The following is a 72089-nucleotide window of genomic DNA, read 5'->3' on the forward strand; positions in this document are numbered from 1 at the left end:
AAAGGACAAAACATATCGATGTGAGACATCATTTTCTGAGAGACAATATGGAGAAAGGGCTGATATGTATGAAGTTCTGGAGGACAGAAGATCAAATTGCAGACATTTTCACCAAGGCGCTAAGTAGGGAATAGTTTGAAAGAAACATAGTGAAGCTGGGGCTTTTAAAGCCCAATTGAGAACCTGATTCCTCTTTAGCTGGCTTTTACCTTCAAGAAATAATTGGCTCAAAGTGTTTTCTGGCCATGTCTAACTCACTTCAATACCATTGCAGGTAAACACTCATAATGAGTATAAAAGCGGTAGATACAGTGCATGAATAATAAAAGAGGATTGATTCTTTCAAATAAAAAGATCAAGAACCTCGTTCTTGTACCAAAGGTTAATAGTTATGTGCATCCTTTAATACACGTCTTAAAAAGGGTACAAAACACAACTGCCATGTCCTCAACTTTTCAGATCCTGCTGTCATATCTCTTCATTTCAAATCTTTCCATCTCCCTCTGAAACATTGCAATTCTCTACGCCCAACCGTCATTTCAGAACCGGTGCCTATTCCTCTCTCTTCATAATTATCCCCTCCTTTAAAAAAACCCTTTTTTTGCTCTTCCTAACTATAAGTCTTACACTAGAATTTCCCAAAAGGATTGTCATACCACTTCTCTCAATGGCTGAGACAACTTTCGATCTCCTTGCCTCAGTTGTACCTACCATTGATCAATCTATGGAGCATTCCGCTCTCACTGAGCCTTTTTCACCCTCTATTACTCCTGCCGCCGCAGTTACACCTCACCCAGTTTCCCAGTCTCTTCCTAATTCAGAAACCCTTAAAACTATTGCTCCGTTCTCCCCATCATCTGAGGCTCCCACTAGTCAAAAACTAAGTGGAGAACAAGGTCAAAATTCTGAGGTTACAAAGAGTTCTGCCATCGTTGCTACCGATTCCATAATGGTGGTAGCACCATTTGAGGAAGAGAAAAATGTTGTAACCGTGTTTTGGGTGTCTGCTGATGGTGTACTGCATGAGATTACATCTCAGAAAAATGAGGCACAAAGTATAGAGGAAGAAGGGGCCATTGTAACTATTGAAGGGGATGCAGTAGCATATACTACTGGGGCATCACATGAGGAACCTAATCCCTCTTCAGAGGACCCAGGTCAAGGCTCTCATTCCCAGGACAGTGTTATTCCTGTATTCGATGTTGTGCCCCTGAAAATTCAAGCACCTGAAATGAGATCCAGTGATGAAGAAGACCTAGATAATGTGGCTCTTGATGCATTCATAAGTAAGCGGAGGGTTGTGTCTACCCCTGAGTCTGAAACCAAACGACCTACCACCAGACTTCAAGTTAAGGTGGGCTATGATTCTGCTCTTCAAAAGAGCAAGAAGAGTAGTAAGAAGAAAAGGAGAAAGTTGGTGAAAGACGGTGTACCTGTCAGTGATGAGGCGATCCCTGTAATTGAGGTGGAAGAGGAAACCCTAGATGAACCTAGTTCACTTGTTAGACGATCTTCGAAAAAGACGAAGTCTGCTTCAGTAGAGAAGGGGTCAACATCTAGGTCCAAGATAAAGGAGGTGGTAAGTGAGTTTTCAATGTCTGATGAGGATGTGCTAGTTAAATCCAAGGGAAAAAATAAAATTCAGTGGAGAGAAGTCCTGCAAACGCAAGTCTGAAACCTTTGAAAAACCTGGTTCTGTGAAGAGAATGAGAAGTGAAGTCAGCCTTGGCTCTGAACGCCTGAGGCATCAAAAAGTTCTACTGGGTCGTACGTTTGACCCAGCAATCTCTGAGATGGCTGGAATGCGCCAAATTTTGGAAATGGTCGAGTTTCAACGCTGGGTGCATCTATTTCAAATTGATGCACCCAAGGTATATGAGGATGAAGTACAAAGCTTCTTTGCTAGCCTCTTTCCATTTGAGACTGACCACATTTGTGCCTTGGTCAATGGGGTGGACATCGTGTTCGATGTAAAGTTGCTTGGAGAGATCCTAAAAGTTCCTACAGCGGGTGTGTCAAGTGTAAAAGATGTGTGTCAGTTTAACTTCAGAAATGTCATGGTAAAAACCAATGCAAACCAGAAGGGGACCAGATCCATAAGAAAGCACCGCTCCCTATCTATCAGCTGTTGTTCAAATTGTTTAACAAAGTTCTATTGCCTCGAGCTGAGAGAAGGACAGTGACTTCTAAGTCTGACCTATTCTTGATGGAGCAACTAGACAGTTTTACTCTTGTGAGTCTGCCTGCTATTATGATTGAGCACATGCAAAAGGTTGCCACCTTCAAAGATGGTAATCATGCCCTTCCCTATGGGTTCCTGCTTACACAAGTGTTCAAATTCTTTGAAGTCCCAATGGGGACAGGCAAGGTGGGAACTAGGAAGCAGACTTTCTCACAAACAACTTTGGAAGAGTGAGAGTGCGTGGAAAAGAATGGGGGGGTAGGAAGTACATCAACCTTCTTACATCTTATTAATGCTCAGAACAATGTAGCTGAGGCAATTAGTCAGTTGAAGGCCAGGAATGCCATCTTGGAAGGTCAGCAAGCCTAAGGGGTTCAAGTGTCAAATGATGAAGTGGCTCATTTGACAAAGGAGAATGTTGATCTCAGGGCGCAAGTAGAGAACCTGAAAGCAAAACTACTCAATGAGCAAAAGTCAGAAAATGCCCGAATAGATCTCGTTCTCCAAACACTTGCTGCAGCTTCCAAGCCTTTTACTCCTTGATTGGTTCTTCGATATCTTAACCATATGCTTATTATGTTTTGATGATCTAACAAACTTGTCATGAAGAAACCAGATGGAGAACCTTGTCCCAAAGGATACACATATCATTTGAACTAGTCGAAGTCTGAAAATTAGCAAATGGATGAACGATCACAAAGAGGAACACAATGGGGACTCGATGCCCTGGTCCTATAGGGTTCTCTGACAAAATCACTAGCCAGTGACTGTACGCAATCAATATAAAGAGAAACACAACAGGGACTTGCTCCCTTAGGGTTCTCTAATAGAAGTACAAGTCAAGTGCATAGCTGGAACGTAGCAGAAGAAAGTGACCATCTGGAAACTGTTACAGAACAGGAACACAACTAGGAAATGGTCCGTTGGTGTGTCCTGACAAAAGTACAAAGTCCACTATCCAGCTGGAATGCAACTGCTCAGAAGTGGCTGTGCAGACGGTGCAGCAGTCACTTCTCACTGGGAAGAAGTACACCAAGAGTTGACATCACTATCCATTGTGATATCTTTTGTGATAAAACAACCTGGTGCAAGACATACCATCACTTGTGCATTCATTGATATTCTCTCAAGAAGCAAAAGCATTCATTCGGCATTGAAGTCACTGGTGTGTCAAGAACAAGAAGACAACTCTACTAAGGATCAATTTCTAAACGATTTTTATGTACATCCATAGTTGAGTTGTAATCTTGTTATTTGTTCGTCATTGTAATTCCTAGTTTTTGCTTTCTTAGAAGCGCTATCTTAGGAACAAACCAAATTCGTAAACTTTAGAGTTTATGTTGTGACTAGGGATAGTCATAAGTTAAATCCTTTGTAACTAGGAGAGTTATAGAGTGGCTTGTGATGGTTGCATCACAAGTTAGTTTGAAGTCTTTGCAATAAGGTGTTTGCAAAGTGGCTTGTAATAGGTAGATTACAAGTTAGTAGAGTTAAAATCCTACAAGAGTAGGTCATGGTTTTTTGATCCCCTTGTGTGTGATTTTTCTACGTAGAAAATCTCTTTCCTTCTTTACATTCAGTCTTTACTGCATTCTACGTATCAGTCTCATAGAGGACCATGTACTCTATAGTTTGGTGGACTCATATAAACTAACAATTGGTATCAGAGCGGGTTTCTCTTATCAGGCTAACACCTAGGAAGGATCTGCAATGGCTGCTCCACCAAACTTTGAAGAAGGACAATCAACCTATAGACCTCCCAGATTCAATGGTCAATACTATGGCTGGTGGAAGACCCGAATGCATGATTTCATGATGGCAGAAGATTCAGAGTTGTGGGACATCATTTGTGATGGTCCACATGTTCCCATGAAGAAACTTGAAGAAACTGGACCATTGGTGCCCTAAGCGAGAAGAGAGTACAGCGACAATGACAGAAAAGCTGTAGAAAAGAACTATCGTGCCAAGAAAATCTTGATGTGTGGCATAGGACCTGATGAGTACAACAGATTATCAGCTTGTGATACTGCCAAAAAAATATAGGAAGCTCTACAAACCGAACATGAAGGAACTACTCAGGTCAAACAATCCAAGATCGACATGCTCACCACTGAATATGAGCTCTTCAGGATGAAGGACGAGGAGTCTATACAAGATATGCACACCAGATTCACCTCCATCATAAATGAGCTTCACTCACTTGGAGATGTCATTCCCAGAAACAAGCTTGTAAGGAAAATTCTCAGTGTTCTACTTGGGTCTTGGGAAAATAAGGTAAATGTCATTACTGAAGCTAAAGATCTACAGACTCTGACCATGGATGAATTGATTGGTAATCTGAAAACATACGAGATGAAAAGAAAGAAAGACAGTGAAAGAAGAGAGCCTAAGAAGGAAAAGAACCTGGTGCTTAAGGCTTCAGCGATTCAAGTGATAAAGATAGTGAAATGGCCTATCTTACTAAGAGATTTCAAAAGATGGTTCGAAGAAATAGTGGCATACCAAAGTGGGGCAGTTCAAGTAAAACAAGGAACAACGATTTCTGTCACAGGTATGGAAAGTCGGGGCATTTCATTAAGGACTGCCCACTTGCGAAATAGGAGCAATACAAGCAAAATCCTGACAAAGTAGGAAAAAGGAACCTGGTTCCAGACAAACGATTCAATCGAAAAAGTACTGCAGACAATATCGTTAAGTAGGCTCTTGCTACTTGGGGTAACTCCTCAAGTGAATCCGAAAGGGAATCAGATGCAGAAAACAGTTCCATGATGGCAGTAGAAACTAAAGCAACAAAGTACGATTCACAGTTCGCATTGATAGCACAGTCAGATGATGATGATGAAGAAGATGAAGACGATGAGGTAAACTTCAGGGATGTTTAGAGAAATTTGAAATCATATTCTTCTAAGAAGCTAAGGTCTTTATCTAATGTCCTAATTGATGCCTATTATAGCCTTGTAAATTATAAGAAGATTCTGACCGTAGAACTATGAGAGGCCGAACAATCTAGAGATGATCTAGTGGTCTGTGTAATGGACTTAAATGAGACCATAGCTAATCTTGAACAAGAGGAGGCCCTGAATGAAAGAATAACTAGTGTGGAAAATGAGAGAGACGATCTGATGGCAGTAGTTGTTGATCTAAAAGAAACAATAGAAGGTCTTAGCAATGAGAAACAAACTTTAAAAGAAAAAGTTGCATCTACTGAAGAGGAAAGGGATGACCTACTAGTGATATGCACTGATCTTGAGGAAACCATTGAGGGACTCAATAGAGAACATAGGAATGTAAGTCTTGTGTTAAGGGAAGGAAGTAGCCAATGAGTCACACATCATGCTTGAAAAGGAGTTAACTGTTGTAAAAACCAGTCTCTACAGTGAACTTGAGAGGAATCAGCAGCTCCAAACTGAGTTGGAGAAAGTAAGAAATGATCTTGAGAAATCCCTGAAGTGGACCTGGTCCTCAGATGTTGTCATTGCTATGTATCTTAATAATAGGGGGAACAAGCAGGGCATCGGGTTCCAAAGGGAAAAAACTTCCTACAACCCGCACAACAAGTATGTCACTGTACTTGATAACTGGCTATGTACCCACTGTGAGAACAATGGGCATTTTAAAGAAAATTGTCAGGCCAGGGTTCAATCTACTCAGAAGAACAAAATGTTTACTAATAAAGTGACTACTAACAAGGGACCAGGTACCACTCGCAAGAAACGGATGTTGCCTGCATGGACTAGGAAATCCCCCATTCATCCTTTTTATAATAACAAGGGACTCAAACTAGTTTGGGTTCCTAAATCTAACCCTTGATTGTGCATGTGCAGGGAACAGTGAGAGGAAGCAGACTGCGATAGACTATGGATAGTGGATGCTTAAAGCACGCAGCTGAAAACATCATGAATCTCTTCTCACTGAAAGTCCTATATGAAGGGAATGTATCCTTGAGAATAAAGTAAAGGGTACATTCTTAGTGAATGAAAAGGCAGAAAGGTTCATTTGTCACTCGAGTGGGAACGAGCACTATGTGAATGGCCTAAAAAGGTGCAGTCACCAATCTGATAACTTGCCAAGTAGTCTCAATGAACAAAGAAAACAAGAACAGTCACTCCTGCTAATCATTAATCTCCACAAGCTGGCGGTATGAGATGAGTGAAGTCACAACCATAGCATGAAGGATTGATATTACTGTATGGACCGTACTCATCGCCTATGGAATCGCCAAGAAATTCGAGGCAAAAGGAATGAATACTGCTCTCTACTTTGAGAACAGGTGTCGGACCAGGTCCCTCCAAAATCAAAACTCACCAGGAGCTCCCAAATTGGAAGAAAATGCCTTGTTCTTTACAACAGGAAGGATCAGCTTGGGAAGCTCAATGCAAAAAAGACGAGCGAAGGAATCCTTCTGGGGTACAATCCACAAAACAAGGCCACAAGGTTTCCAACAAAGAGAGCACTAATGGTAGGAAATGCTCATGGGGTATTCAACAAGACACTCTCCCTTGCCAAGAAAGAAACGGTGAGGGTCAATATGATGAACAAATCCTATCTCTAGGAAATATCTGAGGCTTCAAATAGGGAGTATGATAAAGTGAGCAAGATAAAGGAGACTGCCGAAAGACAACGCAATATCATTCTCCACGTTACATAAAGAACCTGGTACGTCACCTACTACTACTGAAGTTGAAGGAAGAATAAAGATGCAGCTCATGGCATTACACAAGCAGCAGAATACAAAGTATAGAAAAATCAAATTAACTTCCATATCTCTCTCTTCAATCAACTTCTATCTCAAATTGGAAAACCAAAGTGCACATGTCATGATTCATGCCTCATCTTCTGGGAGACAAGGAAGCAAAATGGAATGACCTCATCAACAACTGGAGAAAAATTTCAAACACATTGAAGGGTGAGATCATCTTCTAAGGTTCAATATGAAGAAGGGATTGATCAGTGGAGAGCATTGCAGAACAGAAGACCAAACTCCAAATATCCGCATCAAAGCCTCAAGTGGAGAATATTCCGGATAAATCAAGGTGAAGATGGAGTCGCAAGAAACTAATGAAGAACCAATTCTTCCATCTGTTGGTTGTGTAAGACACCGTCAGGTAAAGGTAGCTAAAGTATTTTCTGACCAAGCCTAACTCACATCAATACTATTGTAGGTAAACACGCATGACGATCATAGAAGCTAAAGGAACGGCTATGAGCTTCGAGAGGGGAGCTGCTAAAACTGTGTTCAAAAGATTGCTCTGGCATCACGCTCTTATATCTCAGGTTAGTAGTAATATGGTTAATTCTGCATGCCCTCTCTAAACAAAAAAAATATACTTTGTAAATCAACTGCCACATCATCCGACTTTTCAACGTCTGTGTGTTATGGCTTGTCTCTCAAATCCTTTCATCCCCTCTAAACAGTAACACTTGCCCACAAACCTACAGCCTTTTTCAGGACTATTCAGAACCTATTTCTCTCTTCACTCATCATAAGTCCTTCTTCCAATAAAATCTTCTTTGTCTCTCACGGCAAGTCATGAACCTTCATCTCCTTTGTATAGCTAGGATCTTCTCCCCATCTCTCACTTTCTCTCTCTACTCGTCTACCAAGTTCTCATCTAATGGCAATCGAACAATCGTCTCATTCTCCTGCCATTAACACTACTCCCACTTCATTATTTTCCTTGAAATCATCCCCAGAGCATCATTATTTCACGCCCTCTACCACCTTAACCACTTCTAGTTCCTCCTCCACTCCTACAGTGTTTCCATTCCTGATAAACCCTGTTGACCACTATTTTAAGAATCCTATGTCTAGTCAATCCTACGATCTCATCAAAGACCACATAGGAGGCTTTACTCCTCGATTATTAGAAGCCCCTGAGGATGACCCTGACCAGTATCTGAACTCCTCCATGTTGGACTCAGTGACTCTCAAGGAGTCACCAGAAAAGGAAGCAACTCATAACACCATGGCTATAGCTGCTAAGAGTTTGATAAATGAAGGAGCATATCTCTCTTTTGAGTTCCAGGGGGAAGAAATTCCATTCCTAGGAGATGTAAGAACCATAGAACTCCTCGAGTCCTTGGCTCATGAGATATTCTCAGAAAAGCCTTCTGATGAACCTGATTCACTTCCATGCAAACTCACTTCTGCACCTCCTGTTCATTCCAAGCTCTTGGAGTCTTCCTCCAAATCACCCATCACCAAGTCACTACAGCAAGAGAATTTTGAGTCCTCATTGCAAAAAAGTAAGAGGAGTGTCAAGACAAGGAAAAAGAGGAAAATGAATCCAAAGGATTTCATCAAGAGTGTGTCAGTAAACCGGACAGACAAAATACTTCTAGGGAACCTAGTTCCTTAGTGCAACATTCTATGACAATTAAGGAAACTATTAAGGAACAGAAAGGGTCATCCGTAAAGTACATCAGCAAGTCTAAACGGAGTCAAACTGAGCTAGCCGTGTCTGAGGACAATACTGTGGGGGCAGTAAGCTGGAAAGGAAAGTCTGCCGAAGGGTCTAGCAAACAAAAAAGGGAAACTGTTAAGGAACCTGGTTCAACAAGGTCCATGACCTGTGATGGTGTTCTGTGGCAGCAGCGCTTAAGAACTCAAAAAGTGTTGTGGAGCCGAACATTTGATCCAGCAATTTCGGAGATGGCAGGCATGAGACAAATTCTGGAAATTGTGGAATTTCAACAATAGGAACACCTATTTAAAGGGAGCATTCCTCTGGTGTACGAAGATGTAGTGCAAACCTTCTATGCATTTCTCTTTACTGTTGAGGGGGATCACATTTGTGCGCTTGTAAATGGAGTGGATATTGTACTCGACGCTTCAACATTGGGAAAAATTCTCATAATTCTGTGTGAAGGTGTGCCCTCAATTAAGGATGTCTGTGGAATAAACTTTCGGAGAGCTATCATGAAAGAGCAAGCTATTCAACAGGGGAACATGTCCATAAGAAGGTGTTGCTTCCTGAGTACCAGCTTCTCTTTGAACTGGTTAATAAAGTACTCTTACCCCGCTCTGAGAGTTGCTACAAAATCAGATTTGGTCTTGATGGAAGCGCTTGATGAGTTTATACCAATCAATTTGCCAACAATCATGATAGATCATATGCATAAGGTGGCAAACTTTAAGGGTGGAAATCATGGATTACCTTATAGCTTTCTCCTCACTCAGGTGTTCGGATTCTATAAGGTCCCCTTGGGAAATCCCAGGGTGGGCACACACAATCAAACCTTCTCTAAGACTACTCTAGAAGAATGTGAATGTATAGAAAAAGTTGGTGGAAGCATCTCGACCATTTCTCAGCTGATAAACGCTCAAAATGTAGCCTCTGAGGAAATAAGAAGGTTGAGGGCTCGAAATGCCATACTGGAAACTCAGCTTAGCCAAGCAGCTAAGGGACCTGATTTTGTACATGAGGAGGTTGCCCGACTGAGAAAGGAAAACGAGAGACTTCGGGCTAAATTACTTGAAGAACAACTGGCTGCAAATGCTAGACTGGACCTGGTTCTCAAAACCACTGCTATCTCTTCCTCCAAGCCTCCTTCCGTTAGTGTTCCCTACGATCCTCTTAGTGTCAAGCTATTTTGCTCTAACATCCTATGGCTGCTATTTTACTTTTGTTTTACTTGTTTTTTGTGATGGCATGTTGAACTTAACCATTACTGCTCCTGACTTGCTCAGTCCAATGTAAAATTAATAAAACAGCTCCCATTTCTTTGCTTGTACAATACTGTGCTCCTCTAGCTTCTATCTTCTGTCATGTTGTGTGCACATATGTAGCATGAGCTAGCTGTGTTATACTTCTTTATGCTTATTACCTGCCTTTGCTCTTCTTCATAGTTGTTCCTTTTTTTAATGATGCCAAAAGGGGGAAGGTTTAGGTAGGTGAATTTGCTTGTGTAGATGGTGAAGAAAAAATGAAGTCTGCGATTAAGGGGGAACTTAGTCTGCGATTAAGGGGGAACTTCGTGTAGTTCTGGCATCTCATCTGGTTACTTCTGCTCTAAACAAATACTGTTCATGCTTAAGTTTGTCATCATCAAAAAGGGGGAAATTGATGGGTTCTTCGATATCTTAACCTTATGCTTCTTGTGTTTTGATGATCTAACAACTTGTTGTGAAGAAACCAGATGGAGAACCTTGTCCCACAGGATACACATCTTATGTGAACTGGTCAAAGTCTGAAAATCAGCAAATGGATGAACGATCACAGGGAGGAACACAATAGGGACCCGATGCCCTAGTCCCTTAGGGTTCTCTGACAAAAGCACTAGTCAATGATTGTACACAATTAATATAAAGAGAAACACAACAGGGACTTGCTCCCTTAGGGTTCTCTGACAGAAGTACAAGTCAAGTGCACAGCTAGAACGTAGTAGAAGAAAGTGACCATCTGGCAACTGTTACAGAAGAGGAGCACAACTAGGACCTGGTCCGTTGGTGTGTCCTGACAGAAGTACAAAGTCCACTATCCAGCTGCAACGCAACTACTAAGAAGTAGTTGTGCAGATAGTGTAGCAGTCACTTCTCACTGGGAAGAAGTACACCAAGAGTTGACATCACTATCCATTGTGATATCTTTTGTGATAAAACAACCTGGTGCAAGACATACCATCACTTGTGCATTCAGTGATTTTCTCTCAAGAAGCAAAAGCATTTATTCGGCATTGAAGTCACTGGTGTGTCAAGAACAAGAAGACAATTCCACTAAGGATCAATTTCTAAACGATTTTTATGTACATCCATAGTTGAGTTGTAATCTTGTTATTTGTTCATCATTGTAATTCCTTGTTTGCTTTCTTAGAAGCGTTGTCTTAGGAGCAAACCAAATTCGTAAACTCCAGAGTTTATGTTGTGACTAGGGATAGTCATAAGTTAAATCCTTTATAACTAGGAGAGTTATAGAGTGGCTTGTGATGGTTGTATCACAAGTTAGTTTGAAGTCTTTGCAATAGGGTGTTTGCAAAGTGGCTTGTAATAGGTAGATTACAAGTTGGTAGAGTTAAAAGTCTACAAGAGTAGGTCGTGGTTTTTTGATCCCCTTGTGTGGGATTTTTCCACGTAGAAAATCTCTTTCCTTCTTTACTGCATTCTACATATCAGTCTCTTAGAGGACCAGACACTATATAGTTTGGTGGACTCATATAAACTAACACTCCTAGTGCCCCCTAAGTACCCCTTCAGTGACCAGTTTTCTGGAAATGTTTGTTAAGTTTCCTTTGATGTTTTGGCAGATGTTTTTTTATGTGGTTAGGATGAAAACACTACTGCTCCCGCTTTCACAAGTCCAATGTTGCCTTTCTCTTTTTCAAAGCAAAGGCTTATTAAAGTTTTATTAATATCAATCCTGGTTTTATTATGTCAGTACTCTCCTTCTGTATTTCTGTTCTCTATCATGATTGTGTGCACATATGTGGCATGAGTTAGCTTAGTTGGACTTCTTTGTGCTGTTATTCTATCTATTTTTTTAATGATGCCAAAAGGGGGAAAACTATGAAATTATGGCCATTAACTCAGGGGGAACACATGAGTCAGGGCATAGAGTCAGGGGAACTTGTGTTCCCTGTTACTTCCTGTGTTCCCTGTTACTTAATCTAGTTCTTACTACTCTGAATTCACTCTATAAATGTTAAGTTTGTCATCATCAAAAAGGGGGAAATTGATAGGTTTTAAATGTTCTTGCCTTATGTTTTGATGATTTAACAAACTTACTGTTAAGAACCAGAGAGGGAACCTGACCTACTCGGACTATACTGCAAGCTTAACGAATTCTAGCTAAAGATGAACTGCTTCAGCTTCAGGAGCTAGGAACCCAAACAAGGATCTGATACTTTTATAGTTTCCTCATCATAGTAAAAGTCAATTGGTCACAGCTGGATATGAAGTGACTGACTGCACTATTTCTGCCGCACTGCACTGTCTCCAGCGCCCACTCATTCTCTAACCAAATAAAGTGTTCACATCATTTCAAGTGATGTGATCAAGGTGTACCTACAATGAGTTTATACAAAACATCACTTGAAGGTTTCAATTTCTCATTCAAGCTTCTTGCCAAAACAGAGAAATCAATCCTCACAAGCTTGAAAAATAAAGTTGAACGAAAATACGGACCAGTTCCTAAAAGATAGCTTGTTGTTGTCCTAGTTGAGTTGTAACTTTGTGATTGTACTTATTGTATCTCCTAAACTACTTAGCTAGAAGCGTTTGATTAGGAATCCTCTTGTAAATCCGTAAACTCCTTGAGTTTATGTTGTGACTAAATTTAGTCATAAGCAAAGGTTTTTGTAATTGTAGAGTTACAAAGTGGCTTGTGGTGAGAGCATCACAAGTTAGTAAAAGCATTTGTAACTAGGAAGTCACAAAGTGGCTTGTGGTAAGAGTACCACAAGTTAGTTGAGTAAATCCTTTGTAATGGAGTCATTGCAAAGTGGCTTGTAATAGGTTCTTTACAAATTAGTGAAGTTAAAAGCCTACAAGTGTAGGTCGTGGTTTTTTGATCCCCTTGTGTGGGATTTTTCCACGTAAAAATTCTCTGCCTTATTTACGTACTGTTTTATTAGCATTCTCAGCAGAATCTTGTAGAGGACTATGTATTCTTCTGTTTGGTGTACTCATACAAACTAACACTTCTTTTCACAATATTCCCTCCACGAGAGCCGATTTTGGAGCAACTTGGGAGTGCCATTTTCATCACCAAGCATGAGTTAAGTGGTTTATACTAGTTTTCAGTTAAATACATGATTATATATGGATTTGAACATGAAAATTTGTATAGATTATGGGGTTTTTGGTAGAAGACCTAGAATTTGGTATTTTTGATTTTGACCACAAATTTAGGCATGAAATTGGAAACAAAATATATATTTGAGTTCGTAAAGTTATGGGTAATCATTATCTTTAAAAAAATTCAGAATCCGGGCACGTGGGCCCGAGGGTGATTTGGTCAACTTTTCGAGCGGAGTTGGGAATTGATATAAATTGAATTGTTATGAGTGTTTGAGTATATATTTATGGGTTTGCTCAATTACTGACTAGTTTTGGAGCGTTGGGCATTGGATTGGGTCGTCAGAAGGTCTTGGGAGCTGGTTTTAAAACTTCGGAGCGAGGTAAGTCTCTTTTCTAACCTTGTAAGAGGGAATTGTCCCCATAGGTGAATTAATTAGATATGTGCTTATATTTGTGGGGGCTACGTACGCATGAGGTGACGAGAGTCCGTGCGTAGCTACTATTATACTTAAGTCCGGGTAGTCTAGGACTCAAAAGCATGCTTTACTTGAAATAATTATAACCTTACTGACAGTTTAAATTGCTTAAATCATATCAAAGTGGTAAATAATTTTCTAAAAGAGTTAAACTTTATTTTCTTGATTTGTAAAAGAGAAATTGACACTTCCTTGAATAATTGTTTCCCTGATGAAGCTTTGATTGACTGTTTGAATGTGTGTTTCTATGTGTACTTGCGCCGCATGTATGATTCGCGAGCGGGGTGATTCCTTAAATTTACATTTGACCGCGTCGCGTGTATGATTCGCGAGCGGGGTAATAGATGCATCTATGGTTCGCGCCATTCGACCCTCTGGCAGTGCACAGTTTAAATATTTGTTGGATCGGGCCGTACAACCTCGGCATGATTTGCGCATGCTTGTAATGCTTGCTTGAGATTTACAAAATTGATATTTACTCCCTGGCCTGAGATAAATTGATAAACAATGAAATATAAATCTTTGGAAATCTATTGTTATTAAAGGAATTGTTTACCTGCTCCAGAACTTATGAGTATACATTTGCCTTATAAAATCCATGATTTTTCACATTATTAATATATTACTATTGGATATGAAAAATACACTAAACATATTTTGAAGGTTTTATAAACGAGCACCCATAACTTTAAAATTCTCGATCCACCACTGGCTATTGATTGTTCATTATGAAATATTACCTTGTTATGATAAAACATAATATCTTTAATTAAAAAGTTTCATCTGCGATCAACTAATGGCTGTTCATTATGAAATATTACCTTGCTATGATAGAGCATCTAAGTTGCAATTAAATTCGTTTGAGTTCAATCCTCATTGATATTTTATCCACATACTCATTTTTTCTTATGTTTTAAAAAGAACGTCGTCATAAGATTTATTTTTTTATTCACCACTAAAATAAAAATGTATTATAATATTACAAATTACAATAGTCTATATTCAGATTTACATAATACAATGTATAGAGTCCGGAACCAAAATGTGGTTCTTTTGGACAAGTAGCACCTTAATAGGTGTAAAAAAAAAGATGACATTTTTATATATAGCGCCCAAATACTGGGCGCTATACATTAACGTTAACTGTGCCGTTAATGTATAGCGCCCAGTATTTGGGCGCTATACATAGAAAGCTGACACTAACAGGTATAGTGCACAAATACACGACACTATACATAAAACTTTATGTATAGCGTCCAGTATTTGGGTGCTATACACCTTTTTCCTGGCCCCACCAATAATTCTTGACTTCAATAATTCAAAAGCATATAGTGCCCACTTTTTGGGCACTATATATAAATAAATAAAAAAATTCTGGCTAGCCATTTCCTATATAAAGAGGTTAAGATTGTATAGAAATTCATTCAAAAGGTGTATAGTGTAGAAATTTCCCGGCTAGCCATTTTCATACTCTTGCTGAAACGTTTATTGTTGTTAAATTCTCCAACATTTTTTCATTATGTCTGAAGAGCGTAGAATAAGAGTTTCATTATATTGGGGGGAGGGGGTGAGGTTGTGATGGGGAATAACTCTGTGGGCTATAGTTTACCTGCTCATTGTCATGTTAAATTGCTATTTACAATGGAGTACGATAAATTGATATCGTTGTTATGCAAAAAAATGAGTGTGAGGAAGCGTTCAGTGATACTTAAAGTAACCAGAAGATATTCGTATTCCGTCACTCCGCAAGGGGTTGCTTTTTACTCGGAGTTTAACATCGACGATGATGAAACTTTGAGTGATTTTCTGAGGACTCCGGATGAACGCCGAAAATTTCTTGTAATCACAATGTTGGAGATGTACGTGAAGGTCGAAGACGTTCTAAAAATGAGGTTGTGTGTAATAGAGATAACCTCCAGTTATCGGATGGTTATTCTGGAGCAGTTTTTGCCGGATAGGTTCCAGATGAAAGAGTTTTCCTTGATTTAAACTTATCACCGTTGGCGAATGAGCAACGAGAAAATAATTTATACCCTGCTTTCCGTAATTCACAAGACGAGTGGTAAACTTCAATTTTCATTTGTGTTAATTATGTATATTTTTGGTGTATTGAATTTGTATTAACGCTCATATATTTAATAGGGGGTACCGACCGGATATGAATTTTACAAGTAGCCTATCCGGTAGTCATCACCTAATTGAAAACGTCTATCATGGAATTTCATCACATTACGACTTGTAAGTGAAGTGATATAGCATGGTTATATATACAGTTTTTTGTGTGTGTTGTCTTGCCGAACTGAAAAAGCTAACTAGCTGACATAAAGTTGTCTTGTCAACATCATGATATTTAACACGCAAAATATACCGTCATTAGATAGTACGTTATGTAATTTAATAAAATTATCTATATATTTATTATGTGTGTGTTGTCTTGTCGAACTGAAAAAGCTGACCAGCTGACATAAAGTTGTCTTGTCAACATCATGATATTTAACACGCAAAGTATAGCGCCATTAGATAGTACGTTATGTGTGTGTTGTCTTGTCGAACTGAAAAAGCTGACCAGCTGACATAAAGTTGTCTTGTCAACATCATGATATTTAACACGCAAAATATAGCGCCATTAGATAGTACGTTATGTATTTAGCGCTGTTGAACACTACGTTATGTGTGTGTTGTCTTGTCAAACTGAAAAAGCTGACCAGCTGACATAAAGTTGTTTTGTCAACATCATGATATTTAACACGCAAAATATAGCGCCATTACATAGTACGTTATGTATTTAGCGCGATTAAACACTACATTATGTGGGTGTTGTCTCGCCTATAAATAACGGGCTCATTGTAGTTATTTTATGTGCTCAAAATTTACTAAAAGCAAATATTTTATTAAAAGTAAGGTTTTTTTTACTAAAAGCAAATATTTCACAAAGGGCTCAACTTCTTCGTCCACCAAAGTGCAAGTGTGGAAAAGCATGCTTGATGCAAAATTGTGGGACGGTGGTGAAGTTGGTCGTCGCTACTGGCATTGTATGAACTAGTTTTACAAGGTTCCCGACGAACCTATTTGTGATTTTGAGGAATGGGTTGATGAACCATGTTATCAGGAATGCTACAGAGACAACTGCAGTATCTTCATAATGTGTGTTTAAGACAACGAGAACATGAAAAAGAAAGCAATAGAATTATTGCAGACTTGAGGGCGAAACTGAAGGAGGTGGGAGAAGAAAAATGGAAAACACAATGGAATTGTGAAGCACAAAAGGAACGTAAAAAAAATATAAACGGAAACTTGCGGAGGTGAAGGCGAAACTGAAAGAGGTAGAAGAAGAAAAAGAACAACTAGAAGAACGATTTAAGTGATTGGAGCGGAGAATAAATGGCAACCGGGGCTAATATTGGCATGTATGTGTTTTGTGTATTTTTCATATTTCATGTATTTTTATTATGTTGGCCTGCTATGTTTGTGTTTCTGCTTGTGTTTGTGCTGTAGTAATGTTTTCCTTGTTTGTTGTACTAAATTTTATTTTAATTGAAGTGGAAGTTAAGTTTAAGTGCTTGTGTTTGTTATATGAAACTATCAAATGAATGAGGAACTAAAAAAAGTAACGAGCATACTCAATTAAAATTGTTGTTAATGTATACAAAAATATTATTTACACCAAATACAAAAAAAGGAAGGCCGAATCAATGTGTCCCACATCCGGTGTATCTCAATGCAGCCGTTGGCCTGAGGCGTATCCCCTCCTGCTCGGGTACGCTATTAGGATCATCATCATCAAGTCGTCTCCTTATAGCCGGATGCGGCGCATGATGACATGTATCGGTGGTGCTGTCAGATCCAGTAGAAGGCTACATAATAATATGAAACTTAGTATAGAAAACTATATAACAATTCACAACAATTTATATTGTCTTACCATCATCGTGTCTGTATCCTGAATGTAGTCATCTGTCGCAGCATCGCATGAAGCCTTAAAAAGGAAATTAATAAAGTTAAAGAAAATAAATAAGTTACAGTTAAAACAAATTCAAATTCAATACTAATAAACTCATACATGTGCATGTGATGTGGAGCCATAACTCAGTCGGTGCCCACTATAAAAATCTCGGGTCAATCGATCCTCATCAGTTGTAGACGGGCCTAGGAAGTATCTACCCCAATCCACTCCTTGAATATCTGAGCCCTTGATCAATAATTGATCGGATGGGGTAACCTGCGATGCCACTGGAGTGCGATAAATTCCAAGGCTGTAAGAAGACATGTCCGTCTCATGCATGCCACCTGCCATATCATCAGCAATATCATCAGCAGGAGATTTAACGCCCCCTTGCTGGGGACCACCTCCTCTCCGCCCATGACCACGTCATCCGGTACCACCAGCTCATCGGGCACATCCAGCTCGTAGGATACCACGACCTTGCTGGTACTGCGTTGGGTCCATATAATCAGCCTCATGTGCCAAACGCTGATCTGATCGGGCTCACTGCAGTGTCTGGGCAGCCACATCCATGAATCGACGACTATACTCCTGCATGGCCACAGGATCGTGGACATGACTCTGCATCTGCTGCCCCATATGATAGACGGTATGCAATCCAATCTCTTGCACAAAGTAAAAAATATAAACTTCATATTTGGCACTAAATTACAGGTATATAATTAATAATAACAGAAAACATACCAAGGCCTCGTGTCTCCCGACATATGGGGCGTACCGACAGTGTGCCTGATGAACTGGGTTCCCGATAAAAAGTCGGGAAATAGTGCGGTACCATGCCATATAACGTTGAATAGGAAAGTGCTGCGGAGGTGGGGTCAAGTCCCCTCGCATGTCCCAAGTATCCAACTGCTCGTCAAGCCATGCCATAAATGTGTCATTTGCCCTGGACTGATCATCCCTCTCATAATGTAAAGCAAGCCATGCAGGCGGACTCGGTATAGGCTGCGACAAGCCAAACTGACGAAATACCCGCTCGGAGGCATGATGCTCGACAATATTGAGGCATATGAGCGGGACAGAAACCCTCCAAATATGTCGGCCGAACATGCAATATGCTGGCAGGGTACCTATCACCTCATCATTGTACGACATCCAAATGAACTATCAAATAAGAACATAAACCGTTAGTATGTGCAACACTAAGTTAATCTATAACAAGTAAGTTTAGTTAGATATTCACCTGTGTGTCCTCCAGCAAATCCAACACATCTCTGCAGAGGGGGATATTATGATGGGCATCATACTCTCGTGCAAGAGTACGGCGCATAACCCACCGCGGATCGAAAGGCAGATGCGGAATTTCTACATTAGCCGGTAGCTATGGTAGAGGTGGCTGAAACTACAGAAATCGCTCCCAGACCCAAACCTAACATACAAAGTTGATGTAATGTATAAGATTAACTATAACTAGGTAGAATTGTAACTAATGGACATATTATTTGAATATGTTGTCACATGTAGAAGCGGCAGAAAGCCACCAACGTCTCTCTGTGTGCCGATACAAGCCCGACACATCTGCCTGTACAAATATGAGATGACAACACCACTCCAGCTGTAGATGGTTGTATCCTCGAACCAGCCAATATGATGCAGAAAATGGAGGCTCACTAGGTTCCCCGAAGTGTTCGGGAACAAGACCCCCCCAAGTAGAAGGAGCAATAACAACCTCGTATATAGCTGTACATACACCTCCGCTGACTCGTCGGTGATAGTATGATGGATCTACTCCAGGTGGTCTCTAATGGTGACCAACTACATACGACTGGACCCAGACGCTACAGTCTCGTCCTCCGGCCTGAAACCCGCGAGCATGTGCATCATATCCCAATAAGACTGTCGCGAATAATATCTCATGGTCGCAGGCAGTAAAACTGGCAAGCCATCAGCGGACATGCCATATAAATCTCAGCGTCCTGGAGTGTGATGGTGGCCTCGCCGATGGGCAGATAAAAAGTGTGCGTCTCCGGTCGCCACCGCTCAATCAAGGCCGTGATCAAAGCCCAATCGAGCTGTATCCGACCAATCCTATAATCCTATATAATCCCATCTCCTCGAGGTAATGGACCATGCGGGAATGTAGAACTCTATGACTCAAAAAGTCCCACAATAGATCCACTCTCCTGATCCGGAAAGTCTGCGTAAGCAACTGTCCGTCCCATATATACTTGGATCTATGCTGGGGCTGTAGGGCTAATAGATCCAACGTCCGAGGGCCGGGATGTATAGTCGCGTCCATGTCGTCAACTGTAAATTAAAACAACATTAATTGTATTTTATTCTGTATATTAAATATTAATTTTTTGAGATACACAATTTTTAGCGATATACAAAAATTATACCTATGGGTTCCGGGCTCGATATTTTGAAGCCCAGTGGCATCAAACTATCATTAATAATTATGTGTTTGTTTTATAATTTAAATTCATATTTTTTAATAACTTAATTGTACAAATTATATATATATATATATATATATATATATATATATATATATATATATATACCTATGGGTTCCGGGCTCGATATTTTGAGGCCCAGTGGCACCAAACTATCATTAATAATTATGTGTTTGTTTTATAATTTAAATTCATATTTTTTAATAACTTAATTGTACAAATTATATATATATATATATATATATATATACCTATGGGTTCCGGGCTCGATATTTTGAGGCCTAGTGGCACCAAACTATCATTAATAATTATGTGTTTGTTTTATAATTTAAATTCATATTTTTAATAACTTAATTGTACAAATTATATATATATATATATATATATATATATATATATATATATATATATATATATATATATATATATGGATCTCGGGCTCGATATTTTGAGGCCTAGTGGCACCAAACTATCATTAATAATTATGTGTTTATTTTATAATTTAAATTCATATTTTTTAATAACTTAATTGTACAAATTATATATATATATACACCTATGGGTTCTGGGCTCGATATTTTGAGGCCCAGTGGCACCAAATTAATATTGTAATTATGTGTGTTGATACAATTATTAACTTAATTGTACAAAGTTTGCATTTTCAACTACCAGTATAAGATACTTAAACAAAATGAATTCTAAGCTAAAATACTACACATTACTACACTACAAGGCTCTAAATTTTACTACGCTAAAAGAGTCTACATTTTACTACGCTAAAAAGGTCTAGATTTTACTACGCTAAAAATAATCTAAACTAAACATAAATAACAAATAAATTTAATTGCAAATAAAACACAAAACGACATGAAAACACATATATATAAATCAGGATATTAACAGACAAATTTATTTGACAATTTATATTTTTTTAGAAAACACTAATATTAAATCCGGATAAATTTAACACACTAGTTTCGAAAAAAAAACACAAACCGAAATAGAACACATACAAATAAAATAATATGCATTATTATAAAAGTTTCAACTTAAAATAAGTCGAAATACCTCGATTTAGAATTTTCGGAAAGCAAATAGATTGAAATTTTGACTCCGAAAGTGTGAATCAACAATTAATACGAAGCTCTACTCGAATGTGAGACCTACGTTCTTCACCTTTTATGTGACGGGGGACCCGATTTTTTTTTTAAATAGTGGGCCAGTGGGTATGGGAGTGGGGGACCAAGAAGAAGAAGATATAAAATATTGAGGAAGAAGAAGCAGAATGGTCTTGAAGAAGACGACTCGTTTTAAAAAAAAAGGGGTATAGCGCCAGGTATTTGGGCGCTATACCTGTTAGTGTCAGCTTTCTATTTGGGCGCTATACATTAACGACACAGTTAACGTTAATGTATATCGCCCAATATTTGGGCGCTATATATAAAAATGCCATTTTTTTTTACACCTATTAAGATGCTACTTGTCCAAAAGAACCACATTTTGGTTCCGGACTCCAATGTATAGATAGATTTAGTCAAATTTAGTAAATGTATCCATTTTTTTCATTATGTTAAAAGAATAAAAAGGAAAAACAAAACTTTTGTTGATTATTTGTATTTATCACATTGGACAAGAGAGATACGTCAGTCAGTGAGACGCGTCTCCTTCCCAATCGCCACAGTGACGAGACTTCGAGTTCGGGGCAAGCAATAATACTTTGGGCTTTTGGAGTTTGGTTTAAAATCTCTCATCAGCCCCTTTTTCGCTTTCTTTTTCGATCTTCCTCTCTCTACTCTCATCACCATCAAAGATCAGTAGACGCACTACAATCTCCTCACAGATCTGCGGTAATAAATCTTTTTTCCTTAACACCATTTCGCGCTCTCTATGTTTATCAATTTACCATTGTATTTTTTTACATATATATACAGCTGTCGATTTGTATATCACTTTTTGGTATAGAAAAATGTTAGGGTTTGGGTTTGTTAGTAACTTATCTTTAAAGTTTTACTCGTTTGCATGATTGTTCCTTTTTCTTTTTCAATTTACATGCTGATCAGGCAAATAAGTGTGGAAGAAGTGTATCTAATATTCTTTTGATTGATGTGGATATGTCTCGTTGTTTTTATGTAATTGAAGCAAATGAGATGAAGCTATTTCTTTTTTACCTGGTAAAGAATAATAAAAAATTTAGTTACAAAAATAAGGAGAGTAAAAGTCACCTATTCGATTGTTCCATGACACTAATGAACACGAAATAGCACCCAAGGGCGTGGCCTTTATCGAAGTGGTTAATGAAGTGGGAGGAGAACCATGAGATCTCAGGTTCAAATGCCATTGAAGGCACAAAATACTTTGATTTCTTCCAATTTGCCTAAGCCTTAGTGGGAAGAGATTGCAACTAGTGGGATGTAGCAGGCATCGGTGGAATAGTTGAAGTGCACACAAGTTGGTCCGGACACCACCTTCATAAAATATAACACGAACTTTGCAAATACTTTATGTGAGTTTCGAAAATCTAGCATGGTATTATGGAGGATGATGGTAACTTTTTCAAATTCTTCGTGGGGGTAGTGCTGGCAATTTTAACCCAAAATTATTTGACCTGCCCTACAGATCCGTAGTAAAGCCGTATCCAACTCGGCCATTCAAAATATTGGCAATTTGGGTTCATCCCGTATTTGCCCTACAGATTCGTAGTAAAGACGTATCCAACTCGGCCATTTAAAATATTGGTAATGTGGGTTCATCCCGTATTCAACGTGTAATAAAAAGGTCCAGTTTGGGGTAAAAATGATTTGAAAACGGGTCAAGTGCACACCAAGAAACCAATCACCTGATAAGTTCACAACAACAACAACAACAACGACAATAACAAGAAACCCAGTGAAATCCCACAAAGTAGGGTCTGGGGAAGGTAGAGTGTACACAAACTTTACCTCTACTTGTTAAGTTCATAATGATTTTGGATATTGCCTAATAAAGTCAAAATGAAGTATATAGAAGTATAGAATAGATTGTACTCGGGAAACCACCTAAACCTATGAAGTTCTATTGCCAGTGCCAAATTTACGTTTGAGGCTGAAATTGACACCTTGCCTTTTCAGTTGACGTGTTCAAGTATTTCAAGTGACTTTCTGTTATTCCATGAGACAAGGACAATTTCTTTGTTTTGAATTAATGCACTAGAGTTTCTCTCGTTGGAGCCGAAGAATAAATGCCTTCATACCCAAATTGGTTGACTGCTCTATCCGCCCGTAATAAACTCTTATCCAACTCGCCCATTCAAAATATGTGTAATATGGGTTTAACCAATATTCTACCCGTAGTAAAATGGGTTGAATACAGGTTAGAAATGGATTGAAAACAGGTCAAGTTCTCACTAAAAAATCTTTCACATGGTACGCTCACACTCTTTGGGACATTGTCTGATGAAGCCAAATATGAAGCATATAGAAGTATAAAACATAGTCTAAGTTGCTTCGACACGGCAGTTTAGGTGCTGCACCTGTGTCGACACGACACTAGCATGGGTGTGGGTATGAGATCCGTATTAGATCTGGCCAATCAATTTTGGGTACTTTGACCACGACGGATGGAAAAATTTGAGACGAGATACAATTTGATTCCCGAAATCAGAACCAAAACAAGGGTTAATTTGAAGAAGATAGCATATCTTATCTAGTAAATCAATACTTTACTTATCTACAACTTGAGAATAAAAAAAATCCACATTTTACAAGCTATATGTAAGTATTCCAATAAATTTCTCATAATTTAGAGATATTTTTTTCTTTTTTGAATTATTTTTAGTCGGATCCCCACACCCGTATCCGTACTAGGATCCATATCCCCGAATCTTAGAATTTACATCTCGAAGGATCTGATCTCTAGATCTGCACCCGTGTCGGACACCCACACCCGTGTCCGAGCAACATAGAACAGAGTGTCCTGGAGCCTGGAGTTAATTTCTAGTGCCAAATCTTGGTCTTCTTTGAGGGTGAAATTGAGACCTCGCCATTTCAGATGACGTGTTCAAGTATCTTAACCGACTTTCTATTATTGCCTTAGACAGGGATAATTTCTTCATATCAAATAAATAGAGTAGAGTTCTGCCAAAGTTTAATGCATAAAATTAATGGTGGATACTACTTGAGTATATGCATTGATCCCAATATTCAGTCTGATTAAAAAGAAGGAAAGAGAGTAATTTTGGTACCTATTGGATGCACCTAATTGTGTAGTAGAATATGTTATTATGCTTTGTCGCATGACAAAAAAGATTGTGAAGAATTAAAACTCTGAGAAATTTAATTTATATCAACTGTATCTTTTTTACATTACTCATAATTCTATTTGCATGTCATTACCAAAATATACTACTTTTCCTTTTATATATAAACCACCAGAAATGGAAAGAATCTTCCTAGTCAATGTTTTAAATGTTAACGAGTTGTACCTTTCTAAATGACTTATCTTATTTGCTTAATTTCTCCTTCTCTTTGCTAGAAAATTAGTGAAATTGAGCTCGTGTTTGATTTATTGATTGCTGTAGATTTTTACTATAATGATGAACTACTTTAGGGTAAAGACGATGATCCACTGTTCATATCTCTTTTTTGGAATAGAAGGATCTTCAAGATCGCTAGTAAATATTCTTGCACATTGAAAGAGTTCGAGCCAACCAATGTTGTGATGGAAATCCAATAGAATGTGTGAGTAATTCAGAATATCAGTTCCATTTTAATTGTTTATTGTAAATTAATGTATAAAATGCGAACGGATTTTTTCCTCACACCCCTATATAAAATCGGTCAAACCTCTTTGGCCCAAACTGTTAATTACCCAATTAGCTTTGACCCGCATTAAATATGCGCTGATTAGGTTATGAACCATTTTTGTTCAACCATTTTCAACTTGCCCAAATGCAATCCAATCCGGGCATTTGCTACCACCAGTGAACATTGTGTGTTCTATTATCTGCATGTTTAAGAGTATGTATCTATGTGCTTGGTGGATGTCTCAGCAGGTTTCAAGGTTTTGGTTTTTCTTTTTCCTATTTTTGCATTTAATACGTGATGATGTTTTATTCTTTCGATCATTTTGACTGTAACGACTAATAATATCTTTTGACTGTCTATTCAATCATATCCCTTTACAGATTATAGGTAATTACACATTGGGAAGGCTTCAAAATTATTCTCCCAAAACATTTCTGAAGAAAAGGAAAAGGGAAGCAGCTGTTGCCAAGGAAATTTTTCTGCATGACCTCTTGACATTTCTGCAATGTCAGGGTTACTCAATGTATTCATCTTTCTATATAATGCATACTCGGGTTCTGATTTTGTATTTGCTGCTTTCTGTTGGATTCTTTTTATCACTTTCCTCTGTTTGGAAGAACATATTTGAGCATGTCTATCCACCTTATCTCTTGGATTTTCAAAACTATTTGTTTGTCAATGCGAGGGTGAAGATTCTTTTATGTGATCAATCTTATTTCGTTTGTTTTGTTAAGATTTTTACTTTTGATGCAAGTTTTATTTTGTTTATTAAGTAGGTTAACTTGCACTCTGTGTTCGTTGCTTAATGGTGATATTGTTGCCAGTGCTACACCATTCTCTTTTACAAAAACTATAATTATGCGTCAATCCTGAATTAGTCGAGGTTATACTTTAAAGTTAATCCTCCTAATTTATGTTGAGCAATTGATCAGAAGATGCCATCTCCTATCAACACTTGTTGGGAATTATATTAATACATACATTTAACCTAGATCATGTTTTTATCCTTTCCCTCTTGATCATTCTAGCTTATACATTTTTCTCTCCCCTTTTTGTGTCCGAGCTTTGGTACAAGCTGTATATGTGTTTACCTCAAGCTTTGCTAATAGCCTTATTAGCCTCTTTGTTAACTTCCTTACATTCTTTAAAGGATTCTTGTGCTGTTGTTAACTTCCCGTAGTCCTGCTTTAATAGTTCTTTATTTCCTCATTCTATCACCAAGATCTCTATAGTCATGGTCGTAGGCCTTTACACACCTTGAACTTCACTTGTTACTCTCTCAATTCAACTTGACATTTCCTTATAATTCATTAGCTTTTAAGTCCCATACTCCCTCCCTCTATTGTTTGTCCATAAATGCTACTACTTGGTTTGTGCTTTTTAGTGTCCACTATTGAATTTTCGGTTGCATGTCATTCTTCTCAGTTTTCTTTTTCGCTCACTCTTTTGCTTCACATCCAGGTAAATTAGTTTGTGTTGGATGGTTAAAACTTCTTCTGGGATGTCAATGCGGTCCTTACATTTGACCATGTCATTTATTTCTGATAAGGATGGAATTAATTTGGTTATGGTTACCTCACACAAATATTTTCCATGTGATTTCCTTTTTTACAATAGGTGTAGCTAAAGCTAGATCACAAGGTGACCTCACACAAATATTTTCCATGTGATTTCCTTTTTTACAATTGGTGTAGCTAAAGCTAAATCACAAGGTGATACAAACTTTGAAATAGTGTTTCGTTCTTCATTCCTAGCACGATGACCATATTCCAATATATTAGGTTGGATCTATCACTATATCTACCCATATGTCCATTTAGGTCTCCCCCAATAAACATCAGTAAAGATCTGGTCGTCACTCGGGATCCTTTGAACCAAGGTATTCGTTATTGTTAGGACCTGGTTTAGTTATCTCATCTAAGTCTCTTTGGGGAGCAAAATCTTTTTAATCCAACATAATTTTTTGAAGAAATCACAAATTTTGTTAGAAATGAAATAGATCCAAAGTGATCTGTCCCTTCCCCCAACCGCGCACATAGCAGGAGTTTACTGTATCGAGTTGGCCTTCTATAAATTATGACGGGAACTTTGATATAGAATGAAGATTACTAGTATTATTAAGGAGGTAAACTGACGTTAGCTATTTGGTAATGGATACAAGTGGCGTGCTAGTTTCCTCTCGTTTCCTTTTGACCAAAGTATCGATATCTTTCTAGAATTTATTTTTCCCCATATTTAGCCCTATTTGTGGAGGATAGACACTAAGCATTAATTTTTTCATTTAGAACAAATTTTATGAGGGAAACTTTGGTGTAGAACAAATTGCTGTTCGAAAATGCAGATTGTAAGTATATCTTTATGCTGCTTGAAAATACAAAGTGTCATGCTATGTTCCCCTAGTTTCACCAGAAATGAAGCATGTCGCCTTAATCTTTGTGGCATCTGAATGTTTTTGTTGGTTTGGTGTTCACGTTGTCTATGTCATTCTGACTGCTCTTATGAAAGTCTTTAGAGATATGAAGGGTGGACATCAACGTTGGGCTTCTGAACATATAATAAAGGAAATTGCTAAGTGACAACTACTCAGAATTTATTTTCTGGAATAGGCTGAGGTGCTGAGCTAGTCATTGGAACTTCCAAAATGTTTTTTTTTGCTATGTGCTGTCAAAACATGAGATCTGATTTTGATGGATCCCCTGGCATTTTATTTTTTATGATATCTCTCTGTAATGCACTTCCTGTATACACTTTGCTTAAAGTATACATGGCTCTTGTTTTTCTGGAAACCCTAAACCCTACAAGGAAACTACATGTTGCGCCAAATGAGTACTGAGAACCTATTTTGCTCGGACTCTCTAAACATGTTGCTGTGTGTTTGTTGGATCCTCCAAAATTTATGCATTTTTTTGGACGATCTGACACGGGTGCGACAATGTTTTGGAGAGTCCGCGCAACATAGCCGAGAACTTCAACCTCTTATTGAACATTGGTCAAAGTTTGACCTTTCGACTGCGTGGTCGCATGAGCCTCTTGTTCAATGTATGACTTGTTCTTTTTGACTGATAAATCAGATATTCTTGTTTGCATCCATTTTAGATGGCTCGTTGATGCATGAAATGGGTGTTGCTGAACTGCTATAATGTTTAGTGGTTCATGCTTAAAATTATTTTTGATTTAATTGTAGTCATCTCTAAACGGGTCAGCTTCAAATCTCCCTGACAACACCGGACGCTCATTTCCTTCATCTTTCTCTCCTCAATCTGGTGCAGCTTCCCCTCTTTATCATCACTCTGGTGAGTTGTTTTCTGTATTGTTCTTACTTTCTGATTTTGAAGCAAATGTACTAGCAAACTTCTTCGTCGCAGGAAATATTCAGGGCCTTCATAACATGCATGGGAGTTTTAATGTTCCTAACATGTCGGGTACACTTGGTTCAAGAAACACAACAATAAATAATGTCCCTTCAAGCGGTGTCCAGCAATCTGGAAATAGCCTCTCTAGTGGTCGTTTTGCATCAAATAATATTCCCGTAGCCCTTTCACAGGTTTGTCTATTTCTTTTTTGTTCAGGAGAATAATGGAAAAATAATAGAAAAAATCTCTCTAAGATGGTAATTGTTGTTAATTTCTCGGTTTGGTTTCTCTCCCCCGGTTTAAACTTAATGTGAGATGTTGGAGAAAATACTTCTGAAAAATTGAGAAGAAGTTTTGATTTTGAATGTTGTAATTTGATTTGGGAAGTGGAGTTTTTAGTGAAGATCTTGAGAGACATGCTACTATTAGTTTAAACCATTTCAAGCATTGACTACAATTAGCTTTCGAGATCTTCCTGCATCTGTTTTTTTCCTTCTCTTTTCTCATTCTTTATTCACGGCAGGCTAACAAACTCTAGAGCTCAACCTTCATTGCATTGCATATCTCTGTTGCAGATATCCCAAGGAAGTTCTCATGGTCATTCCAGCATTACAAGTAGAGGTGGTATGAGTGTTGTTGGTAACACGGGATATAGTAGTAACACTAATGGTGTTGGGGGTTCTATTCCTGGAATTCTGCCAACCTCTGCGGCCATTGGTAATCGAAGCTCTGTTCCAGGCCTTGGCATGTCCCCAATTTTGGGAAATGCTGGTCCAAGGATGTCAAACTCAGTTGGAAATATAGTTGGAGGCAACATTGGGAGAAGCATCAGCTCTGGTGCAGGATTGTCTGTGCCTGGTCTTGCTTCTAGACTAAATTTGACTGCGAACAGTGGTTCTGGAAATTTAAATGTTCAAGGATCTAATAGGCTAATGAGTGGTGTCCTCCAGCAAGGTAAATTTGCCTGAAATGCTGATAGTTTCTCTTCTTTTTGTTGTGTTAGTTTCTCTATCTTGCTGTCTGTTCTTTGTTTTAATATCCAAAACATTTACTGATGTTATTTTCATACTTTACATAGGCTTAGCTAGTTTCGTTCTTTCTTGAATGCAGTACCTAATTTGAAATATAGACGTTTAAATTTTTTTAATAAATTCCTTTACATATCTTTTTTGGTCCTTTTTTCTAAATTTTGTGAACTGAAAATTTCTATGTAGCTTTAACTTGAAATATGAAGAGGATATTCTTTGCTGGTAGTTGGTTATAGGTAGAAGTTTTTCCAGGCAAACAGTCTTTTATTCCTCTTTTTTTTTTTTTTTTTTTTGGGGGGGGGGGGGGAATATGAATCATCTCCCTTAGCTTTGGGTTTGTGATGTATGTCTTGACCTTGGAAAGTATATACATAACCGCCTCATTCCACCTTCAAAAGTAGGATTGGTTCTAACCTTACTTTCCTTAAAAAACACAGTAGCCAAAATGGCCCATTTCAACATACGACGAAGAAAAAGTTAAAAACATGGAGAAGTTGAACAAAAATAATATAAGAGTTGCCCTCTCCTTCCCCCATTTTCACCTTTACTACATAACACTAATTGGGAGGACGGAGGAAAGAAGAGGAATAGGGGTAGAAGGAAATAATTGGGGTATTTATGTTCAATATGCCAAATTTGTACATTTGGATTTGAAATATGCATTTTAACTTTATTTACATAATGTTGAGAAGGTTATGTATACATTTATGAGATGTTATGTTTATATTTACATTGGCTGGGTGATTTATGTACCTCCAGTGTTGTGAAGAGCGTGAAGCGAGGAAAAGCGACAACCCCCATTTCACGAAAAGCGAGAAGCGAAGCGCTCGCTTTTTTTAAGTGAAGCGGAATTAAAAAAAAGTTTAAAATAAATACTGCATAGACAACACATGTAATTGTAAGCAAATGTTCAATACTTCAATTAAAAAACTAAAGAGTAGCATCAATTAAAACACAAAAAGAGCATCATATTCTTCTGCAAGATTGTCAAATTCTTGTATTCCACTATCATTATCATATTGCTCGTCATCTTCTTCAACTTCATCTTCTTCATCAACTAGAGACAAAGTAGCTGCCTGTTTTCCCTTCCTATGTGAACTTGAAGTTGAGGTACTCCCCCTCAAACCATAAATCCTCTCCCCAATTCCATGCGCCTCCGCAACATCACCCCAAGTGAAATCAGAAGTATCCTCAAATACTTCTTCATCTGCATGATCTTCCGAGACTCCAGTTAGCCATTCATTAGCATCATCGATGTTGTCCAAACTAATTGGATCAATTACATTGCGAGCGTTGTAACGACGCCTCAATGTTCTATTGTACTTAATGAAGACTAGATCATTGAGACGCTTCAAGGTTAGTTTGTTCCTCTTTTTGGTATGAATCTGCAAATAATAAGTAATTAGTAAGATTAGGACAATTGAGATATAATTTAATTATCTCAATATACTAAATCTTTCTTATTAGTTCTTGCATGCTCAAACACGTTCCAATTCCTTTCACACCCGGATGAGCTACATGTTAGACTTAGAACCTTGCTGGCAAACTTTTGTAAATCTGGAGTGGAATGACCATATTGCCTCCACCATTCAACTGTAGAAGTAGAACAAATTTTCAAAACATAATATTGATAAAGAAATAACTTATTAACTATAAAACAACATATAAGCACTCGCTCACCTGATGACTTCGTCTTTCTTTGTCTAATGGCCATGTTTTTTCCAAAAAGTTGCTCAACATTCTTATAAATACTAAATTGCTATGTGATTTTATCTTGCACGGATTCTTCAGGTATCAACTTCTCAATACATTCATGGTATCCATTCCACAAAAGTTCATCTCCTAGAATCCTCTCTTCATTGTCATAAAACAGTTCCGGGTTCAAAACAAGTCCAACTGCATGCTAAGGGCTATGAAGCTTACTATCCCACCTTTTATCTATGATCTCAAAGACTCTTTTGTATTTTCTTTGATCACTAATAGAGGCTTGAATAGCCTCCTTTGCCCTATCAATTACTTCGTACAGGTAGCCCATTTGTGGCCTTTGCTCCCCATCCACCAAAAGAAGCACTTTAACTAAAGGACCACCAATCTTCAATGCATGAATCACATTGTTCCAGAATGAAGGAGTAAGTATAATATATGCAGATTCTCTCCCTCGAGCTTCCCTTTCATAGGCACTGCTAGTGTACTCATCTGAAACATACAACTTCTTCAAATTGCTTTTTTGCTCATACATCCTAGCCAAAGTCAAGAAAGCAGTAGCAAATCTTGTCTTTGCAGGTTTCACCAAGCTTCTTTGGTTAGTGAATCTCTTCATCATGTTCAATAACAAAGGCCTTTGAACAATATAAGAATGCACTCTAATTACCTGATTAAAGACAGTACTGAAGGGTCTTTTCTTGAAAATATCACCGAAGATCAAATTAACAGAATGTGCTGCACACGGAGTCCAATAGATATGCGGGTAGCAAGCAGACATCATATCACCAGCTTTAACATTTTCACTGGCGTTGTCCGTGACAACTTGAACAACATTTTTTGCTCCAATAGAGTCTATTTTACTCTTGTACAAGGAGTACATTTTGGTTGAATCAGTAGAAGAGTCGCTTGCATCAACGGACTCAAGAAACAGGCTTCCCTTAGGAGAATTCACCAAGATATTGATGATCATTTTTCCATTTCTTGCCGTCCACATATCCATCATAATGGAACAACCAAACATGTTCCATTCTACTTTGTGTTCCTCCACGATTTTGTTTACCTCTGCCACCTCTTTTTTTAGATATGGCCCTCTAACTTCATAATAAGTTGGAGGCTTCATTCCTGGGCCATATTGGCCTATGACCTCAATAAAAGTAGCAAAAGTGTTAGTATAATTAACACAATTAAAAGGAAGACCTGCATCATACATCCACCTGGCAAAAAAGGTAACTGCACGGTCCCTCAAAATCGCTTTGGCATCAACTTGAGGATTACCACTTTTTCCCCCCTTATCTCCAGATTTTTGCGGGAAGTAACAATCCATAGGACCTTTGGTCTTGCCAGTAGATCCACAACTAGAAGACATTGGTGGAAGCATCCTTCCCCGCTTTTGTGATTTTGGTGGAAGCGACAAAGCATCGTCACCTTCTTCTGTTTCATCATCATCATCATCAAGATTATAAAGTTCTTGTTCATGAATCATTTGAGTCTTTAACTCTTTCTTTTTTGGAAGGTAAGCTTTCAATTCTTCCTTCACATGCCCCGGAACTTTAGGACAAGATGCGACATTTGGATCACCACTGATTAGATGCGCTTTTTGACGATAGATTCCTCCATTTGTAATCTTATCACAAAAAAGACATCTAATGGCTATCTTGTTGGTCTCGTTAACTCTTGCAGAGTAAGCCCAAGCCGGGTCTTTCCTATCTTCTTTTGGCGCCATTAAAAGATCAACTACATAACACATAAGAAAGGCAATAAGAACTAAGAATAAAAGATATAATAATTGGCAGAAACTTGGCAGAATTTTTCTGAAAAAAATTCGCCAGCATTTCGGCGCTTTTTGGATGTTTAGAAAGAAAAAGAAAAAGAAAAAGAAAAAGAAAAAGAAGAAGAAGAATGAAAATAAAAAGTGCAGAACATACCTGTTGAAAGTTGTTGTTGTACTGTTGAAGAAGAAGAACCCTAATTTGAAGAAGATAAATCACTGCTTGAAGTTATTGAAAAAGAGAAGAAATCGCTGCTGCTAAAGAACCCTAGTTTCTCTGTCGCTGCTGAAGAAGTCGAAGAAGTCTAGAGAACTAAAACAGAACCAAGTTTTTAATTAAATAGGGCTTTGAGTCTTTTAAATCAAAAAGCGTCCGCTCGCTTCTTCTCGCTTCACCGCTTCTCGCTTTTTACAGAGAAGCAGTCGCTTATACATACTAGAGCCGCTTTTAATGGTAGAAGCGCCGACCCTTCCGCTCCGCTTCGCTTCTCGCTTTAAGCGAGGAAGCGCTCGCTTTTTTTATCACTGTGTACCTCAAGCTAAAAACTGAGGGGAGTAATTCCTTTTTTGGGTTTAAAAAACAAACTGAGATTATCCTATTCAATTGTTTATTTACAGAGGCTGGGCTGCTTATGTGGCACTAATTGAGGGAGAATCCTCTTTAACCTTTTCTTCTTCTTTTTTTAACTCAAAAAAGTAGTTTCAAATAAGGCTTGTTTTTTTAAAGCTAGTGTTAAAATTTATACAGTTTCTGCTTCGTTCTTCGATAACCTCCTTTTGTAGCTATTGGCTATTTGAGCCTTGAACTGTTGATTTCGTGCTCTTCATTTCACATGTTTTTGATTTTTTTTTCCCACCATCGACCTCGCCTTTCTTAGGACTTCCTCAGTATTTAAGAGGCACATTATTATTTGATTCTGTTTAAATTCAGTATGTAAATATGCTTTGATGGTACTTACTTTTAGCTGCTTTTGCCATTAATTCTGCATAAAGTTGTTGTTTGTAGATTTTAAGGTGAACTAGGCACCTACAATATATATTATGTTGTAGGTCAATCTATCGTCTATGCTAACGGTACCATCTGCATTCAGCCTCTCCGCAGGTAATGTCTATGTTTGGTAATTCATATCCTCCTGCTGGTGGTCCACTATCTCAGAACCATATCCAAGCAGTCGGCAACCTTAATTCTATGGGAATGCTGAATGATCTGAATTCAAATGATGGGTCTCCATTTGATATAAACGATTTCCCTCAGCTAAGCAGCCGACCTAGTTCTGCTGGAGGGCCTCAAGGACAATTGGGTAATCAGAGTGCCTTTCCTTCCTGATTTTCTGCACAAGTGATTTTATTTTACAATTCATTCAGAGTACTGAGGAAGGAACAATCTCAGGTTCACTGCGAAAACAAATTGTTCAACAAAATCAGGAATTCAGCATTCAAAATGAAGATTTCCCAGCCTTGCCTGGATTTAAAGGTGCTTATATGCATGCACAAAGCTCTTCTCATGCTTTCTTAAGTTGATAAATCACTCAGCATATATAACTTTGGTATGACAATTTGTTCGGTGGGGTCAAAAAGGTAAGGGTGGGAGGACGGAAATAGAGGGACATGAGTCATTTCGCTGTTTTGTTAAGAAACAACCTACCAGGGAAAGTGAAAGTGGAAGGGTGCATACCCCTCTGCGCGAGCCTTTTCATTTCTTTAATTGAGTGGAGAGCAAAGGTATCTGATTTACTCCCCTTTAAGTTGCGCCAATCAGCGTGAAATGAATGACAAATACTTCGGAGTAGGTAAGTCAACCAAAGCCCTTTTCCTTTGCCCTTTCATCCCTTCCCTTGAAACAAACGTAGTGTTGGTGGATCTGAATTCTCAATTCCTAGTATGACTGGTTGATGTCGCACCCCACCAGCTAAACTTTCTCACTAGTCCTGGGCTTTATTTGGTGTATAGCTCCCTTTTATTTTCTGGGGGGAGTGCTAGGAATTATGTTCAGCATGCTTATGGGGCTTTATTCCGTAGTTGTTTCTTTTATATTTTTGTCTTGCTTTATGCATGGAAATGTTCCTATCTTGCATGTTAAGTCTACTAAGTGCAATTGCTCTCGTGTTTGCTTAGGTGGCAATGCTGATTATGGTATGGATCTACACCAGAAAGAACAACTCCATGATAATACTCTTTCTATGATGCAGCAGCAGCAGTTCTCTGTAAACACAAAAAAACTGGATTACTATTTTAAATGCTGTGTTTACTAGTAAATGGTTTTAGCCTCATGACTCTGTCCTCGATTGCTCAATCTTTCATAAACTAATGCGCAGATGGGCAGATCTGGTGGCTTTAACTTGGGAGGGACATACTCATCACTTCGCACACAGCAGCAACAGCAACAGCAACATGCCCCATCGGTGAGTAATAGTGGTCTCTCTTTTTCAAATGTTAACAACCAGGATCCACTATATTTACATGGTTCAGATGTCTTCTCGTCATCGCACTCCAGTTATCACCAACAGGTGCATTACTCTTACATTTTTGCTCTTATTTGTTTCATGTTCTTCTGTGTGTCTTTCTCTTTATATTTTGGGGTGCTATTGAGGTGAGATATGTATCACATGCACTCTGCATAAAGAGAGATTGAAGCCCTCCTGTGTTGGAGACTTCCCTTCCTTTTAAAAAAAAAAAATCATGTTTTCCCCTTAACTATTTCTGTTTGGAGGTTTCTTTTGTTTACTTATTCTTGTTTGGGTCAGGTGGGGTTTTGGGGGGTGGGGGAGTTGAGGTTGGTATTCCTTTGTTGCCTTTTGTGTTCTTCATTCTGTGGAGAAGTATGTGTATTTTTCTGAGTACATGTACGAGACTGGTTATTCCAAACCAAAAATTCGATTTTATCAGAAGAGCCACCTCCTACCCTTCCGGGGTAGGGGTAAGGTCTGCGTACATCCTACCCTCCCCAGACCCCACTAGTGGGATTTTACTGGGTATGTTGTTGTTGTTGTTGTTGTTGCCACCTTCTTCTGAAGCATGACTGAGTTGAGTTGTGACGTGGAAAAGCTAGAGTTTTGCTAGTATTACGCTGAAGTTTTTTCTATATTAAGTGTAATTTGTGGTGCATGCTATAAGTTCTGTATTCATACAGCTTTAAGTGATACTTTACTCGCTTTTCACTTTATTTGATTCAGTCTGGTGGACCTCCTGGTATCGGGTTACGACCTCTTAATTCTCCAAGTACTGTTTCTGGTATTGGCTCATACGATCAGCTTATCCAGCAGTATCAACAACATCAGAGTCAATCCCAATTTCGACTGCAGCAAATGTCTGCTTTAGGTCAGCCGTACAGGGATCAGGGCATGAAATCCATGCAGGCCCAAGCTACCCCTGACCCTTTTGGTATGCTTGGTTTACTAAGTGTAATAAGGATGAGCGATCCGGATCTGACTTCTCTTGCACTTGGAATTGATCTAACTACTCTTGGATTGAATTTGAACTCTGCCGAAAATTTACACAAGGCATTTGGTTCCCCATGGTCTGATGAGCCTGCCAAGGGTGATCCAGAATTTACTGTACCGCAATGTTATTATGCCAAGCAACCACCTCCTCTAAATGTGAGTGACCTTGATATTCTTGTTTATCTTCATTCGATTGCCGTTCTTTAAATCTACTAACGCGTTTGAATTGGCTGCAGCAAGCATACTTCTCCAAGTTTCAGTTAGACACTTTGTTTTACATTTTCTACAGGCAAGTCCCTCTCATAAGCAAGTCTAGTTTTTCTTGGCCATAAAATTTGAATCTAGAAATAACTCAATCTGTTATTCATTGCAGCATGCCAAAGGATGAAGCCCAATTATATGCTGCTAATGAATTGTATGCTCTCTTTTCTATGAAAATTGGTTTATAGGGTGCTATTTCGTTGTATTGTAATTCCTAATAGCAATTTAGCTTTCTATTGCTTCTTGGGATCCGCATACAAAATTACTAACCTATTTGTGGATGTTTGACTTGCTTCAGTTGTTTGTTGAATATGCTTGATAACCATTTGCATTATTTATTTCATACAGGTATAATCGGGGCTGGTTTTACCACAGAGAACATCGATTATGGTTTATGAGGGTCGCCAACATGGAGCCTCTTGTCAAGACCAACGCCTATGAGAGAGGATCTTATATATGTTTTGATCCAAACACATGGGAAACAATCCGCAAGGTATGGATTTCGTTCTACGTTTTGAATTTATGTAATTTGAGGTTCTAGTTTTCTGATTTTCTGCAATTCTTTCTTTGCAGGATAATTTTGTGCTCCACTATGAGATGTTGGAAAAAAGACCTCTTCTACCTCAGCACTAACGATTCTGTTCAGCTTATAGTTGTACATTTTTCACATATCCCATTTTCTAGTTCCCACCTGTAGTTTTCTGCTCAATTGGGTTTTTTGGCAGCCATTGTTACTGTAATGTTTTCTCAGTTGGTGGTTACCTGTTGCTTCTTCTAGATGCTGCAAGTCAAAAAGGAAAATATTCCGGAATAATTCTCCCATTTTCCCTGTCGAACCATACTTTTTTGTGGGTGGAAATGCCATTTTTGATATTCTAATTCTAAGCAGGCAGCAGGTCAACATGGCTGCTTAGGATTTAAAGGGTATTTTGGTCAATTCAGTTAGATGGAACATAGTGATTGATTTTCTTCTAGAAATTTTGAATTCCAAGCTAAATGAACTACTGTAGCTCATGCATATATTTTTGTGTCTTGTCTAAATTGCCCTTTGATTATATCATCATCAGTCATTACACATTCTCCAAAACAACTGTCCTAGCGGCCTACTTTGTACTCCCCTACGTGGACCCTACGCTCAGTCCCGCCCAAAATGTTTCTCACCTTTGCATTTGCCAACTGTTCACAAGCTAGCGTTTGGCCATAGATTTCAAATTTATTTTGAAAAATTTAATTTAGGTGAAGTTTGGTTTGAAGATAAAAATGTGTTTGGACATATGTTTTCAAAACATATTTTCCAACTTTATTTTGGAAAAACATGTATATAATTCCCAAGTTTGGGATTTTGGCCCAAAATTAGCAATTGGGATGATTTTGGAATTTGAGATTTTGCCAAAATATAGGCAAAATTTATGGCCAAACATAAATTTTGAAAATAAATCTCAAATTTATTTTGGCAAAACTCATGACCAAACGTGGCCTAAGCTATTGACGTCTGGTTTTGTAATTAGTAATCACGGGAGTCACGTGAATAACTTTTGCTCTTTTATTTGTTTATTATTTTTTTCCAGGGGGGTTGGGGGGTTCACTTTTGCCCGACGAGTAGGGGTGGACGTTCGGTATTTCAGTTCGGTATGTAAGAATTTCGGTGCGGTATTTTGGTATTCGGTTTATCAATTGTGTATACCAAATATCATATACCAAAATATTTCGGTACGGTTAGGTATTTCTTATTTTGGTTCGGTACGGTTTCGGTTTAACAATCAATGAATAATCAATGCTAACAGTGCACATGTACAATTGAAATTTTCACTCTAAAAGATTCTGTTTTCCGATATATAACAGTGCACAAGCACAACTGCACATGGCTGAAACAAGAATAACATATTATATTCTGGCAATTCTGGCTGAAACCCCCGGCAAGCAATTCACTGATAAGAATAACATATCACTGATAACCAATTCACATGGCTTAAGAATAAGTGAAAAGCAAAAGTTGAACAAGACAACAACTTCTTTATAATCTGGCAATCTGCAGTTGCGCGCCAGTATACTGTATGTCATATTATACAATATTACAATCTGCATTCTGCACGCCAGTATTAGTATACAAGTGAAAAGCAAAAGCTGGCCAACTGCACAATGCACATTACACAACTATATTAAACAACTTAAAAACAGTTGACAGTTCAATACTGCAATCAACTGGCCAACTGCACATTACACAACTTAACACTTAACACTTAAACACAGTGCAATAAAAACACAGTCCAACAAAAAAAGTCTTAACACTTAAACACAGTGCAACTGGCCAACTGCAACAGTCTTAACAGTCTTAACACTTAAACAGTTAAACATAGTGCAACAAAAACAGAGAGGGCATCCCTCAACAAACAATCTTAATTCTTAAACATGAATTCCAGGAAGACGCGCAAGACAACGCTTAATATGCTTCCTTAAACCAATTGTTCCATTCCTCTTTGGATTAACATTATATACTTGACCACAATGTTTGCACTCTACTTTGCGAACTTCTCCGTTATCTTCTTTCACCACAAAGTATTCCCAAATATTGGAGCGTTGAGCAGTAGCACGGGGCATGATTGCACTTGAACCTAAAAAAATATAAATCATAAGTTAGAATATTATAGTTTGATGATAATAAAACAAAACTACAAAATATTAAGTATATCATTTTCAACAAACAAATAGAATATTAAACTTACCACTCAAGATGCAAGTTGCAACTATACATCAAACAATGCTAGTAGTGCTTCCATTATTTTCCATATCTAAAGATAATACGACCAAATATGTCATACAAATGAAAAAGCATGATATATTATTTTGAATTAAAATACACACAAAATATTAAAGCTTACCAAGCTCGAGTTCCTCAAGATACTTCAAGTCTTCTTCAACACTAATAGGATTCTTCTCTTCTCTAAGCCAATCTTGAACACAAATAAGAGCTTGCACACATTTAGGAGTCAATGAACTCCTAAATGAATCAAGAATACGGCCACCAGTGCTAAACGCGCATTCCGACGCCACACTAGAAATTGGAATTGCCAACACATCACGAGCCAACTCCGAAAGAATAGAAAATCTAGGAGCATGTGTTTTCCACCAACTCAAGATATCAAATTCTTCACTAAAAGGCTCTTGTTCTTCACTAATGTATTTATCCAATTCCGATTTAGCACCCCCACTTCCATTGTCTTCCTTTTGTTTCTTCAAGCTAAGCTTAGTCCTTATATTTGATGCACTTATAACACTCCCACTAGGTGTATTAGATGTGTTTTTAGATGAAGTAGAACTAGATGGAGATTGAGGACAAGATTCGGTTGAATACTTTTTTAGATACTCTCCAAACAAAGAATTCATATAAGCATACACCTCAGCATTTATTTTCTTCCCCTTTTCCTCCCCAAAAAGTTCTTCAAGTGCTCCCTCAACATATTCAAATTTGTTACGTGGATCCAAGACGGAAGTAATAAAAATTATTTTATTCATCTTTTCAGGCTCACCCCAATGCTTCTTGAACTTTTCTTGCATTTGCTGAGCCATTTTTCTCAAATGCTCATCCTCACTAGCTAAACACATTTTCAAATCACAATAAAGTTCAGATACATCCTCAAAATGAGAATTACAAGTGACATAACGTGAACCTGAAACTTTTTTAGTTAGCTCGTGAAATCTTGCAAGAAACTCTATCACATTCCTCACATTCACCCAATCATCAGATTCAAGAGGACCTGCATTACCACCATCTTCACAAAGATGAGAACATTGATAAGCAGAAAATCCATCATCAAAAAGATGCAACTTGTCAAAGTCTTTTTCAAAGTGTTGTGCTGTATCCAACATCAAATAGGTGGAATTCCACCTGGTAGGAACATCCAAACACAACGTTTTGGTACATTCTACCTTTACATGTGCACAACACTGTTTAAACTTTAAGGTCCTTGCAGGCGAAGATCTCACATACCTCACAATATTTCTAACACGTGTCACAGAAGCATCAAGTTCTTTCAAACCATCTTGCACAATTAGATTTAGTATATGAGCCATGCATCTCACATGAAGATGTTTACCACTCATCATATTAGTTTTCCACATATCTAACTGTTTAGACAATTCTTTGACAGTGACATCATTTGAAGAAGCATTGTCTACAGTAATAGTGAAAACCTTGTCTAATTTCCATTCAAGCAAACAATCCCTAATAGCTTTAGCCATCTCTTCACCCTTATGACTAGTGATAGGGCAAAAATTAAGTATTCTTTTATGCAACTTCCAATCCCTATCAATGAAGTGGGCTGTCAAACACATATAATTTATTCTTTGTAATGAAGTCCAAGTGTCTGTTGTTAGGCAAATATTTGGTTGTGCTTCTCTAAAAGAACTTCTTAGATTTTGCCTCAATTCACCGTAAACTTCATAACAATTCCTCGTTATTGTTCTACGAGAAGGAAGACGAAATAGTGGTTGAGTTTTTCTCATAAACTTCATAAAACCTTCATTTTCTACAAAGCTAAATGGTAGTTCATCAGTAACTATCATCTCAATTAAGGCCCTCCTAACCACTTTTTGATCAAATTTCCAAATTGATCCTTCATCATTTTGGCAAGATTGAAAATTTATCTTTGTTTGACTATTATCTTCTGCAATTTTAAGTGGGTATTCTTTGCATCTAAGAAAATGATTCTTCAATCCTGTTGTTCCATTCTTAGATGAATTAGCAGCATAAGCTTGTTTACAATATTGACACCGTGCTTTCCCAACCCCATTAACCTCAAATTTATCAAAATGGTTCCAAACGTCAGACCTAGGTTGCATTGCTTTCCTTTTCTTGGAATCTTGAGTATCAATGGTGTTGGTGTTATTATCTGCCGTAATAGGTAAACTTTCACTAGAACCAACATCACTTACTTTACTTGTATCTTCCATCTATACAAAATTAAACAAATATAAACATAAATTAACAATCAACAAATTAACTACGTTGCTATCAGTAATGCTGAGAGAATGTAAATATGAGAGTGCACTTTTAGATTTTAGTTATTTCAAACTAGCTATAAGTAGCTTAAACTACCATGTTTCTGCTATAACGAATTAACAATATCTTTCCAACAGATGCAGCAGCAGTCTAATGTAACTGCAGCTAAGCAAAAGGCTAAAGAAGCCATTAACAATATCCTTTTCTAGCCATCTATAAATAAATAAAAAACTATGGCCATTACTACTCAAGTGACAAGTCCACAATTATTTAAATCTTTCCAAACCAGCAACCATAAGAATGTCACAACCAAGAAGACTAACAGTGAATTCACTCAACTGTCATCATCCTAAAGTGTCTATCACAAGAAAAATGCAAGGAAAGTTCTAAAAATCAGACCTAAACAAAGTAATCATATGGTAAGCCTAACACATAGTCGTGTACTCACAACTGTTATTATACAAGCAAATGAATTAAACAGCATGAACGTGATACAGATGATATTTTCCTACTAAAGGGAAAAGCTAGGAACAACAGTTCATTCAATCAGCAGTACAACCAAAAGAAAACGAAACATACCTTTGAAATTGAAACTGAATCGAGCTCGGAACACTGGAACAGGACAGCAGCGTCTTCGACACTTTGTTTGCCCGAAATTTGTGAGGAGTGAGGAATCGAATCGAGCTGGAAATCGCCGCATATAACCCTAAATTAGTTTGATGCAGAAAATTAGAAATTAAAAAATTTATGCGTCTGAACTCTGAACTCAAAAAGTTCAAAACTTAAAAATATAAAAACTCAGAAAAAACCTCAGAGAGTAGTCGAGTACTGGGATGAGAATGAGATGAGATGAGACTTACAAAACTTACAAAAGTAGTGAAGTTAACTGGTGAAGATGAGATGAGACTCGAGCTCGACTGTCGACTGGTCGTAAGTCGTAACTCGTAGACTGATATCCTAAGTAGTCGATTCTCGTCTAGACTGGCAGACTGATATCCTAGACTCGCAGTCGATTCTCGTCTTCTCGATGATATCCTAAGCAGTAAGCCCTAATGGCTAATGCCCTACTTTGATTCAGATGCCTAATTTGATTCTCGACTTGGGTATTAACTATTAACTGACTTGGGTAATTGATTGGGCTTGGGCTTGGGAGTTGGGGTAGCTGGGCCTGGGTGGGACGCCGAGACGGTATGGGCTATTAAATAGGTAATTGGGCTTAGATATAGTCATATATATTATATGGGTTCACCAAATTTTCGGTATTTCGGTTTACCGAAATTGTAAAATTATAATACCGAAAACCGAACCGAAATACCGAAAATCCAGTACCGAATTAGACCGAAATACCGAAAAAACCGAAATCGAAATACCAAATTAATTTGGTTCGGTTCAGAATTCGATTTTTCGGATTTTATGCCCACCCCTACCGACGAGACATCTGCTAAAAAAGTGTAGAAGTAAGGTAATGAATACTGTACTTATATAGATCCTTATAATCCTGTTTTAAAAGATCAAAGATAATTGGTTCTAAAGTAAGTATTATGTGAGGAAAATATAACTTCAATTCAAAATCTTAAAATGACGAGTGAATTATCCCATTCATTAGACTCCTTTGGATAGTTTACAGAACGAATATGGGACATTATATGTTTCTACAGTTCCTTTTAAACATGCTCAAACAATTGATATGAAATTTGGTACTATATCGTAGGAACACCTTACTGAGCCAGCAACGCGCCACTTTGAATCTTAAAACTAAAGAAAAATTAAAGCAGTAGAATATTTATTCACACCGTTTATAGTGTTCCTTGAAAATTACACATAGAGACGAAGTCAGGATTTAAAGATTATGGGTTATGATCTTATTATCGAGTCTTAGATCGTTTTAGTTACTCAGTTTGCAAACCTTTTTACACAAACTTACTGTAAATATGCTTAATAGGATATATCAGAAAGAAATATTTTGGCTCAAAATCTCGAACATATAAAAAATATATTCATTTAACTATTTTTCGAAATATTATGTTCCAAATAGATTAGAAGGAAATTCTATTGGACTTAAGCATATTAATTTTGGATTGTCCAATATCTCAATCATGTAACTTCAGATTACTAAAGAAAGTGTTGACAACAATCCGCTTATTAATTTTAAATATTTGATTATCAAATTTTATTTTAAAGTCAATTTGAGTCATTTCTAAAACAAACATGAGATCAATTTATTAATGTAATATTGTTACCAGTATCGACTTTTTTCACAATAACAGATTATATCATTTGTATTAGCATAAAACTTTTAATATGTGGTAGATGAAATATAATATAAAAGACGAGAGAACATTACAAAATATTTTAGGACATTTAAATTATGAAAACAAGTTCATAAAATGGTAAATCAAGGCTTGGAGAAAATGTACAGAACAAATTGAGAGAGGATTTAAATTGAACCAAAAAAAAAATAAAAAAATACTAATGTTGTTATGCAATTTGAAAGTTTCCATGTGATCAGCTTTTTCTTTTCTTGGTAAGTAAAATTTTTATTTACCAAGTATATATGTACAATGCAAAGAAAAAAAAAAACATATCTGGGCAACTAATCCAGATCTGCTAGAACACCTATTGTGATGACCCAACTTGTGTTGCAATAAAATTCTACGTTCCGAGGCATTTAAAACCTCCCTTAGCACCACCTTGATTTGCGTGCGCAGTCCGGACGCGTAGCTGGAAAGCTTAAATGTGAAAATCTGTGAAAAATGATAAGTTTTGTCAGTAAAATGAATAAATTTGACTTCGGTCAACGTTTTAGGTAAACGGATCCGGACCCGTAAAAATATGAACTTGGGCATATGCCCGAAATCGAATTCCGAGGTCCCAAGCCCGAGGAATAAATTTTTAAAGGAAATTATTTTCTGAAATTGTTTAAGGAAAATTAAAGTGACATTTGCTTAGAACATGATGGTATCGGACCCGTATTTTGGTTCCGGCGCCCGGTACAAGTCTTATATATGATTTAAGACATTTCTATAGAATTTGGTGAAAAACGGATGTCATATTACGTGATTCGGACTTAAATCGTAAAGTTGATGTTTAAAGAAGTTTTGAGAAAATTTCATTAATCTCGAGATTTAATTTGACGTTCATGATGTTATTTTGACGATTTGATTGCACGAATAAGTCCGTAGGATGTTTTTGAGTTTTTGTACACTTGGTTTGTAGTTCCGAGGGCTCGGGTGAGTTTTGGGTAGGTTCCGGGATGTTTTAGGCTTAAAACTAGAAGTTGCAGGCCTCTGAACCCGCCAGTGCGGTCCGCGGTCGGCCTTGTGCGGTGCGCGGTGTAGGGCTGTGCGGCCGCAGTCAACTTTGTGCGGTTCGCACAGGGGCGCTGCTGTGCGTCCGCAGTCGACTTTGTGCGGTGCGCACAGGGCACTGGACCGCAGTACCCTCAGGAAGGCCTGTGCGGCCGTAGTCCATTTTGTGCGGCCCGCACAGGGAGTCTGAGAGGGGTATAAATAGACGGGATTTTCAGTCATTGTGCATTTTTCAAAACCCAAAAACATAAGAGGCGATTTTTCAAACAACCTTTCTTCTCCAAATCAATTGTAAGTCGTTTTTAACTAGTTTTCTTCAATCATTAACATCTTTTAACATGATTTCAACTTCAAATCAATGATTTTCATGGGGGAAATTGAGTGTTTTGGGTAGAACCTAGGTTTTTCAAAAATTAGGGATTTGGACCTTGATTTGAGGTCCGATTTCAAAACAAATTACATATTTGAACTCGTGGGGGAATGGGTAATCGGATTTTGGTTCGAACCTCGGGTTTTGACCATGTGGGCCCGGGGGAGATTTTGACTTTTTGGGTAAAACTTTGGAAAACTCATTTTCATGCATTCAAATTGATTCATTTAGCGTTTATTGATGTAATTAAGTAACTTGTGGCTAGATACGAGCGAATTGGCGGCGGAATCAAGGGGTAAGGCTATAATTGAAACTTGAGTTGTGTTCGAGACATCGTGGTAGGTGTTTGGTCTAACCTTAGCTTGAGGGATTAGGAGTTGTGTCCTATTTGCTACATGTTAATTGTGGAGTGCGACTTATAGGCATGGTGATGAGTATCTATACGTTGGTGTCAAGCATGCACGTGAGTCTTGTATTATAATTGTTATACTCATGACTTTGTTGTGGTTTATTGCGCTTCATATGTTATTATCACCATTGTTCCCTTGTCGGGATGTTTGTTTTGATAGTATTATTCCCTTGCCGGGATGTTGTTGAAATATCATTGTTCCCTTGCCGGGAATTTGTTATATTGCTTTTGTTCCCTTGCCGGGATTCCGTGTGATTATTATTGGCTTGTAACCGGGAGCGGGTGGTACGCCTACCTCAAGATAAAATGAAATGGGAGCGGGTGGTACGCCTACCACAAGATAAAATGAAATGGGAGCTGGTGGTACGCCTACTACAAGATAAAATAAAATGGGAGCGAGTGGTACGCCTACCATAAGATATGATGAAACGGGAGCGGGTGGCCTACCACAAGATATGATGAAACGGGAGCGGGTGGTACACCTACCACAAAATATGATGAAATGGGAGCGGGTGGTACGCCTACCACAAGATATAATAAAATGGGAGCGGGTGGTACGCCTACAACGAGATAAAATGAAATGAGAGCGGGTGGCACGCCTGCCACGAGATACAGAAATCGGGATCGAGTTGCACGCCTGCAACAAGATGTGAAAAGAAAATGAAATCTGCCTTTGTTTTTCCTCATTATTGTTAGTGGTTGATTTTGATTCCTTTATACTTCCCTTGATATTCTGTTTTACCTGTTATTCTCCGAAGCATGTTTCCCCCTCCTATCATTATTTGTTTATTTCTGTATTTCTTTTTCGCTGTATATATATAATTGCACAGGTTTATCTGGAGTCTGGTCCTAGCCTCGTCACTACCTCGCCGGGGTTAGGCCAGGCACTTACCAGCACATGGGGTCGGTTGTGCTGATGCTACACTCTGCACTATGTGCAAATTCAGGAGCAGCTTTTGGACAGTAGCACTTGGGGAGCCTGCCTTCACTCCAGCCGAGATTCCGAGGTAGTCCTACTGGTGTTCGCAGGCCCGACATCTCTTCTATCAGTTATTTTGTTATGTTATCATTGTATCCGAGACAGATAGTGTTCCTTCTTTAAAACGTTTGTATGTAGTAATCATAGATAGTCCGTGAATGTTGTGACACCAGTTTCAGGGTAGAGGCATATGTTGATTTTCGTATTATTTTGGTTTATTTCGTTTAAGTCTTCCGCTTAATCTCATATTCCGCTATTATTTAAATGTTGATCACCTGTTAAAGCAAGTTGTTAAAAGGATTAAAACAAAGAAGTAAAGAATTTTTTTAAATTTCGTGGCTTGCCTAGCTTCTACGAGTAGGCGCCATCACGACTCCCGAGGGTAGGAAATCCAGGTCGTGACAAGTTGGTATCAGAGCTCTAGGTTACATAGGTCTCATAATTCACGGACAAGCTCAGTAGAGTCTGATAGATCGGTACAATGACGTCTATATTTATCCCCAAAGGCTATAGAGTTAGGAAAACTTCACATTTGTTCCTTCTTGTTGTGCAGTTTGTTTCTCAATGCTAATTGAATTTTCACTCTGTTCTTTCGCAGATGGTGAAAATACGCGCTTCCTCATCCACCGCTCAACAGCCCGAGACCCCAGCAGTAGCTTTCGCGAGGGGCAGAGGGCGAGGGCGAGGCCGAGGCCGTGCTAGAGGCCGAGGTAGGGTCAGAGCTTAGCCCCGAGCAGCATCACCAGTGACGAAGCCTCAGGTTGATTTTGATGAGGAGGTTCCGGCCCCAGCAGTTCCGGTGGGCCCAACTCAGGTCACAGAGGGGTTTATTGCTACCCCAGTTCTTCAGGATGCTCTGGTCCGATTAGTGGGCCTCATGGAGAGTGTCACCTGGGCAGGCTTGGTTCCTGTAGCACCAGCCGTCTCTCAGACTGGAGGAGGGGCCTAGAATCCTGCTACTCGCACTCCGGAGTAAGTAGCTCCCCAGATTCAGACTCCAGCGGTTCAGCCAGTTGGAGCAGTTCAGCCGGGTGTGGTAGCTCAGACCGGCAATGGAGCAGCTATGTCTGCCGATGCTTTGTGGAGGCTGGATAGGTTCACCAAGCTCTTCACTTCTACTTTCAGCGGTACATCTACTGAGGATCCCCAGTATTTCCTAGACAACTGCCACGAGGTTCTCAGGAACATGGGTATTATTGAGACCAATGGGGTTGATTTTGCTACGTTTCGCTTGTCTGGATCCGCCAAGACTTGGTGGAGGGATTATTGCTTAGCTAGACCAGCCGGATCGCCAGCCTTGACTTGGGAGCAGTTCACACAGCTATTTCTAGAAAAGTTTCTCCCATTACTCATAGAGAGGCTTATCGGAGGCAGTTTGAGCGCCTCCAACAGGGTTCCATAACTGTTACCTAGTATAAGACCAGGTTCATCGACTTAGCTCGCCATGCTCTTATCATACTTCCTACCGAGAGAGAAAGGGTGAGTAGGTTTATTGATGGTCTTATTCAGCCGATTCGTCTTCAGATGGCTAGGGAGACTGGGAGTGAGATATCTTTCCAGGAGGCGGCCAATGTGGCCAGGAGAGTGGAGATGGTTCTGTCACAGGGCGGTGGTCATGGGTCAGATAAGAGGCCCCGTCATTCAGGCAGATTCAGTGGTACCTCGTCTAGAGGTAGAGATTCATATGGTAGAGGCCATCATCCTAGGCCTTTCCAGTCAGCACTTCAGGTTTCTCACGGTGCTTCAGGTAGCCGTGGTCCTCAGATGCAGTATTCTGATCAGTAGTCCTCAGATGCACAACTGCTTCAGAGTTTCCAGGGTCGTCATCCCCAGCAGCCGAGGGCTTGTTTTACTTGTGGCGACACGAGGTACATTTCTAGGTATTGCCCTTGAGCTTCGAGCATTTCTCTGCATCAGGGTTCCCGTGCTATGGTTCGGGCACCAGGTGTCCCACAGGCTGCCCAACCACTAGAGGTGGGGGTAGAGGTGCTAGAGGTGGAGGTAGAGGTGCTAGAGGTGGAGCTTAGGCCGCTAGAGGTGGAGGCCAGCTAGCTGCAGGCCATTCCAAAGAGCTAGTTCAGGGTGGTGGGGCCCAGCCTCGATTTTATGCTCTCCCATCCAAGCCCGATGTTGAGGATTCAGATGCAGTTATTACAGGTACGGTTCTGGTTTGTGATAGATATGCTTCAGTGTTGTTTGATCCAGGGTCTACATACTCGTATGTGTCATCTTATTTTGCACCGTATTTGATCATGCCTAGCGATTCATTGAGTGTTCCTATTTATGTGTCTACACCGGTGGGTGATTCTATTGTGGTCGATCGAGTCCATCGTTCTTGTGTTGTGGTGATTAGGGGTCTTGAGACTCGTGTATATTTCTTTCTTTTAGACATGGTCGATTTCGATGTTATATTGGGGATGGACTGGTTATTACCTTACCACGCTATCTTGGATTGTCATGCCAAGACTGTGACCTTAGCTTTACCGGGTATGCCTCGTTTAGAGTGGAGAAGGACTCCTGGTCATTCTACTCGTAGTGTTATCTCGTAAGTGAAGGCTCGACATATGGTCGAGAAGGGGTGTTTGGCCTATTTGGCATATGTTCGCGATTCTAGTGCTGAGGTTTCATTTATGATTCTGTGCCCGTCATTCGTGAGTTCTCTGAGGTGTTCCCTTCAGACCTGGCGGGTATGTCACCCGACAGGGATATTGATTTCTGCATTGATTTGGCTCCGGGCACTCAACCCATTTCTATCCCACCGTATCGTATGGCCCCGCCTGAGTTGAAAGAGTTGAAGGAATAGTTGCAAGACTTGCTTGAGAAGGGTTTCATTAGACCTAGTGTTTCGCCTTGGGGTGCGCCGGTGTTGTTTGTTAAGAAGAAGGATGGGCCGATGAGGATGTGTATTGATTACCGACAGTTGAACAAGGTTACGATCAAGAATAAGTATCCATTGCCGAGGATTGATGATTTGTTTGATCAACTTTAGGGTGCCAAGGTATTTTCAAAGATTGACTTGAGATCTGGCTACCATCAGTTGAGGATTAGGGCATCCGATGTCCCTAAGACAGCTTTCCGCACTCGGTACGGGCATTATGAGTTCTTGGTTATGTCATTCGGGTTGACAAATGCCCTAGCAGCTTTTATGGATTTGATGAACTGAGTATTCATGCCTTATTTGGATTCGTTCGTGATAGTCTTCATTGATGATATTTTGATATATTCTAACAGCCGGGAGGAGCACGAGTAACATCTTAGAGTGGTTCTTTAGACCTTGAGGGATAATCAGTTATATGCTAAGTTCTGGTTCATGTTGTATCAGTAGAGGGTATTCAGGTTGATCCGAAGAAGATTGAGGCAGTCAAGAACTGGCCTAGACCAACATCAGCTATAGAGATTTGGTGTTTCTTAGGATTGGCAGGCTACTATCGTCGGTTCATGGATGGGTTTTCATCTATCGCAGCCCCGATGACCAGGTTGACCCAGAAGGGTGCCCAGTTCAGATGGTCGAACGAGTGTGAGGCGAGCTTTCAGAAGCTCAAGATAGCTGTGACTACGGCACCGGTGTTGGTTTTGCCCACAGGTTCAGGGCCTTATACAGTTTATTGTGATGCATCTCGTGTTGGGCTTGGTACAGTGTTGATGCAGGATGGCAAGGTCATTGCTTATGCTTCACGGCAGTTAAAGATTCATGAGAAGAACTATCCGGTTCATGATTTGGAGTTGGCAGCCATTGTTCACGTATTGAAGATTTGGAGGCATTATCTGTATGGCGTGGCATGTGAGGTGTTCACGGTTCACAAGAGTCTTCAGTATTTGTTCAAGCAAAAAGAGTTGAATTTGAGGCAGAGGAGGTGGTTGGAGTTGTTGAAGGATTATGATATCACTATCTTATATCACCCGGGAAAGGCCAATGTGGTGGCCGATGCCTTGAGTAGGAAATCAGCCAGTATGGGCAGTCTTGCTTATATTCCGGTCGGTGAGAGACCGCTTGCATTGGATGTTCAGGCTTTGGCCAATCAGTTCGTGAGGTTGGATGTTTCTGAGCCCAGTCGGGTGTTAGCTTGCACGATTGCTCGTTCTTCTTTATTGGGGCGTATCCGTGATCGGCAGTATGATGATCCCAATTTGTGTGTCCTTAGAGACACAGTGCAACACGGAGGTGCCAAGCAGGTTACCTTAGGTGATGATGGAGTTTTGAGATTGCAGGGTCAAGTTTGTGTGCCTAATGTAGATGGGCTCTGAGAGTTGATTTTATAGGAGGCCCATAGCTCCCGACACTCTATTCATCTTGGCGTCGTGAAGATGTATCAGGATTTGCGAAAGCATTATTGGTAGCGTAGAATGAAGAAGGATATTGTTGCATATGTGGCTCGGTGTTTGAATTGTCAGCAAGTTCAGTACGAGCATCAGAGGCCTGGTGGTTTATTTTAGAGGATTGAGCTTCCCGAGTGGAAGTGGGAGCGGATCACTATGGATTTCGTTGTTGGACTCCCGCAGAATCGGAGGAAGTTCGATGCAGTATGGGTCATTGTTGATAGGTTGACAAAGTTAGCACATTTCATTCCTATGGCAGTCTCCTATTCATCCGAGAGGTTAGCTGAGATCTATATCCGGGAGATTGTTCGTCTTTATGGTGTGCCTGTGTCTATCATTTCGGACCGAGGTATGCAGTTTACCTCGCTTTTCTGGAGAGCAGTTCAACGAGAGTTGGGCACACAGGTTAAGTTGAGTACAACATTTCATCCTCAGAGGGACGAACAGTCCGAGCGAACTATTCAGATTTTAGAGGATATGCTCCGAACCTGTGTCATCGACTTTGGAGGCTCGTGGGATCAGTTTTTGCCTTTAGTAGAGTTTGCCTATAACAACAGCTACCCGTCGAGTATTCAGATGGCTCCTTATGAGGCTTTATATGGTAGGCGATATCGGTCTCCGGTTGGATGGTTTGAGCCGGGAGAGGCTCGGTTGTTGGGTACGGATCTGGTTCGGGAGGCCTTGACAAGGTCAGGATCATTCAGGATAGGCTTCGTACAGCTCAGTCCAGGCAAAAGAGTTATGTAGACCGCAAGGTTCGAGATGTGCTTTTATGGTTGGTGAGCGGGTATTGCTCCGAGTGTCTCCTATGAGATTTGGGAAGAAGGGCAAGCTTAGCCCTAGGTTTATTGGCCCGTTTGAGATTCTTGATCGAGTGGGAGGGGTGGCTTATAGACTTGCATTGCCACCGAGCTTATCAGCCGTGCATCCAGTGTTTTATGTGTCCATGCTTCGGAAGTATCACGACGATCCATCCCACGTGTGAGATTTTAGCACTGTCTAGTTGGACAAGGACTTATCTTATGAGGAGGAGCCGGTGGCTATTCTAGACCGGCAGGTTCGTTAGTTGAGATCAGAGAGTTTTCCTTCTGTTCGTGTTCAGTGGAGAGGTCAGCCTCCTGAGGCATCGACCTGGTAGTCCAAGTCCGATATGCGGAGCCGTTATCCCCATCTTTTCCCCGACTCAGGTACTTCCTTCTTCTGTCCATTCGAGGACGAACGATTGTTTTAGAGGTGGAGAATGTGATGACCAAAAAGTTCATCACTTGTGTTGCAATAAAATTCTACGTTCTGAGGCCTTAAAAACCTCCCTTAGCACCACCTCAATTTGCGTGCACAGTCCGGGCGCGTAGCCGGAAAGCTTAAATGTGAAAATCTGTGAAAAATGATAAGTTTTGACTGTAAAATGAATAAATTTGACTTCGGTCAACGTTTTGGGTAAACGGGCTCGAACCCGTGATTTGATGGTCCTGGAGGGTCCGTAGAAAAATATGGGACTTGGGCATATGCCCGGAATCGAATTCCGAGGTCCCAAGCCCGAGAAATGAATTTTTAAAATAAATTATTTTCTGAAATTGTTTAAGGAAAATTGAAGTGACATTTGCTTAGAACATGATGGTATCGGACCCGTATTTTGGTTCCGCCGTCTGGTACAGGTCTTATATATGATTTAAGACGTTTCTATGGAATTTGGTGAAAAACAAATGTCATATGACGTGATTCAGACTTAAATCGCAAAGTTGATGTTTAAAGAAGTTTTGAGAAAATTTCATTGATCTCGAGATTTAATTTGATGTTCATGATGTTATTTTGACGATTTGATTGCACGAATAAGTTCGTAGGATGTTTTTGAGGTTTTGTGTGCACTTGGTTTGGAGTTTCGAGGGCTCGGGTGAGTTCTGGGTAGGTTCCGGGGTGTTTTAGGCTTAAAACCAGAAGTTGCAGGCCTCTGAACCCGCCAGTGCGGTCCACGGTCGGCCTTGTGCGGTGCGAGGTGTAGGGCTGTGCGGCCGCAGTCGACTTTGTGCGGTCCGCACAGGGCACTGGACCGCAGTACCCTCAGGAAGGCCTGTGCGGCCGCAGTTCATTTTGTGCGGCCCGCACAGGGGGTCTGAGAGGGATATAAATAGACAGGATTTTCAGTCATTGTGCATTTTTCAAAACCCAAAAACATAAGAGGCGATTTTTCAAACAACCTTTCTTCTCCAAATCAATTTTAAGTAGTTTTTAACTAGTTTTCTTCAATCATTAACATCTTCTAACATGATTTCAACTTTAAATCAATGATTTTCATGGGGGAAATTAGGTGTTTTGAGTAGAACCTAGGTTTTTCAAAAGTAGGGATTTGGACCTCGATTTGAGGTCCGATTTCAAAACAAATTACATATTTGAACTCGTGGGGAATGGGTAATCGGGTTTTGGTTCGAACCTCGGGTTTTGACCACGTGGGACCGGGGGCGATTTTGACTTTTTGGGTAAAACTTTGGAAAACTCATTTTCATGCATTCAAATTGATTCATTTAGCGTTTATTGATGTAATTAAGTAACTTGTGGCTAGATACGAGTGAATTGGCGGCGGAATCAAGGGATAAAGCTATAATTGAAACTTGAGTTGTGTTCGAGGCATCGAGGTAAGTGTTTGGTCTAACCTTAGCTTGAGGGATTAGGAGTTGTGTCCTATTTGCTACATGTTAATTGTAGAGTACGACGTATAGGCATGGTGACGAGTATCTATATGTTGGTGTCAAGCATGCCCGTGAGTTTTGTATTATAATTGTTATGACTTCGTTGTGGTTTATTGCGCTTCATATGTTATTATCACCATAGTTCCCTTGCCAGGATGTTTGTTTTGATAGTATTGTTCCCTTGCCGGGATGTTATTAAAATATCATTGTTCCCTTACCGGAAAGTTGTTATATTGCTTTTGTTCCCTTGCCGGGATTCCTTGTGATTATTATTGGCTTGTAACTGGGAGTGAGTGGTACGCCTACCACAAGTTAAAATGAAATGGGAGCGGGTGGTACGTCTACCACATGATAAAATAAAATGGGAGCGGATGGTACGCCTACCACAAGATATGATGAAATGGGAGCGGATGGTACGCCTACCATAAGATATGATGAAATGAGAGCAGGTGGTATGCCTACCACAAGATATAATGAAATGGGAGCGGGTGGTATGCCTACTACAAGATATAATGAAATGGGAGCGGGTGGTACGCCTACCACGAGATAAAATGAAATGGGAGAGGGTGGCACGCCTGCCACGAGATACAAGAATCGGGATCGGGTTGCACGCCTGCAACAAGATGTGAAAAGAAAATGAAATCTGCCTTTGTTTTTCCTCATTGTTGTTAGTGGTTGATTTTGATTCCTTTATACTTCATTGATATTCTGTTTTACTTGTTATTCCCCGAAGCATGTTTCCCCCTATCATTATTTGTTTATTTCTGTATTTCTTTTCCGCTGTATATATAATGCATAGGTTTATCTGGAGTCTTGTCCTAGCCTCGTCACTACCTCAACGAGGTTAGGCCAGACACTTACCAGCACATGGGGTCGGTTGTGCTGATGCTACACTCTGAACTTATGTGCAGATACCAGAGCAACACTGGGTTAGCAGCAGTAGCTTGGGAGCCAGTCTTCAATCCACCGAGATTCCGAGGTAGTCCTGCAGGCGTTTGTAGGCCCGACATCTCTTCTATCAGTTATTTTATTCTGTTATTATTGTATCCTAGACAGACAATGTTCCTTCTTTCAAACGTTTGTATGTAGTAATCATAGATAGTCCGTGAATGTTGTGACACCAATTTCTAGGTAGAGGCATATGTTGATTTCCGTATTATTTTGGTTTATTTCGTTTAAGTCTTCCGCTTAATCTCATATTCCCCTATTATTTAAATGTTGATCACCTGTTAAAGCAAGTTGTTAAAAGGATTAAAACAAAGAAGTGAAGAATTTTTTTAAATTTCATGGCTTGCCTAGCTTCTACGAGTAGGCGCCATCACGACTCCCGAGGGTGGAAAATCCGGGTCGTGACACCTATCTTGCTATCCTACTGTGATGAGTACATCCTCAACTAGGATAAAAATTGGGATTTTTATCCATCTATACTATATATGAAACTTATTTACCCTTCCTAATCAAGTTTTAACTTAATTACATGGTCATTTATAATTTACCAATTGTATACAAATTAGTTTTAAATGAGTATCCCTTGATTGTAGCATTTTAATTTAGTAAATCCCAAAAAATCCTTACAATTCCTTATTTACCTATACAGACCCAATCTTTCTAAAGGATTTTCCTCTTTCTCTCTTTGTAATCAATCCTCTTTCTACACTGATTCTACAAGATTTTTTCTTCTAACACTCATAATTTTCTCTAACAATGGCAAATAAAAGGATTAATTTTTTATCGATTTGAATTTTGCCATGGTTGAAGTTTGAAGCTTTTCTGTGCTTCCCCTTTTCATGTTGGTGTTCCGATGGCGGGCTAGCAGTAATATATATTAATTATTTAGCTGGAGTTTTCGAATTGAAATTGTCAATCAATAAATTTTGAAGGTATTTAGCTCTCCACCATTGACAACCATTAAAAAGCTTCGAACGAATTTAGATTTTCAAAAAGTATTTTTTTGCTTGAATTTGATGTTATTTCAAACGATTTGAAATATTCTATGGACTTTATTTCTCGATTTGAGTGTATTTGGTGAAGATTAGATTTAACTTGGCAAGATTTTCAGATTGAAATTCGAAAAAGAAGCAGACACACCACCTACTATATATATATAAATTATATACGAAATACATACAAAAGATATACTATTGTATAAAATTTGTATGAAAATTATATTTAAGTTGTATGACATTATAGTTATATTTAACTGGTAATAATTATGTATGAAAGTTGTCGATAAGTTGTATATTGTATAATTAGTTGTATGAAATTTATTTTAGTATGTATATATATACCATAATTTTTTTAAAATAGGTAATTATGGCAAAGAGAGAGAAGAATTGCGCTAGTTATTGATTAAGATAAGTAACACACAACTAGAATGAGTCTTAATTAGATGGAAGGACAATTTTGAACTTCGTTTCCTTCAATTACACCCTTTTCCAAGCAAAGAATCCCCTAATTTAAAACACTAATAATAAATTGTAAGAAAAGCTTGTTTAGGGCGGATAATATATAAAACTTGGATAATTTTAATAAATAAGTTTCAAATATTATATAGGAAGGAAAAAAATCCCATAAAATTCAACTTTTCGAAAGCTCTTGCATTGCTTTCTTGAAAATTTTATTAATTATTTTTACTCTAAAACTTTTCATTAGAAACTTGATCATATAAAGGAATTGCGAATTTTATATACTTAAATCAGTTTGTATCTTTATTTTAATTTTTTTAACATTATCCAATGAAAGATCTTAAGATTATTCTTAGTGCCGATTGTAAATAAATTATAACTTGAAATTTTTTGTGGAACATGACTAAAACATCTAGCGTTGTTAATGATTAGTGTCGAAAATGCTGCCGGTTTCTTTTGACTACACTTATGTAGCTCAACTTCAATCCATGCAAAAGGTTATAGATTATCATAAGTCATAATCAAGATGAGTAATGTGCTGATTTTAGAAAATAAACCTTATATTCATTCAAAAATATAATTAAAATGGTTGTATAAATAAATTACATAAGAACACAAAAAAGGTTCTTATATTAATAAATTAAGGTAAAAGCCTAAATTACAGATTTATAATAAAATGAGTGGCATAAGATCCGAAAGGATGGTCAATTACGATCACTACTGGAAAATGTCAAATTTTCATCCATCAAATGGGTCAAAAATCACTTATTCTGACGGAAATGAAGTCGTCGGAATAGAGATGGTCGCAAAAAATTTTCGACCAAAACGGTCAAAAATTTGCAACCAAAACAGTCGCAAAGTAGAAAAATCTAGGAGACTGGCTAAATTTGTCTTTCGCGACTGAAACAGTTGGTACTTTTGCGAGCAAAAAATTCGCGCATTTAAAATAAATAATTACTTATTTTTTGACAGTTCCGACTGTTTTGGTCGGTAATATTAAAAATTAATTTAAATTAAATTCAAAATTTGCGACTAAATCAGTCAGAAAATCTGAATTTGTTCAGAAGTGATCTGCTGCATTTTAAGCTATACCACCCGCAATTCAAAACTAATAATTCAACCAATCATTCAATCTAATATGTGTCATAGTTGCTCAAACAATTGAACACAAAGCATCAAATATCAAACTACCAATCTATACAACACTTTCAAACAAGTCTAAACACATCTATTATAACATATTAAAGTATAAAAACTTCAATCAAATGATATTCAAGTCTAAAACACATAATCGAAGTGTAAACCCAACCAAGCCGAAACCAATAAAGTCTAAACTCATATTACATTCAAAATTACTACCGATCATCATTGGTTTCAATCTCCTCATTGTTTATTCTTCCATCCTTGGTTGTTTTCCATGATTTTCCATGAATGTCCGCATCATATTTATTATTTCTTGAGCATTATCCTATTGTTGAAAAAATTCTGTCACGACTCCAATTTTCCTCCGTAAGATGTCATGACGGAACTTAGTCTCTAAGACAAGGTAAGCATAACAAATATACAGAATATAACTAAAATGACAAATTAACTCTCAAATACTCAACATCTGTATAGAATAAACTTCGCTGCTCAACATATACAAATTTTCTAAAACCTGGTGATATTGAGTCACAAGCTCTACAACGGCATCATAGTCATCCTTATACAACTGTATCTAATAAAAGGAGGAAAACATAAAAATAGATAGAAGGTGACTCCGAGACCTACGGATGCCGGCAGGTGTACCTTGAACTCTCAAAGTACGAACTTAGCTCATTGATGCTGGTACTAGTAGAATGTAGCTAGATCTGCCCAAAAAGATATGCAGAGGCGTAGCATGAGTACACCACAATGGTACCTAGTAAGTGTCAAGCCTAACCACGGTAGAGTAGTTATTAGGTCAGGTCAAGGCCCTACTGGATTTAAATAAGAAAAACTATACAAGTATATGACAGTGTAGAAATGACAGTCATGAAATTAAAACAACAAATAACATACAAGGTTAGCTACACAAAACTAAAGCAAATAATGCAACACGGATAAAACAACGGATGATATATAAAGGAAACAAAACAACCAAAGACAAGTGCAACCAAAGAGAAATACCAACAAGAGTCACTACCGAGGTACCGCCTCGTAATCTTAAATCACAAGAATCAATCATAACCTTCCCTTATATAATAGTGGGAGACTTGCATTTATTTTTGAAAATTATTGTTTCCAAAATAGTATCCCGCATTTTAGCCCACCTTATCACACCGCATGGCTTCTATTAGTTCCCCTAGAAGCCACGCGTACCAAGCCCACCTTACCTTACCGCATGTGTATCAATATCACAACGTATCACAAATTGCACCTCAAGTGCCCAGTATCATAGCTTGCCAAAGAAATCAACAATAACAGTATTTTCATGATAAGGAGACCACGACTCAACCACATTGTACACAAAGTCTCAACAATAATAACCAGAAGTGAATAATCCAACAAGATAGTATTCCACAACTTAACACTTTTCCTCAATGTAAATCACAGACTTTATAACTCAATACCAATTTTAACTACAAGATATTCCAAGAATCACAACTTTAAGTAAGGAGTTCAACAGTTAAATAATGAATACAAAATAAAGAAAACAAGAACTTCAACTAAACATATAGAGCAATTAGCAAGTAAGAGATAAGACGAGTAGAACATGTGAAAATAAACTAATGATGACGAATATTACATGATAAGATAACTCAATTAAGGCATGAAAGGAATCTACATAGTTAAAACTTGAAATTTTCAAATTTAGCCCGTGCACACACTCTTCACCTTGCGTACACGGCTTTCACACATCACAATTATCACAAACAACACCAATCCTAAGGGGCAATTCCCCCACACAAAGTTAGGCAAGACACTTACCTCGAAATACGCTAACTCAATCTACTAGAAGGCCTTTCCCTCGATTATCCAACTCCGAACGGCTCGAATCTAGCCAAAACAACTTCATACTATAAATATAAACTATAGGAAACTAATTCGAACAATAAAATTATGATCTTTATAAAAAAATAAAAAGTCAACACGAAAAGTCAACCCGAGCCCGCGTCTCGGAACACAACCAAAATTTTAAAATCCGAACACCCTTTTGATAATGAGTCCAACCATACAAGAATTACTCAAATCCAACCTCAAATTACCTTTCAAATCCTCAAAAATTTACCTAAGGAGTTTCACAAAATTTTCCCAAATTATTAACTCATAAACACTATTAAATGATAAAAACAATAATTGATTCGTGTAATTTAATCAAAATCGAGTAAGGAATTCTAACCCTAATGTTTTCCTTAAAAATCTCCCGAAAAATCGTCTCATACCGAGCTCTCTAAATCCAAAAATGGATTATGAAAATAAAAACCTCGAATAAGACCTCTCTGCTAGGCGATCCTCGCTTTTGCGGGCCTGGGTCGCACATGCAGAAAAAATCGCAGGTGTAGATTCCACTTAAATCCAGGAGTTCCATTTCTGCGGATAAAAGCTCGCACATGCGAGCCCGCTTCTATAGAGAAACGACCGCATCTGCAGTCACGCCCAAAGCTGCTCCCCAATTTCCGCTTTTGCGAAGGCAGACTCCGCATCTGTGAGTCCGCTTCTATGGGTAAATGACCGCACCTGCGGTCCCAACTGGGCAAGGAAACATTCTCTCCTGCACATCGACAGCTGCTTCTGCGATGTTGCACCTGCGACCCAAAATGCGCAGGTGCGATTGCACTATACACAACCCAACTTCAGCAATACACACAAGTCCAGTTTGATCCAAATTCAATCTTCTTCACACTCGGGGCCCTCGGGACCCCGTCCGAATATGCCAACAAGTTCCAAGACACATAACAGACCTACTCGAGGCCAAAAATCACATTAAACAACATTGATTCAATGAGTTGCAATCCAAATCAAGCCTATGAAACTATGAACTTCCAAATTCCGAAACTAATGCTGATTCATACCAAAACAACTCTGATCGACTTCAAATTTTGCACACAACTCATAAATTATATTACGGACCTATTCCAACTTGGGGAATCAGGATACAACCCGATATCTATAAAGTCAACTCCCAGTCAAACATTCCAATCTTCCAAACCTTAATCTTTCTAACTTTCACCAATTCACGCTAAAACGATCTACGGGCCTCCAAATCCACATACGGATACACTCCTAAATCCAAAATCACCATATGGAGCTATTAGAACCGTCAAAACTCCATTATGTAGTTATCTACACAAAATTCAAACTACGGTCAACTATTTCAACTTAAACCTTCAACTTAGGAACTATGTGTCCCATTTCACTTCGAAACTCACCTGAAACCAAAACTAAACACCCCGACAAGTCGCATAACCACAATATAGCATAGAGGAGGCATTAAATTGGGGATCGAGGTTAAAATACTCAAAATGACCGGCCGGATCATTATATCCTCCCCCTCTTAAAACAAATGTTCATCCTCGAATGAGTATAGAGACATACGTGAAGTGGTGAAAAGATGATGATAATGACTACACATATCATGATCGGTCTCCCAAGTTGCCTCCTCGACTGGTTGACCCCTCTACTGAGTCTTCACTGAAGTAATGTTCTTTGACCTCTAATTTCGGATCTGCCTGTCCAAAATGGCCACATGATCCTTAACATAAGACAAATCCTTGTCCAACTGGACTGAGCTGAAATCTAACACATGAGACGGATCACTGTGTTACTTCTGGAGCATAGAAACATGAAATTATGGATGAACTGCAGCTAGAGTAGGTGGTAGTGCAAGCTTGTTGGCCACCTTTCCAATCCTCTCAAGAATCTCAAAAGGTCCGATATACCTAGGGCTCAACTTTCCCTTCTTCACGAACTTCATAACACCCTTCATAGGAGAAACCCGAAGCAAGACCCACTCCCCAACCATGAATGCAATGTCGTGAACCTTTCGATTAGCATAACTCTTCTGTATAGATTGGGCTATACGAAGCAGATCCTGAATAAATTTAACCTTTTCTAAAGCATCCTAAACCAAGTATGTACCCAATAACCTAGCCTCACCCGGCTCAAACCAACCCACTGGAAACCGACACCGCCTCCCATACAAGGCCTCATATGGAGCCGTGTGAATGCTCAACTGGTAGCTGTTGTTGTAGGAAAACTCCGCAAGCGGCAAGAAATGATCCCAAAAACACCCAAACTCCATCACACATACACGAAGCATATCTTCCAATAACTAAATAGAGCGTTCGGACTGTCTGTCTGTTTGAGGGTGAAATTCTATACTCAACTCAACTCGCATGCCTAACTCACATAGTACAACCCTTCAGAACCGCGATGTAAACTGTTTATCCCGGTCAGAGATGATGGATACCGGCACGCCATGAAGTCTGATAATCTCGCGAATATATACTTGAGTCAGCTGCTCTAAAGAATAAGTAGTCACCACTAGAATGAAATGAGCCGACTTGGTCAACCTATCCACAATCACACATACTGCATCAAACTTCCTCTAAGTCCGTGGGAGTCCAATAACAAAATCCATAGTAACCCGCTCCCATTTTCACTCTAGAATCTCTAGCCTCTAAAGAATCCACCTAGCCGCTAATGCTCATGCTTCACATGCTGACAATTTAGGCACCGAGTTACATACTCCAGTATGTGCTTTTTCATTCTCCTCTACCAATAGTGTTGCCTTAAGTCCTGATACATCTTAGTGGCACCCCGATGAATGGAGTATCACGAACTGTGGGCTTCCTGGAGAATCAATTCACGCAAACCATCTACATTAGACACACATAGCCTGATTTGCATCTGTAACACACCACCATCCCCAAAAGTGACCTCCTTGGCATTGCCATGCTGAACCGTGTCCTTGAGGACAAGCAGATATGGGTCGTCATACTAACGCTCTCTGATACGATCAGAAAGAGGAGACCGAGAAACTACATAAGACAAAACTAGACTCGGCTCCGAAAGATCAAATCTAACAAACTGGTTGGACAAGGCCTGAACATCCAATGCTAATAGCCTCTCCACTGTCGGTAGATATGCTAAACTACCCAAGCTCTCTGCCTTTCAACTCAAGGCATCGGCCACCACATTGGCCTTCCCAGGATGATACAAAATGGTGATATCATAGTCCTTAAGAAACTCTAACCACCTCCATTGCCTCAAGTTAAGATCCTTCTGCTAGAATAGACGATGTATACTCCGGCGGTCGGTATAGACCTCACAAGGGACACCGTACAAATAGTACCGCCAAATCTTCAAGGCATGAATAATAGCTTCTAACTCAAGATCGTGGACAAGATATTTCTTCTCATGCACCTTCAGTTGTCTATACGCATAGTCAATCGCCCTACCATCTTGTATCAACACCGCGCCAAGGCTAATACGCGACGCATTACAGTACGCAGTGTAAGACCCCGAACCCGTAGCAACACTAACACTGGGGCTTTAGTCAAAGTAGTCTTGAACTTTTGAAATATCTCCTCACACTCCTCGGTCCACCTGAACAGAGCACCCTTCTGGGTCAATCTGGTCAAAGGTGAAGCAATATATGAGAAACCCTCAACAAATTGGCGGTAATACCCTGCCAAACTAAGAAAACTCTGGATCTCAGTAGCTGAAAAAGGTTTGGGCTAACTCTGCACCGCTTCAATCTTCTTTGGATCTACCTTGATCCCCTCACTCGACACTATATGGCCCAAAAATGCCACTGAATCAAGCCAAAATTCACACTTTGAAAATTTTGCATACAACTTCTTTTCTCTCAAGGTCAAAGTACGATACTCAGGTTCTACTCATGATCCTCCTAGTTCCGGGAGTACACCAACTTATTGTTAATAAACAGAATGACGAATGAGTCAAGGTAGACTTGGAATACACTGTTCATCAAGTGCGTCAATGATGTTGGGGTGTTGGCCAGCCCAAATGACATCATAAGGAACTCATAATGACCATACCGAATCTCGAAGGCAGTCTTTGGAATATCCGGCTCCAGAATATTCAACTGATAGCGAACCGCAAATCAATCTTTGAGAACACTCTAGCACCATGTAGTTGATCAAATAGGTCATCAATATGTGGAAAAGGATACATGTTCTTCACCGTAACCTTGTTCAATTGTCCATAATCAATACATATGCGCATAGAACCATCATTCTTCTTTATAAACAAGACCGGAGCACCCCAAGGTGAGACACGGGGCCAAATGAAGCCCTTATCAAGCAACTCTTGCTACTGCTCCTTTAACTCCTTCAACTCTCCTAGGGCCATAAGATATGGTGGAATAGAATTAGTGTCACACCCCGACCTTGGGGAGCGCGACCGGTGCTCAACCGAGATACCTCGGTCAAGCAAGCCCAGTCGTTGCCTTCTACCCAAATTTACCCATGAATAATGATACCGCAATATAAGAATCAGTAATAAGAGATTGCCATGAGAAGGGTAAAATGTTTCATAGTCTTTTTCCATTACTCAAAGGATAGTCATTTATAATTTCCAAAATATTATAAGTTTATAAATACGAGGGAAAACATGTTTACCAAATATCAATACTTCTAATTAATTACCCAACAACGAACACCACCCACAACATATTTACGGGGCCTCTAAGTACAACAGAAGAGTAATATGGAAGTGCCGCAAACAAGGCCCCGGCTATACCTCAAAACACGAAGTACAACATCAAGTGAAATTAGGCCCAGAATAGAGTAGGGCTCACCAAAACCTGCTGAATAAAGAGTAACTGTTAACAAGGACCAAAACTAGCTGCTAACGAACCACCTGCATCTGTTGAAAATGCAACGCCCCAGCAAAAGGGACGTTAGTACATGTGGAATAGTACTAGTATGTAAAGCTAAGTGTCCTCTTTTGAAGTAGAATGACAATATAAGAAAGGGAATTACCATGGAAGAAGCAAGTAACAATCAATAATATCCAAATGCCAATTTAAAACATAACAATTTTCAAAATACGAAAATAATATTATTTTTGGTTGGGATATCATTAGCACCGATATGCCACCGTGTTTAGCACATAGTCCGATCTCGGCCCAATCGGCTAAGTCATATATCTACTAACAATGTGTATTGACATGTGATGCAAAGGAAAGAAAGGTGTTACCAAGAGTAGGAACCACCATGCACAAAACATGGCATCCGATCACCACCCGATCGGCTAGGTCGTCTCCCCACATATGCCGTGTGAGTCAACATCAAATCCACGGCTATCAACAATCTCATCCTAATCAAGGGGAATATTCTCCACATATCAATCTCATCCGAAATAAGGGAAATAATCACAATTCACTCCTACACCGGCACATGTAGTTTCGGGTGTGGGTCGTTACGACCCACCCTTCCTCGGTTCGCTAATGATACTCCTAGAAACATTTTGTTTTGCACACAAGGGAAATAGAAGTACTAATATATTCACCTCATAACCATTCACACTATATATAGCTTCAATAGTACTTTTAACCATTCACAACATCAATATTTTCTTAGCTCTATTGGCCATACGTATGATTCTTCTTTTATGGAACAATGACCGTATCTCATATTCCACACATTTTCATTTCTTTACTTTCAAGGATCATCATCATAAACATCAACATACAGAATATTCCAAAAATCTTAACCTTAAGTTCATTAATAATGAAGGCTTCAAACACAATAGATTTCTTTCCAAGATACGGAGCAAAATGACTCGCAATACAAGTTAAAACCATAGATGAGTAATACACCATTTCTTTTTGAAATGCTCCTCAAAAGGGCAATGCACAGTTTTGGCTCATGGGTAAATAGGAATCCAAAACACATCAGTAGCTCTTTACAAAAGAGATTATGATGATTTACGATTAAAATATAAATCCAAAGCATACGCTCTAGTTATAGTAACCATGGCCATGTTTTATATCTCACTCTCACTTCTTTCACTTCCAAATATTGTCATAGTTTATAAACAATAAAGGAATTTGAAAATAGATATTTGATAAGTATATGAACAATAAGAGTCTTAAGCACATTGAGTTTTCATTCCAAGTTAAGCATAGTAGACTTTCTCGAAGATCACATAATTAAAACCAAAAATTTCCATATTTAGACCATGCACACACTCTTCACCTTGCATACATGACTTTCACACATCACAATTATTAAAAACAACACCAATCCTCAAGGTTAATTCCCTCACACAAAGTTAGGCAAGACACTTACCTCGAAACACGCTAACTCAATCCACTAGAAGGACTTTCCCTCGATTATCCAACTCCAAACGGCTCAAATCTAGCCAAAACAACTTCATACTATAAATATAAACTATAGAAAACTAACTCGAACAATAAAATTATGATCTTTACAAAGAAATAAAAAGTCAACCCGAGCTCGCGTCTCGGAACCCGACCAAAATAACAAACCGAATACCCATTCGATAACGAATCCAACCATACAAGAATTACTCAAATCTGACCTTAAATCACCTTTCAAATTCTCAAAAAGTTAGCTTAAGGAGTTTCACAAATTTTCCACAAATTTCCAACTCAGAAACACTAATTAAATGATAAAAACAATAATATATTCGTGTAATTTAACCAAAATCGAGTTAGGTATTCTTAACCAAAATCTCCCAAAAAATCGACTCACACTGAGCTCTCTAAGTCCAAAAATGGATTATGAAAATCAAACCCTCGAACAAGACCTTTTTGCCCAGCGATCCTCGCTTTTGCGGGCCTGGGGTCGCACCTGCGGAAAAACTATCGTAGGTGCGGATTCCACTTAAATTCAGGTATTCCACTTTTGCAGAAAAAATCTCGCACCTGCGAGCCCACTTCTGTGGAGAACGGTCGCATCTGCGGTCAGCCTAAAGCTGCTCCCAAATTTTCGCTTCAGCGAAGGTAGCCTCCGCATCCGTGAGTCCGCTTCTGCGGACAAATGACCGCACCTGCGGTCCCAGCTGGGCAAGGCAACTTTGCTCCTGAGGCTGGAAGGTCACTTCTGTGTGTTGCACCTGCTACCCAAAGGTGCGATTGCACTAGACACAACCCAGCTTCAGCAATACACATAAGTATATGATCCGGATTCAATCCGTTTCACACTTGGGGCCCCTGGGACCCTGTCCAAATATATCAATAAATTTCAAAACACATAACGGACCTACTCGAGGCCAAAAATCACATCAAACAACATCGATTCTATGAATCGCAATCCAAATTCAAGCCTATGAAACTATGAACTTCTGAATTCCGAAACCAATGCCGATTCATACCAAAACAACTCCAATTGACTTCAAATTTTGCACACAAGTCATAAAAGACATTATGAACCTATTCCAACTTCAAAAATTGATATCCGACCCCGATATCCATAAGGTCAACTCCCGATCAAACTTTCCAATCTTTCAAACCTTCATTAATCTAACTTTTGCCAATTCATGCCGAAACGACCTACGAGCCTCCATATCCGGACACGCTCCGAAGTCCAAAATCACAAAACAAAGCTATTGGAACCGTGAAAACTCCATTCCTGAGTTGTCTACACAAAAGTCAGACTACGGTCAACTCTTTCAACTTAAACCTCCAACTTAGGGACCATGTATCCTATTTCACTCTGAAACTCACCCGAAGCCAAAACCAAACACCCCGGCAAGTCGCATAACCACAATATAGTATAGAGGAGGCAGTAAATAGGGAATCAGGGCTAAAATACTCAAAACGATTGGCCGAATCATTACATTCATTGATTTGCGTCTGCATTGTCTCAATTTCTCCCGGTGAAGGAGAAGCACCACTAAATAATGCGGATGGACGACAGATTCACTCCAAGTCCGTAGACTCTACCTTTATTTATTTTCATTAAAAAATATTTAAATGAGCAAGAGAAGAAACATACAACTTGTGAAAAATAATATTAAAATGAACTCATATCTAAAAAATTACTAAAATATTTTATAGCTTTATTTACTCCACCGGCTGCCTGTGTCCATATCGAAGTCATATCTTCGGGCATCGGCTGAGAATCGTGCTGAGTTTGTCGCAAGTCCTCCATTCTTTTATGATACCCTTCCTAAGATGTTGTTGACAAACATTACATAAAAAAATTAATCTTAACCAAGAATAAAGTTAGTATTGTTAGAATCTTACATATGTCACTGATGCGGGCGATTCGACTCATGCTTCTCTTGCTCCTTAAAAACGGTAGCATGAGACACATCTCCCCCAAGTGCCTTTTCCTTTCAAAATAAAAAATATGAGTTCATTACTTGAATCTCATATAGGTAAAGCTAAGTAGAATTTTATAAATAACTTACCAATCTCAATTGATGGGCCGAAAAACTGATCGAACCTCTAGTGTGCAACGAGCCACCCTTACTGGAGCCTCTATTTGCATTTGCCTTTTCACACCCTACTTCCATTCTTCGGTATTCCACTTCACCAATAGGTGATTCCAGATATCTTCACGCAACCACAAAGGCCCGCTCCCACCTATTTGAGCAACAAATTGAGTATCTTTAATCCTATTCTGAGCTTTGTTCTCAAAATTTTCATTCACCAGATTTTCATGTTGAGGCTTCCATACACACTTAGTCTGCAATTACAATACAAGTTAGACGAACACAATAAATATTATATAAATTATATTTATTCGTACCTTAAATTGAAACCACATATTCAATCTAATTTGGTGTGGAATCTTTCTCCAAAAATTCCACGGCTCATGGAAAAATAGCTTTATGGCTTCCACAACCATATGTGTGGCTTGAAAGGATGGCAAAAACCTGCATTATATGTAAAATAAACATTCAGTAAATATATGTGGATCTTTATTATAATAATTAACAATTAAAGAATTACTTACCCGTTCCCATGGGATACAATAATCAATCGGTGCATATGATCGTACTCTACAGTCCCACCAGTATACTGTCTCCGTGAAGGAGCAACTGAAGCAGCACTAGTATATGGGGATGCAGCCGCCTGAGATCCTCCAATGTCAATTCTATAAATGCTAGGAGTAGATGATGATAAAGATGATAATGGAGTGGATGATGATGGAGTCACAAAATAAAACCATCATGCCCGCCCTGGGATGAAATCAATGGTGAGCCATCATGCTAACTAGGAGGGAAAGGAGGACTCAAAGGTGGTAATTTAGGCATGGGCATAAAATTTATAGAAGTGGAGGTTGAGCATGAACCACCCTCGGTCGACATGGAATAATACTATACTATACATCAATCATTTTTTTGGATTACGTGGACTGATGTCGCCTAAACTCACACCACTAATTGGGATTGTGAGGTGGTCGATGCAATTATAAATACCCAATGCGAGTCGGGGTTGATTACACAAAGAGCTTTATGTGAGATTAGGTATATACCAAGTCTAGTGTATGACGTGCCCAAGAATGCACTTCCACATGATTGGTTGTTTCTTTTCTACTTCTAATTTGTATGCTAATGCTTGCAACTGAAAAGCTAAGAGACATTTTTTTAGTATTGTTGTTTTTCAAGTTGATAAAAGATCTAGGGTCGTGACTTTCACCTAGGTGGTTACTTAACGAATTGTAGGCTCTAGGGCAAGTTTTCTTGGTTGGGGTCGTAATATAGCAATCACACGCAATTACACACTCAATACCTCTCGGTAGTTAGAGTGATTTTGTCTAATTTGGATTTCTCAAGACCAAATGAGTATTGCACAAAACAAGTGATAAATGCTCAAATCGGATCTTACAATATCTAGATTCAACCCTTTAATTGGGGCTATCAATTTCTTGAGCTCGCCCCAATTCCTTGTTAGCCAAGTTTTCCTAGACTTAGTCTCTCTTTTTTAAGTAGAGACTAAATCAATTAGTTATAAATCAATGTTTGCAACCATCAATTCTCAAATTCAAGCAAGATCTAAGCTAAATATCACTAACTCAATCACAAACAAACCCTAAATAAAATACCCATTAAGTACCCACACTAGGGTTGAGTTACAACCCTAGCTAGATATTTAGCTACTCATGGAAAATGAAGAAATTTAAAGAAGAAACTAAGATAAAATCCATAATAGATGATTAAGAGAAGAAAATATAATGTTAAAATGTTAAACTAATACACTGTCACTCAATACAGTAGTGAAAAATGGCTATCTATTCAGGTACACAAAACTTAACCTAAAAATGACTAAAAGATCTATTTATACCCAGCTAAAATTGTCGGACAAAATTTCCCCTGCGGATGTTATGCGGCCGCACAATTATGTGTACGGTCCACACTTTGAAACATGGCTTGACAGGTTGGACTTCTGCAGCCGCACAATTCTGGGTTGCGGCCGCGCTTCATCAACTTCAACGGACCGCACATTTCTAAGTACGACCGCACTCTTGATTCTGCGGCCTCACAATAATGGTGCGGTCCGCACTTCTTGACCTTGGTCTTTGAAAATGGGAGACTTCTGCGGACCGCATATTTCTGAGTGCGGCAGCACAACAATGGTGCTGTATGCATTTCTTCATGATCCAAAAATCCCATCTCTGTGAAATTTATCTTCTGCGGCCGCACAAGCATTATGCGGTTCGCACTTTGCAAAGACTTCATGTCAGAGGATTTCTTCATGTTTTGCGGCCGCACTCAATATTGTGCGGTCCACATATTGCCCTTTTAGCCTTGTTTTGGTCTTTGTCCCAAATTACTCCTTCTTGAGTTGATTTTTATTTCTTTAGCTCATATTCCAACATTCCTGCAAGAAAGCACATTTCATTAGTTTTTGGGAATACCTTTAAGAAATTTTGAACTAAAACGAAAGTAAAAGAGTGCAAATAAGTAGTCAAAACCCCTAATTATCAACTCCCCCAAACTTAAGCTTTTGCTTGTCCTCAAGCAAATAAGTTAATTCCCACCTCCACAAGACAAAAACTATTTCGGCTGGCCTAAGGTGAATCAATCACACATCAATTATGACCAACAATTACCCACAAAACGTATGAACTATAAACAATGCAATTATTTGACTTTTTGAGTACAATAGTTCTAATGTGACACTAGAGCATTAAGAGTTGACTTTATTCATCAAGGAAGCTCTCTCTTTCATGTAGATCATTGTGGATCCCAAACTCCTCCTCCTTTACACTCCGTTAGCATATCTCACCTTAGAATGTAACACTCAATTCAAAGATTGTGAAAAGTTCACTCATCTCTCTCAAAAGAATGTCACAAGTACGTCTCTAAGTACCATATGTTTGCCCTTTATGTAAATCATCACATTTTAAGTTCACTCAACTTAAAATCATGTAGGGCTTTTGCGGGAGGTAAATGAAGGCTTTTTGGATCAAGGTAGGACTTTATGGAATATAATGGATTCATCTTTCCTTAAGCACTTCATTTTCTCTTTTTGGCTCATACTTTGTCGACTTTTTGAGTCAATTCTTTTGTCACGGGGGAACTAGAGGGACATAATATCACTCTTTCTTGGTCATGATATTCATTTTTTTCCTTCTCTATACTCTATGCCTTTCATCTTTGTTTTTCTTTGAATCCCTTCAACTTTTTACTTTATTTACCTTCTTTTTGGCATTTTTCTTTTGTTCTCTCTTTATTTTCTTTGCCTTCCCTTTTCCTTACTTCTTTACTCTTATTTGTACCTTTATATCACTTTCAAACCTCTCGTCTCTCCCCTAAACTTATTCTTTAGTCAATTATTTCTCAAGAATACTAAGGAAAGATCGGGTGCCAAGAGAGGGTAATATAAAACAGATAAAGGCTTGTAATGTGGTTATTGAATGAAACAGGGCTTAAGCTCAAATGGGTTGACTAGGGATATCACATTGGTAGGCTATGGAAGATTTCAAAGTGGATCAAGGAGAGCCTACAATCATTTCTCAAGCCAAGCTACACTTAGAATTTCGCCTAGAAAAATATTCGGGGCAAGTTCTAGACTATTAACACGGGTACTTGGACTTGCAACTAATTATCTCACCTCTCACGCTGCTGGATTGCTAAAGAGAATGGAGTTTAGGGCCCACAACAACCCTAGTTTAGATTGAGAATCACAAATGGTTCGATTGAACCACTCGATAACTGCTTAGGTCAACACAAGAGTCAAAAGGTTAGAACTCGAGCTATTTTCTGCCAACAACTTGTTTTTAACCATAAGGCCGTAGGTAAATGTGTTGGTACCAAGTAAAGCATACTTGAGACCCTTTTATCCTAAACACAAAAGAAATAAAATGAACTCAATCCCTTAAGAAGGTTATCACGCCATCTATCGCTGGGAAGAGCCACCCGGTTTACACAAAACCCATCTTTGGAAAGAACCGTGGCATTAAGAAAATCAAAGTATTATTGCTCACCTAAGCATAACAAGAAGCTAACAAATAAAAAAGAAGCTACTAAAGTAAATAAGAAGTTATGCTACTAAGAAAAACAACTAAAGAAGATATGAAATAAACTATGGAAAGTAAGACAAATGAATATACAAACCGAAAGAAAATGAATATATACATCAAATGAAAGGGAAGAATATATACATAACCAAAGAGAAAATAAAGATAAAAGAAAAATAGGATTAGAGTTATTACAAGCCAAATGTCAATGTAACAATGAATCATCCAAAATAGACCACCCCCTGAATAAAAATAAGTATTGTCCCCAATGCTTAACAAAAATAAGAACAAAGAAGGGTAGAGAGTTAAGAGAAATTCCCTTGTGGTCTCAGTCTACATGGCATCCTTAGCACCCTCGGTCTTCTCCAACTGTATCCCATCATCACCTGGCTGAGGGAAAATTGGGTTGTTGATCATCTGGAGCATCTCTTCAGCGTTGTGGGCAGTAAGGTCTAGGTCTTCAGACTGGCCAGCTGCTGCCTGTGATGCCTCAGGTACTAGTAGTGCTGCAGGTGCTGACTCTATCAGTAAATCCAGTGGTAGATCTCTAACAGTGCAATCTTGGCAACTTCTTTTCTTAATTTATCCACTGACTTCTTCGAAGCCTGAGACTTTCACATTTTCTTTACCTGTTAACCAAACTCCTCAACGACTTACCCATGTGCCACCAGAGTCTCCATAATGGTCTTCTGATTTTTCAGGATCTTTGAAAGTGTTTCCTTCACTAACGGAGGTACCTGAGGTGCTGCTGGGGCAGAAGACTGTGCTACAACAACACTGGAAATGTTAGGCAGCTCTGAAGTAGCTGCCTACATCAAGTTATTGAGACTCGCCAGTGTTTGGGAGACTCGTAGTGCAGTCTATGGATAAGTGGATGAGGCTGGTACTAACAATGAAGTTGGTGGTCTAGAAAAAGAAGGTGGTGGCATGTCGGCTGTCCCGGTGGAAGGACCGACACTGCGGACGACATGGCAACTGTAGATGGCTCATTAGCCGAATTTGTAACCACTACCATTGGCTCCTCAAACTGGCCAGCGAATGTAGTTGCCTTAACCTTGAA

The 72089-nt window shown here is 38.9% G+C and overlaps 1 protein-coding gene, 1 long non-coding RNA gene and 1 other non-coding gene across 7 annotated transcripts; 1 reads left to right on the top strand and 2 right to left on the bottom strand.

Annotated features, from left to right (window-relative positions):
- Positions 1–21362: 21362 nt before the first annotated feature.
- LOC107813402 (putative NOT transcription complex subunit VIP2) lies at positions 21363–37150 on the top strand. 5 transcript variants are annotated; one of them, XM_075219488.1, is made up of 15 exons: positions 21526–21642; positions 24380–24510; positions 24957–25099; positions 27761–27869; positions 27942–28120; positions 28505–28883; positions 33521–33730; positions 33820–33903; positions 34545–34633; positions 34745–34936; positions 35603–36025; positions 36106–36158; positions 36243–36284; positions 36479–36623; positions 36704–37150. In XM_075219488.1, the coding sequence occupies exons 3-15, from the start codon at positions 25082–25084 to the stop codon at positions 36761–36763; spliced, it is 1983 nt and encodes a 660-aa protein (XP_075075589.1). In that variant the 5' UTR covers positions 21526–21642; positions 24380–24510; positions 24957–25081; the 3' UTR covers positions 36764–37150. The 5 variants fall into 5 exon arrangements, with proteins under 5 accessions (XP_075075588.1, XP_075075591.1, XP_075075589.1 ...); XM_075219491.1 differs by having other exon boundaries at positions 21527–21642; positions 34745–34831; XM_075219489.1 differs by having other exon boundaries at positions 21529–21642; positions 24424–24510.
- On the bottom strand, positions 27789–27869 carry LOC142163704 (small nucleolar RNA snoR35). Its single transcript, XR_012694646.1, has one exon. It is a non-coding gene; the product is annotated as a small nucleolar RNA snoR35 (small nucleolar RNA).
- A 1380-nt stretch (positions 37151–38530) lies between the features above and the next one.
- On the bottom strand, positions 38531–39253 carry LOC142163587 (uncharacterized). Its single transcript, XR_012694535.1, has 3 exons — positions 39010–39253; positions 38854–38919; positions 38531–38742 (listed from the first exon to the last, which is right to left on the bottom strand). It is a non-coding gene; the product is annotated as an uncharacterized LOC142163587 (long non-coding RNA).
- Between the last annotated feature and the right edge of the window lie 32836 nt (positions 39254–72089).

The sequence above is a fragment of the Nicotiana tabacum genome, chromosome 8 (genome assembly GCF_000715075.1).
Source record: "Nicotiana tabacum cultivar K326 chromosome 8, ASM71507v2, whole genome shotgun sequence".
NCBI classification, from domain to species: domain Eukaryota; kingdom Viridiplantae; phylum Streptophyta; class Magnoliopsida; order Solanales; family Solanaceae; genus Nicotiana; species Nicotiana tabacum.

Coding starts and splice junctions, on each gene's coding strand:
- LOC107813402 (XM_075219487.1), top strand. Junction 28,884..33,520: donor GAGTGGTGTCCTCCAGCAAG/GTAAATTTGCCT, acceptor ATCTGCATTCAG/CCTCTCCGCAGGTAATGTCT. Junction 36,159..36,242: donor TTGTTTTACATTTTCTACAG/GCAAGTCCCTCT, acceptor TATTCATTGCAG/CATGCCAAAGGATGAAGCCC.